At 43.8% G+C, this 72,089-nt stretch overlaps 3 protein-coding genes across 3 annotated transcripts in view; all 3 read right to left on the bottom strand.

Annotated features, from left to right (window-relative positions):
• Positions 1-21,299, bottom strand: part of LOC308379685 (BAR/IMD domain-containing adapter protein 2-like) — a gene marked incomplete at its 5' end in the record, with an annotated part of 44,957 nt that extends 23,658 nt beyond the window's left edge. Inside the window, 3 exons of the mRNA XM_080856924.1 lie at positions 6,611-6,697; positions 8,698-8,773; positions 21,228-21,299. Of these exons, the coding sequence (XP_080713050.1) occupies positions 6,611-6,697; positions 8,698-8,773; positions 21,228-21,299 (235 nt within the window). The remainder of the gene's footprint in view (positions 1-6,610; positions 6,698-8,697; positions 8,774-21,227) is intronic.
• A 2,042-nt stretch (positions 21,300-23,341) lies between these two features.
• LOC308378834 (charged multivesicular body protein 6-like) lies at positions 23,342-28,284 on the bottom strand. The gene is made up of 8 exons (XM_080855834.1): positions 27,961-28,284; positions 27,392-27,501; positions 26,574-26,661; positions 26,299-26,385; positions 25,553-25,618; positions 25,049-25,129; positions 24,124-24,190; positions 23,342-23,990 (listed from the first exon to the last, which is right to left on the bottom strand). The coding sequence occupies exons 1-8, from the start codon at positions 28,024-28,026 to the stop codon at positions 23,941-23,943; spliced, it is 615 nt and encodes a 204-aa protein (XP_080711960.1). The 5' UTR covers positions 28,027-28,284; the 3' UTR covers positions 23,342-23,940.
• Positions 28,285-34,908: 6,624 nt separating this feature from the next.
• ttyh2l (tweety homolog 2, like) lies at positions 34,909-62,832 on the bottom strand (the record flags this gene model as incomplete). Its single annotated transcript, XM_080855828.1, has 14 exons — positions 34,909-34,989; positions 36,504-36,582; positions 39,100-39,288; positions 40,508-40,650; positions 40,782-40,874; positions 41,217-41,309; positions 42,039-42,094; positions 42,422-42,491; positions 43,982-44,054; positions 45,546-45,641; positions 46,952-47,172; positions 51,405-51,516; positions 58,876-59,048; positions 62,704-62,832. The coding sequence occupies 14 exons, from the start codon at positions 62,830-62,832 to the stop codon at positions 34,909-34,911; spliced, it is 1,608 nt and encodes a 535-aa protein (XP_080711954.1).
• Positions 62,833-72,089: the final 9,257 nt, after the last annotated feature.

Below are 72,089 nucleotides of genomic sequence, written 5' to 3'. Positions count from 1 at the left end.
TTAATTGAAGCTCCTTGGAGATTTGTTGTGGATACAGAAACCAATAAATAGCACAGAGAAATAATGCAGCTGTTCTTCCTGGATGTCACCATGTTGCACACTCAGACTTGAGCCATGCTCACATAAACACACTCTCTCGCTCTGAGGTATGAGTCAGATGACGGCCACACCCTGCCAACCTAATCCACAATCCACAACAATGGAGCTGCATCAACCTGCCAGAGCACTCAGGTGAGACATCACCTGCAGCAATGCATGCCTGTGCACGCGCACGTGTGTGTGTGTGAGAGAGAGAGTGTGAGTGAGTTAGTGCATGAGGGAGGTGTGTGTGTGTGTGTGTGTGTGTGTGTGTGTGTGTGTGTGTGTGTGTCCGAACACATGAAAGAAATTCATGAATGGCAGTCAACAGGACCAACCAGTCTGGAACGAGGAAGAGACACCAGTAAAGAGAAAGATAGGGAGAAAACACAAAGAAAGAGAGAGCGAGATGGGGAGAGAGAAAGAAAGAGAAACAGGACAAGAGACTGAGAGACTGACTTAGAAGACGCGAATGACAGAAAGACAGACAAGGGAGAAAAGGGAAGAGAGTGAGAGTGAGTGAGTGAATCACCAATGAAGGTCAAATGTGAATTGCTGCGGGTTGTCATGGCAGCAGCAGAATGCCTGTGTAGCTGCCAAAGGAGTGCGCTGTTAAAGGCAGCAGCAGCGCCCACATCGCCACACAAAATGGAGGGCGTTGTGTGAGAGAACCACGCAGAACCAGAGTGCCATAGGCCTACTGAGGAGGTGAGAGGAATTCTCCTGTGTGGGTTGGGGGAGAGAGAGAGAGAGAACGAGAACGAGAGAGGGGATGACATCATCCTGCTAGTGATGACCTTGCCTCAGGTCCCACAATGCATTGCAGTGGTGAGCAGGGACTACTGTGTGAAACCTTGCTCTTATCCGATTTGCCATTCCATAACTGTGTGTGTGTGTGTGTGTGTGCGTGCATAGCCATTTACAACGCACGCACATGTATGTGTGTTAGCCTCTGCCCCATTATCACGCTAACGTGCAACAGACAGGAAATCGGCCCCTTCCTGTGAACTTTTTGTATAAGACACAAATCAGGCAAGAGGACCCATGTGAAAAACTGAGCTATCTGATCCCTAAGGGTGTCCTCATCCCTCACACTGTTCAATCCCTTTCAGTGCCTCGATGTGGGGACCCAGCCACCAGTAAAGCAGCCTATTCAAGTACTGCTCACACTTTAAAAGGGATTTTGTGTAGTCATGCATGTCTGTATGTGCACCTACAGGTAACACACACACACACACACACACACACACACACACACACACACACACACACACACACACACACACACACGATGTCCTGCCAGGTCAAGCACCTCGGCCTACTGACCTAGTAAAGCCTCCAGTGTTCTGGCGTCATGGCAGGCTCATGTAGGCCAGCTGTATTGAGCTGTACTGTGGCAGGGGAGGAGGAGGTGTGGAGGAGGAGGGGAGGAACTCTGCCTCTGCCTGCAGGGGGCAAATGAGGTAGTGGCAGGGAGGGAGGTAGCGAGGGAATATAGTGTGTGAGAAGTGGAGAAACAGAGAGAATGAAGCAATGGGAAAAAAAGAAGTGTGTGAAAAAAGCAAAAGGGGCATGCAGTGCAGCAAGCAACAAAGTATGAGAGCGAGAGAGAGAGAGAGAGAGAGAGAGAGAGAGAGATCAGCAGTCCCATCTCGACAGACGACCTACAGTGCGAATACACCAATTAAGTCCCAGCCGCCAGGCTTCCACTGCGGAGCTCTGCGTTATTAGTTGAGGTGAGAATGCGCCATCCACCCCACAGCACTGGGCTCAGGGACGCCTGTCCACAGAGGAGACGAGACGAGATGGGAACCCTCACATGAGGGAATGTGTGAATGTCATGGAGGCTACCCACCGCTAATGAGAAAACAGGACTCGCTGGTGAAAATGAGACACTGACAGAATAAAAGCAAAGATGAGAATGCATGTGTTTGTGTTTCCATATGTGTGAATCTATTCGAGTTTGTGTGCGTGTATGTGTGTATCTGTGTATTTGTGTGTGTTTATGCAAGTCTGTGTGTGTGTGTGCGTGTGTGTGCATGCGTGTGTGTGTGCATGCGTGTGTGTGTGCATGCGTGTGTGTGTGGTATAAATAGGAACACCGGCATCCACAGTCTCTGCTAACTCATAGAAATAAGCCCAGAGAAGGCCGGTGTTTGCCTTCAGTGCCATATGCAGACATGTGGAGAGTTGAGAGGTGGAAACCAAACAGGCTGGAGGTAGGGCAGAACATGACCTAAGGGCAGATACGTCTCAGCGCTTACACATATCTCACAGACAGACAGAGGGGGAGGGAAACACAGAGATCCAAACGAGAGAGAGAAAAGGGGGGGAAGTGAAGTTTCATTTTTGGGCATTAGAGAAAGTAAATGAAAGAAAGAAAGAAAGAAAGAAAGAAAGAAAGAAAGAAAGAAAGAAAGAAAGAAAGAAAAAAAAGAAAGAGAGAAAGAAAGAAACATGATAACAGTAATTATGAAGAAAATGCAATTGCTTTGCGTCTCAGAGAGGCTAGTGTCTAGGCTAAATGTCTTCAGCACAGAGAGGGCTGCTAAGCACACCCCACTCTCCACTACACACACACACACACACACACACACACACACTCCAAAGCACACTAGCTCTCTGGCTCTGCTGAACTTCTGCTCTGATAGAGCTGAAACCATTGCTTCTGAAAAATCACTGACACAAGAGCAGCTATTTTGAATGAACAGCGCAAAGGTTAGGTGACTACAACGTGGCAGCAGGTTAAATAATTCATCTTTGTTTTTCTGTGTGCCTGCAAGTATGTTTGTGCGTGTGTGTGTGTGTGTGTGTGTGTGTACACGTGTGTGTGTACACATGTGCATGCATATGTGTGTGTCTCTGTATCTGTGTGTCAGTGCACACACTTTTTTTCTCTGCCTGCCGACATTGGTGTCTCTCTGTGTGCCTGTCTTCATGGATATGTGTGTATGTCCTTGTTGGGAAGTGTATCTGTATGTTTGCGTTAATGTGTGTGCACGCGCTTGTGTCAGTCAGGGTTCCTAATCAAACAGAGAAATCAAGGGCAACGGCAGCCGTGTGTGTGCGCGCGCGTGCCCGTGTGTGTGTCATGAATCTCCCAGCATGCCGCGCGGCTCGCAGAAATAGACCAGGAGAAAAGCAGGGGCCCCTGGGAGTGAGACGCAGGGCTAAGAAAAGAGCCTCCCTGCTCCCGTTCTAACAGGGCCAGGTACGGGAGGAAGAGACTGGAGCACCCGTTTGCACTCTTTCACTCTGCTCCTTCGCTCCTTCCTTCCTTCCGTCCCTCCATCCAGCCATCCATCCCTCACCTCACTCTCACTCACCACGGCAACCAGCCCACGAAACTGGGCCTCCCCACCAGACGCCACACCAACCCCACGTCCATTAACCTAGAAAAAGCCTATCCTCGCAAATTCTGCTGCCGTTTTTACCCCGGCCCTCTCATTAGGTGTTAAGAACGACTCCCTTATCAAAACTGTTGGGACAAAACTTTTTTTTTTTTTTTTTTTTAAAGTCAAAGCAGGGGGATGATCACTGAAATGATATTTGCCTAAATCTTCACAGCAGAGAAACAGAGAGACCAGACTGCTCAGAGACCAGACTCACCACCTTCGGGTATGTAAGAAAACTGGGGCAGCACGGGTGACTTTGAGGAGTCACAGTTCAAGGCATAAGGCAGCTCCGTACTGTGCTCACAGCACGATCTGGCTAATGGGTCTCGCAGAGAATGGATCCTGGAGGAGGAAAGGCTTCAATAGCTAACTGCATTGTGCTGCTGCAGATTAGACTGCATGGCATTATTCTGCAGCAGCAATTCACGATCTGTTGCGAGGAATCGTGAGTGAGAGAGCGAGAGAGAGAAGGAGAAAAGAGAAAGAAAGAAGGAAAGAAAGAGAGGGAGGAAGAGAGAGATGCACGGCTCTGCGTGGAGACGTGCAGTGAGGAATGTACTGAATCTGTGCGTAGGTGGCAGTGACACCCTTAACCCTTTTAAGAAGCGAGAGCACAACAAGATACACAACCATAACAAGCAAAGAAGAGGAGAAAATGATGGCAGGGGAAATATGTAGAGAAAGGAGAGAGTGAGAGTGAAGGATACTGAGATAGAGAAAGACAGCGATGGAAGAAGAGAGAGAGAGAGAGAGAGAGATGGAGGATGGGAGGTGGAGAGAGGGTGGGTGGAGTGGTGGCAGGGACTCATTATCCCAAACAGCACAGGGTGAGTGGGTGGGAGTGCGTGGGGGTAGGGGTGGGAAAAAGAGGACCACACTCAACAGCAGGGGAGTCGCACACACACGCACGCACACATACATACGCACGCACACATACACACACACACACACACGCACGCACACGCACGCACACACACACAACCAGATAAATCAGATTTAAATTAAGATGACGTATAGCGCAAAAGAAAATGGCGATTGCAAGACTTGATTTCTGAGTACATAATATTTGTGAGCAAGCGAGAGAGACAGAAAGAAAGAGAAAAATAGAGACAAAGATAAGGAGAGTAGTATAAGCAAGAGGAAAAGCAGAGAGAGAGAAAAAATGCACACATATCATCTTCCGATGTGTGGGCGGAAACCATTTACAGTCGGTCTGAAGTCGAACCCCTGTGGTTTTCTCTCTCCAAGCGCAGAACAGACAGCGACAAGCAAAAAAAAAAAAAAACTGCCCAGAAGCAAACGCCCCTTCCACCAGAACTAGACCTGCATAGCCATCCATCCTCAATACACACACACACACACACACACACACACACACACACACACACAGTGATGCAGGAGGCTGCTTGAACAGGTCACCCCTCTCATAGACACTCTGCAGCTCGCTGGATCATATGGGAGAGCTGCTCAAAGCCCTAATTTTCATGGCTAAATATGGATCTGGCACGGCAGGCAGAGATGTATGGGCGTGTCGTGCTAGTCTGCTCCGACGGACGGTAACGCAGACCGGGAACGCTCCCACAGGACTCGTAACTAAGGGAAAACAACAGGCTGACTGGGTGTGGACTGCATGGATGGCGGGTGTGATAACAATTATGGTGCGCAACCTTTTGAACTTCTGATATGCACACGCGCATAGCACAACATTAAACAGCCTAGTGTCACATTGTTTGTGTAGGTATTGATGGGGGGGGGGGGGGGGGGGGGGGGTCAGTAGGAAATGTAGCCTTTGACCCAGGGGTGGGTGAGATATGTACACATACACAAGCACCAAAAGATGCAAATCTGATCAAAACACTTCTCTGCCTTTGAATAAAGACCCAGTACAAAAGAAAACCAACAGCTTTGTGGAGGGTAAGCACTAGCCTAACACCCACTTCCACCCTGCCCAGATCACAAAGGCCCGGAGATGTACACACACACGCACACGGAGAAGTAGACACAGTGACCAAACACACCAAAAGAATGCAAACACTCTGGGTTGTTTTTGCCTTTGCTGCCTAATGGTCAGAGGACCATCCACTTTGCCACACTGCTGTGGCATCAGATGTGTGTGTGTGTGTGTGTGTGTGAGTGTATGAGCGTGTGCGCATGTATGTGACAGACAAAGTTCCGCGCACAAACACACACACACGCACACACACAGAGTGTGATAGGTGACGTGAGGTTGGAGGAGTCAGAGCCAGATTGCAGTGCTAATGGCCTTTGAGTGTGGAAGAGACAAGACACAGAATAAATTCCCTAGAATAGTGTATGAAAGAAATGTTAGCAGGGAAAAATCAGTCGGTGCCTGTTAGTGGATAGAGCTCCTCAGAGAGAGGAGGAATACATTATGCACTGGCTGCTTTCATGTTCAGACTTGGGAAAGCCTAATGTCGGGAAAAAAAAGAAAAAATCATGCAGGAGTGTGTTCCCTCCTAATGCCGATCTTGGGAGGCAGGAGGATTCAACTAACTCAAAAGGCATTCACTAATAGATGGGAGATATTTCATTCCTCTGGTTCCTGAAAGACATACCATCTATGAGAATCCATTAATTGCTAACCTTATGGACCTCAGTCTCATAACCACACACACACAGTTCAACCGCAGTTCTGTGCAACCTGCCATCCAGTTGAAAATAAAGCAGCATTTCAAAATAAAATTTGCAAGCCTCCCTCTTCCTTCTCTCCAGGGGTGAACTTTAAATAAATGGAAGATGCTGCACCCCTAAGCCCCATATAAGCGTAGAGCAGCACTATGTTCATTGGCACGGAATGGCCCACTGGATGTTCCAAAGCAAGCTCCAGCAAAACAGTCTATCAAAACAAATCCCTATGCAACCTCGCAGAAAAACAAACACTCAATTGATTTTTGGCGAAAAGGTCGGGAAAGATAAAAGTTCAGGACGGATTCAAATAGATATAAAATACAGTAGATATTGCACAGCAAAGCCTCGACTCAATTGGCTGAATAGATTTCAGGAGTGGCACAGATGACCAGTATATGCTCCTAGCATGGCGTCTTGCTTCTGACGTGTAGGAACTGGGGTTTTGATGTGCTTCCCCCAGGCATACAGCTGACCAGTCAGTCACTCACCTAAGTCTTTGGATCCTTGGCTCTCGCTGGCCAGCTCCCCCATCCGCACAAGGGCATCAAAGTAGCCCTTTGCTGCAAATGTCACACCTGAAGAGAGGGAGGAGAGGGACTGCATAAGTGAAAGAGTATATGGATAAATAAGGAATGAACTGGCCTCAATACTCTCTTAATGCGTGAGCACCCACAGTCAATGCAAATGTAGGTACAAATTTAGGTTTTTGTTCACACACACACAAATGTAGGTTCAGGTATGTTATGTTATACACACTCTCAAGAAAGCCTGCATGGCCTGATAGTTCAGCACATCAGAGCACCCTGAGTTAGTGTGAATGGGAGCAGAAGCAGCCGGTTCTTGGGACAGTGGATGTGGGCCTCAGCGTAGAGTGAAGCAAAACTACTCTTCGTTTGGATGCTTTGGACGATTTGGCACGAATAAAAAGTTATGCCGGATTGGTTGGCCCGACCTTCCGCTCGTTTATGGTCCCCGTTGAGCGATTATTCAGGTCTAATTTGCGGATGAATTATGCAGAAATCTGTCAGACAGATGGGGCCGATGCCCACGGACGCCCGCGAGGTGAGACTGATCCGTTTCCCATCACACTCCTCTCTCAGTCTCTCACAATCTCTCTCTCTCTATCCATCTATCTATCTATCTATCCATCCATCTCTTCTCCTCCATCTCTTTTTCTCCTTTTCTCTCTCTTGCCTGCCTCTGGAAGATGGCCTCTAGCCCAGCCCAGGATTACACACATGATAATCTCTGGACCAATTACAGCAGCAGAGCACATGGCACAACACAACAATGGCTTCCCTGGCTCTGTGTCTCCATGGAAAGATGGGGAGAGGAGGTTTTCCAATATGCTCTCCGCTTTAGTGGATGATCCTCCTACACACCGAGCAAGGGCTGAGTGGAGTGTGGAGGGGGCTGTTCTTCAGCTTGTGATTCCAGAGAGAGGAAAGGGGTCTCTGTTGGGGGTGGGGTGGGGGTTGTCACGATAAAGAGGATTTGGAGCTCAGGTTGAGGACAGATGCCCAGAACCCAAGAAGCCTGCAGCCCCCCCTGCAGTCTCCCTAATTCACCCCCCCTGCAGTCTCCCTAATTTAACCCCCTTCATTCATCTACCAATTGACTCATTCAGACCTATAGGGGTGTGTAGACCTATACATTTCAGAACACTCCTCTCCTCCCCTCTCTTCCTCCTTTTCTTCGACTTGCACCATGTGTTGTGTGTGCTATAGTGACTGATTTCAATCCATGATGGAGGAATAGGGACCATAGCAGACACACACACACACACACACACACACACACACACACACACACACAAGACCAGAGCCTCTTACTGTCCACAGACAATCTGTCCAAAAGCTTAAGCCGCTCTGAACAATGGAGCTCTATTCAGATAAAAGGGTTCCTTTTGTGTCTCTGCCACTTTGTTTTATTCTGGTCACCATAATCAGTCAGACACTGGACTCCCAGAGCTTTGATGTGGAGATCCTGCCCTCTCTCAGGTTCGGTGGTGGGTGGGGTGATGCGGGAACGAGGAGAGGCACAGACCCCCACCCCCCCGGATCACCACAGGTCATCACAGAAGTCTTCCTGGTTGCAGAGACTAAAGTGGGTGCATCCCGCACCCCAACACCACTGGCCAGCCTAGCCCAGCCCAGCCTGAGCAGACCGGAGGGGAGCGCACAGGGACAAAGCCTAGAGAGATCACTGCTGGCTGTTTATCTTGGCCATGATTTGTTGTGTCACTCGTGAATCAACAAAAGGATCCCGGGAGCCATTATCTGCACGGGTGAATCTGATTATCGGGGCTTGTTTGCGTTGGACCCTGGGTGTTAGAGATGCGGGTCCTGCAAGGGGGGGGGGGGGGGGTCAAGGCTGTGGTGGTGGCAGCAGCACTGGTGGTGGAGGCTATTTAACGTGTCACTCGCCGTGATAAAATATGGGTCTTTTTACTTCGCAAAATGGAGCGGCACAAAGGAAGCTAGAGGCAGGAGGGTTTGGCTGCCTGCCTGGATGTGAAAAACGAGGACAGAGGGAAGAGAGGAGAGGAGAAACAGAGAAATCTTGACGCGCTTACTGGAGAGGGCCTTCTCATAGTTCTTCCCCATGGCAACGAAGTTTCGCAAGCAGGGGTTGAACTGCTCCATGATGGTCTGAAACAGAAACAGAGAGGCAGGGGCTCAGCTGCAACCAGGAAGGAGGGGGAGACATCAGCAGTGCAACACACACACACGTGCTCGCGCTCACACAAACACACACACTGTAACTCTCTAACACAAACACAGACATCAAAACACTCTCTAACACAAACACAGACATCAAAACACTCATTTTTGTTCTCATTTTTGTTTTCATTTACACACACACCACAAACCACACACCACACACACACACTCTCTCTATTTCTTCACCTTATATTCTCTCCCATTTCAAATACCCATTCAAATACATAGACATACACACAAAGACAAAAAATTACAATTCAAGAGATAGTGGATTTTGTGTCAGATGGGTGTGTATAAATGTTTTCGTATAACCCCTTTCCTCTGGTAGTGGGTACATTAAGGCCTCAGGGGTTAGGAGCAAGGTGATGGACATTTAGTTTCAACTCAAGCATGCATGCAGAACAAAAAAAGACATTGAGCATTCAAAAGGATTCACAGCATCCTTACAGAAAACATCGCTCTCTAAAACATCTACTAAGTCAGGATTCAACTGGAATAAACACATTTGAGAAAGGGTTGTCCTGACACCTCACGGACTGGTGGGAGACATTAAATGGACCAGACACCTGTCATAACAGCCATGCCTCCATTCTCTTTCTCCCTGCAGGTTCTCCTCCAATTAGAGCAGCTCCAGCCAGCCAAGGCCCTGGGGTTAACAAAGTCCCCCAAAACGGCAACACAAACCTGGCCATGGCTAGAGCAAGCACACTCACATAAAAACATCCCCTTCTATCCCATCAAAATCAGTTGCATTTAGTCTGACTGCGTTGACCTCTACCTCATCACTCCCTTGAACCTACGGGGACAGTGTTGTTCTACGGGGCATTCTGCACATGCATCACAGACTGTTTGGATTGTATAGGTTCAGATTGAACAGAATGTTGGATGACATTTTGTTGATATTTGCACTGCAAAGAATAGTGCAAAATGTAACATTACTGAAGTCTGTGCAGAAGCCACCAAAATACAGAGACACACAGACACGCTTGCTTTCAACACCTCCATTAAAAGTGGGAAATGAAAAAGTACGGGTGGGAGTGAATTAGCTGTTTGTTCCAGCCAGACATTTGGGGGGGGGGGGGGGGGGGCATTAATAGGCCAGAATCAAAAGGTCACCTTCCTGCGTCTGCCAAAGTTTCTGCACAGCTCTGAAAGTGGGTCTGGCCCTGATGGGGGACACAGATAAAGTGTGTGAAAGAGCAGACAGAGAGAGAGAGGGGGGAGGGGGGAGAGAGAGAGAGAGAGAGAACTTTCCTTAAGGAAAGGAGAATAGTTCCAGTAGAGGAAAGAAACTTGGAGAGATAAGAGGGGACAAACAGTAAGGCAAGAAGAGAGTAAAGAGAGACAAAGTGAGAGGGAGAGAGAGAGAGAGCGAGAGAGAGAGAGACAGAGGAAGAGTGAAAAAGAGAGAGTGAGATAGGTAATCTGCAGACTGAAGAGGAGAGGTGTGTGCACTGCTCATGTAGGACAGAGGACATGATTGGCTTGAACACTGTAAACACTCACATAGATGAAGAGCCTTCCATCAAACCAATCAAGGTGCTACACATCAGTTTCTTCTCCTCGCATCCTTTCCAGTGATGCCTTTATAGGAATGAAGATAGCACATCCAACTCCACACAAGGACTGGAACACTCATAAGAATACACAAACACACACACACACACACACACCCCATAGTAGGGATGCACCGATCCGATATTTGTATCGGTATCGGTACCGATATTGAAGAAATTTCTAGATCGGGTATCGGTGACAATGGGCCGATCCATATTAATGTTTATTTTATGTATTTACATCGAGGCTTTGTTTAATTCATATCATGCTCCGGTATCATTGTTTTAAACGGACTGTTATTATATTGAAACACGCACATTCCTGCACGTTAACGTGTATGAAAAACTATCTGTTGATAGTGACGTTGCCTAGCAACGCTGTCTGCTCAGTTAAGTTCGGTGAATAGTGACAAGTTCAGTTCGTCGCCCATCAGTGGCAAAGTAGTTGTGCCTTATACATTTCCAATGCTTAAATCATCATTGTTCGACATGTATGTGAGGCATTGTGTGCGTACATAATGAATGTAAGGGGTTTCATGAAGTTACGACTGTGATAGGTAAAGTATTATGAGTGCAGGTTGCTATTAGTAGCGATTAGCATGCTAAGCGGAGATTTAGTTAATATGTTCTGATGTTGATTCGCTGTAATAAAGATGGGTTCATCCTGTTAAGATTTTGACTGAATGAGCTATGAATGAGATTCATGTTGCCTAGTGTAATGTCCACAATTATATGTATCGAGTAATGTTAGTTGTGTAATTGTTATCGTGTAGCAATAACTCATGCTAAAATAATTCAGTGCAGTCCCCATTCTCATTGCAGGCACACACTATGTGTACGATCACATGCATCGTCATGTAATGGAAATTGATGAATGCACATTTAAGAGAGATAAAGAATATGGTTTTGGTAATTGTGGGTCTTTTAACAGAGTAGAACCAGCAAATGCATTAACAGGTCACCATGCTGAGCCTCTACAATGTAATGTAAAAGTTGACGCTGGCGGATATATGATTGCTAACTAATATGAACACTAGCCCTAGTTAGAACGTACATTATTTGTGATTATTTTTATCCTATGTTATGAATTGATAGTGATGACTAGACATGATGTTAAGTAGCAAATGAGCAAAAAATGCACCAAGATCTCATGTCATGCACTCCTCTTTTCTCCCTCTCGCACGTGTGGTCACACACATACACACAGTTACCATACTTTCGAGATGTTTTTTTTTATATCGGTATCGGATCGGTATCGGCCGATACTAAACCTCAGATATCGGTATCGGTATCGGAGGTGAAAAAAGCGGATCGGTGCATCCCTACCCCATAGCGTAGATTGTTTTTGAAATTGCAAACTAAAGGCTTGGTAAGGATCAACTGAAGCCTGAGTGAAAATGGGTCTGCCCACGTTTTCATCTCAAACTCCATCTTCGGCGCTCTCTCTCTGTATGTATGTGTGCCTGTCTGTCTCCATCGCTCTATTTCCTTACATAATGAAGCAGCTCGTCTTGTTGAGGAAGAGCAGTATAGATAGAAACCCCACCACACACACACACACACACACACACATACAGTCTTTTTTCGCTCACATAGATGCACACACACACGCTGAATACATAGGAAAGGGAGCCTGTTCTGTGGAGGTGGGAGGCTTATGTAACATACGCCCAAGCCCAGGCCAGAGCTGCTGTGGCAGGACTTCTACAACCAGAGCAGGCAGCAGCTCAGAGCCCCACACTCTTGGGTGAATCAACATGTGTGTGTTTACTGTTTATGTGTCACTGCACTTATGTGTGAATAGGATAGGCTGGCTGCAGCTTGTAGCTCCAATCACTCAATTCCAAGCAGCTCATACAGTTGATCAACAGAAAGCTTCTCACCCTCGCCATCCAAAAGGTCAGCCATCTTTGAGGTCAGTGAGGTTAGTCAATCTCTGCAGTCAGTCACATAAATATGCCCCTGCTATCCTATGGGAACTAAGCCTTTGTAGCATGTAGCATGTAGCGTGAGCCAGGGATGTGCAAAGGAATTTTGATGGAATAAAGGGGCAACACGTTTATTTTTGTCACCGCCGCTGCCACTCCCCTGTGCCCTGGACGCATATTTTGCCTATGTAATTTTAAACTTTCACTTACCTCCACTGCCACGCCCCAATCCCCTGGACGCTTATTCAGCGATTATTTTATCTAGGCATACATGAAGTTCTGCAGCCGTAATACTATTTAAAAAAATATAAATATTTCCTTGGAGGGACAACTTCAGTCGAGCAGGGCAAACGGGCAGTTGCCCGAGCAACCTTAGCCCACTCCTGTGCACGTCCCTGGCGTGAGCCTTTCCCAATGGGTGCTGGTCCACAGACGCAGACAGACAGAAGGGAAGTGCAGCATCCAATAGCAGCTCTACTCGACGGCACAGGCTTGGCCTTGTTATTAAAGTTTAATGGCAAAGCATCGGTGAAGGGATCACTGACGGGCCTACTTACTGTCAGCAGATTTTTCTGCTCCCTTTGCTCTCTCCCTCCCTCTCTTTCTCTCATTCTCGCTCATCAGAACATAATGAATGTGATTATCATGATCCATTAGGGAGGGAAAAAAACAACAACTGAGCCAGCTCAGAGAGTAGGTAGGTAATCCACAATGATGAGGAGATGGAGGTTAAATAAGTGTGCACTGCAGGAAATTAGGAAGGCAATTACAAGCAGTTCTTTTTCACATGGTTATTTCATGGGTGTCCCAGCGCAACCATGTGTTTGTGCGTGTGCGTGTGTGTGTGCGTGTGCGTGTGCGTGTGTGTGTGCGTGTGCGTGTGCGTGTGTGTGTACGTGTGAGTGTGTGTGTGTGAAAGAGTGAGCCCGTTAGCGTTCTGGCTAATCCTGGCTAATGGACCTAACTGGCCATATAACACACAGCCCATGAGTGAGACAGTCGCTGTAGGAAGAACCTGACAGTGGTTTCTTTTCCCTATTTGGTCATTGTTGCTAATTTTACCATCCCAGTTCTTGTGTGCTACATCTGCCATCCTAATTGCCAGAGCTAATTGGACTAGGGGGCCGCGAGGCACGGAGTGACAGAGCGAGAGCTAGCTGGGTTATTCCTGACTTTCTGTAAGGTGCTTGGTGGAGGGTGGGAATCATACTTCAATGACATAGCAAGAAGGTAACAAACAAAATGGAGGATCCCCCCCCGTTGTGTCTTTGGTTGTTAAATAGGTGCTTGCGTGGAAAACAAACTAGCTAACCAAGTGGAGGCGTGCATTTGTTTTGCTCTGGAGTTTGTTACATAATCAGTCCAGAGGACAGGCCAGAGAGAGTGGTCTTTGGGGGGAAGCCAGGAGGGTCATCACACATATACTCCATTTGGCTGTGGGGGAGGTCAGATATGAGAGCAGCAAGGTCAGCATACGCAGGGGCAGGAGTGAATCATTTAGCTGTCAGCAAGACGTTTCTCCTGAGTGCAGACGAGGGGAGGGAGAGGGCAGATTATATGTTATGTTATCTTCCCCTGGCGTTCCCTCCCCCTATCCCTTTCTCCCCGTTTTCTCCGATTCTCTTCCTTCTTCTTCAAACTCAGTTGATAATTTCCCCCATCAAAAACCGTGTTCTTCGAAAGCCAGACAAATTAAATATGATCCACGATTAGTAGCAGCCATCACGCTCCTAAAACCATCTGGCTTCACAGGCTGCGATGTAGATCTTCGGTGTGTGGTTGCAAATCTCTCCCCAAATCAGAGAAATCACAGAAAAACCCCACTTGGGCATCATATGGCACGGGGTGGAGGGGTGGATGGGTGGAGGGGGGGATGGATGGGCTGGGGGATGGTGAGCATGTGTGTTGTGCCCCGTCTCCCTTCAGCGAATTTGAGGCAATCAGAGAGGAATGCGCAGAGTTGAGCAACTGTATCGGGAAAATGACGAGCACGCTGCTTCTCCCTCCCCTGACCTGTCTTAATCACATCAGCAGGACATGCTGATCAGGGGGGGCTGGAGGGAAGCCTAGACTGGAGCTCTACTCAAACAGAGGAGGGGAGGAGGACCCTGTGGAAAGAACCTCAGGGAGTAATGAAATCAACAGCGAGTGGCGGAGTCAAATCTATCACATACAGTCTTATCAAACATTTGGCTTCAGCTGTGAGGACATTTTTAAGGAAAAGAACAACTGCCATTTGGCTCTACTGTATTTGTGTGTGTTTACCAGTAGGAGTTGGACTGTGTGTTTGTGTGTGTGTGTGTGTGTGTTTATCCACTGCTGTGCCACTCAGAGGGGTAATGAGACTCATGGGGAAGCCAGGGTTTTTGGATGCTCTTGGAACATCTCATGAACACAGGATATGGTGTGCTCACTTCATATGAACTGCAGTCTTAAACAAGCATGATTGGTTTCCCTATATGCACAAGCACTCGTCATTTTTCACCTAATAATGTCAACATGGACCATATTAAGCTTTGTGCTGGCTGAATTGTTGCTCTTTCTCAGAGTAGTGACGAGCCAGTCTGAAAGGGTATTGGGAGTGGTTCTTCAAAGCTTCATGCCAACTTGTATAGCAAATGAATCCCATTCGAGGATGTTCAGACCACAAAGAACGAGGTCTGGAATTACCAGGCTAAATCTGAACTCATTAAGAACCAAAGAAACAGGCTAAATCTGAACTTCTTTCTACATAGGGTTCTGCAGTAAGAACAAAAGAAACAGGCTAAATCTGCACTTCTTTCTAGGTTCTGCAGTAACCATAACTGAGGTTGCACTGCACTGATGAAATGAACAGGCAAGAAAATATGAACTATTTGATTCCCGAACCAGATGAACATTTTGTCATTATAAAATATAAAAAAGCAATGTAGATTTATCAGCTGAATGTTTTAAAAGTTGCCCAGACGTAAAGTAAGTTAGTAACAGTAAAAGCAGGAGTCCTAAAATGTCTCCAAAACGCACACACATCTTCTCAGCTAATGTCACTCAGCACAGGCTTTTAAATTCTTGAGTTTTGCTCGCTGGTCGGGCGGCACCAAAACAGGCCCCTCTGTGCCAAGACACTTCACCCCACCCCACCCTACCACTCACACCCCCATCCCCCCATGAGCCTAAAGGACGCTCCCAAAGCCCTGGCAATATGCTCAGAAATTTCCAGAATGTGCTTCGTGTGAGAGAGAGAGAGAGATATATACTGTATATATAGAGAGAGAGTGCGCTTCATGAATCTCTCGAGCCAGAGCTGCTAGGCTAGGCTGGGCTGGGAATTGCAGTGCCCACTCTGATGCCCCCACTCACCGCTGCCAGCAGATGAGCCCAGCTGCCAGGGACCCAGATTCACCACAGTTTTAGGAGCGGAGCGGGTCGGGCCGGAGGGGCCCAGGGCTCAGCTGCACTCTGAAGATGCACATCTCACAATGGGCTCATGTGCCGCAGTGCAGTGAGGACCACAGCCAAGGCTGCTTTATTATGAGCAGAAGGAGAGGAGGAATTGGATGTGGCGATGGACAGACAACAAGTCGCCTTTGAAAGAGTTTTCACAAGAAGCAATGCCACCCACAGGAGAATACATAACCCTGAGAAAGATTCTCTGCACAGGAGCTCACAACAAAGAATTCAAGGAGACAGAGACAGAGAGAGAGAGAGAGAGAGAGAGAGAAAGATGGTGGAAATGATCAATATGACACAGCACAACATAGGTCCATAGCCAGCAGTGGACTGTGGGGACCAAATTAAAACTTTCGCCTGGAAACCAAATTGCGATCATTGCTACACTGCAGGACAACATCAGGCAGGCCGTCATGTGCTCCGCTGGGGATACATGTTTAGCATAATGTCCATCCACTCCCTCCTTTCCCATCCAAAAACAGATGTCTGGAGCTGCAGGGGACAGGCATTGATGACCCAGTGAACATTCAGCGATCTTAAACAAGATCCTCCTACGTTCTCACACACACACACAGACACACAGACACACAGACACACACACACACACACACGGTTCTCTCCCACAAACCGTGCATTACCTGTTTCCATGGAAACCCCCTGATCATGTTCATCATGTCTTTCTTTTTCCTGCCATGATTGATTATTTCTCTTTGAGCTTTTTATTGAGTGCTGATCAGGAAAGGATTTCTAACAACTGTGTTGTGCCTTTTAGGAAGTGATTGAACTAAAATGGAAAGGTCTCTGTATTGGAATGATTCCAAGATTTAAATTAAATGAAAATTCAAAGAAAGAAAGTATGTTAACTGAGAAAAAAAACAGTAGTTTCAGAGAATTGCGAATTCTTGAAAAAGAAAAATGATACAGAAGATCGAGGAATACCGATTGAAAAAAAAAAAATAACTAAACAAACAAACAAACTCATAAAGTGACTGTGTGATACGGTAAAACAAACCCAGTAGCAACAGCTGTTCTACACAAAAAGCCTTCAAGTTATCCCTTGATAAAGAACAAATAAATGCATGCAAGTCACTTCAGGTCCAATCAGATCTAATCTAACTGGAAAGATAAAGATTCTGAAAGCGTGGTTACTTCAGCAGTTTACATTACCCCTGACCCTGGCTTCTGCACTTTCACCCCCCATACTACAGAAATCCATTCCAGAGACTTCTAGAACTCTCTATGACATGACAGGATTCTCTTGCCTTACAATTCAAGTCAGATCTTGACCGCTGCATTTACAGCTACATCTAATGTAACCAACTTAAGCCAAATTGCCCAGAAAAAAAAAAATTATAATAAAAAAAAATATATATATATATATTGCCAAAAGGAGGTCTCCATCCTCCAGCAGCCAACTAGTTCCTCTACTCTTTTGTTCCTCTCCCTCTGTAATTACAGCCATGAGATCTCCATGGAGTAATTAGAGACCATTTCCACAAGGATGTGAACATCTCTCTCTTTCGCTCACACCCTCTTTCTCCCCCTCTCAAAAACCCTTCCTTCTTTTAACCCCCCCCCACTATGAAGACCCCTACACACCTTCAACCCCCTGCCCCAACCCTGCACACACACAGCACAACTATTTGATAGGAGTCAAACAACCAGAGAGAAAGCTTGATTATAGCAGTACTCAGAGATTACAAGAGAGAGGGGAGATATAGAGATAGAGAGAGAGAGAGAGAGATGACCTTTATTGCAGACATGTCTTAGGTTGTTTACAGTTGGCACTCCCATTAATTTCCCATCATTGATCCGTCTTGCTAAGACCTGTCAAAACAAATGAACTCTGCCTATCCATCTTCTGGATACCAATGCACGGAGAGAAAAGCCATCCTTGTGATGTGCTCTTATCAAAACACAGAGCTGCTGCTTTTGTTGTCTTTTTTTTTATTTTTTTGCTTGATTTTGTTTCTTTTTTCTAGGCTTCGTTTAGTTGCCAGGCCAGCTCATAAATTTGATGGACTAAGAAAGTGCTTTTTTCCCTGCGAGCGAGCACTCTCTCCAAAGAGAAACCACTGACAATAAGACAACACAGAGGCTTGGAGATGATCCACCCCCATGGGCTGTGGGAAGGTGGGCGGCAGGGAGGCCATATTCACCCCGTCTTATGAAACCCTCTCTAATACACTTTGCACAGCACCAAATTAATGTCACTGCATCTCTGCCAAAGGAGTATCACAATGCCTGAGGCTCTGTTAAAAAATAGCTTTTATCTCAGTCCAGATACAAAAGCTTTATGAGAATGAAATTCAATCCAAAAGCTTTTAGAGAGGGAACAAATGGAAATATGGAAACTGCTGGTCCAATCATGTATGGTGATACAAATGTACACGTTCAGTGATCTACTTCATAGTCTGATATGCACTGAAATCTAATGGGAGTAGACAGAGGGCTGTGAAGAGAAATTGGTACTGCAGTGGCGGAGTGTCTGCCACTGATTTGCTCACCGCTACCTCACCACAACTGTTACCAAACACTTTTTTGGAGTGAACACTTGTCAATAAGGGTGTAATGGCCCCCATACATTTTACAAGGACACACACACACACACACACACACACACACACACACACACACACATCTCACCAGGGTGACATGACAGAAACAGTTAATAGCATGTTGTTGCTAAGAAACCACCTGTCCTGGTCTCCCACGTGAAAAATAACTGAACTGCCATGCTCTCATCAGCTTCAGGGAGAGAAGAAAAGTAGTGAATGATTTCTCTCTTCGCTCATGTTAATGTAACACCATTTAATAGAGGCCCTGGGAGGGAAATGATATAACTTTCATCACCTTCAAGTGCATCAAAATGGCTTTAAAGAAATTAGTGTTCTAGATTCACCAGTCAAATTAGAGAAGACTTATAGGTGAGTGTATGAGGGAACCAACACACCTGAAATTTTCCATTTTAGAAACCGTGTCTGCAATCATGGGAATCATGACGACGTCAGAGGAAAAACTGACACACGAGGAAAGATCGCTGGAAACCACATTCCAGTGACTATTATTTACCTGGGGATTTAAGGAGAGGCACACCTTAGTCAAGGAGGGAGAGAGGGGGAGAGAGAGAGAGAGAGAGAGAGAGAGAGAAAGAATGGTCCTTTGTCCTCAGAAGCAAAGGCCCATATCAAGTCTGTGAGACAACACCCGCCAATGAGGTATGGGGTAAATAAGGCCCCAATGAGCTCCAAGTGAAAGAGCCAGGTTCATCCCACAGGTCGGCTGGATCTAGAGTTCTGCTAATTGGCACATTCAAAGGCGACAAAATTCAGAAAAGGATTCCCACTCTGACCCTTCCCCTTTCCACTCCTCTTCCACTCCTCTCACCTCCTGAGCTCTTCCTCCCTGCCCTCCCTTCCCTCCCAGTTCACTCAATTAAACCCCCACGCTGAGACTTACGCCATACTAAGAGGCTTGACCTGAGCTCAGCGCCTCGGCCAGACAGCCAGCCAGGTGGATCCCAACCAGTGATGTCACCTGTCTGGAACACAGAGGGCCAGTGTGGCTCCCGTCATAATCACAACTCAAGTTTCATGTCCGTGTCTACCAGAGTCTACTTGACCAACACAGCTCTTTCAGATGTCAGATAGCCCTCACAATTACAGAGAGAGAGAGAGAGAGAGAGAGAGAAAGAGAGAGAGACAGAGAAATGACTAATAGGAATAGTCCCTCCATGTCTGGGAGCAAGGAGTGCCTCTCTACAGAACCACAAGTCCTTCATACAGGTATATACACACACACACTCAACTTTTGCACGTTCGTTCACTCACTCACTCACTTAAGTTCACTCACTCACTCTCACACACACACACCTCCCTGAAGGACACACAAGCAGACGTACACTCCTCTGCAGTCTGTTGAGTCACAGTACTGCAGTTGGTAACCTTATCTTACCTTAACCTAATCTTATTCTGTCACACACACACACTTCCTGTAAATTAAATGTTGTGGTAGACCCCTTGATCATGTACAACAGCACATTCATACTAAGAGTGCACCAGATCTCCCAGACTGTCAGTCACACCCTGATGCCACTCGACTGGTGGTGACAGTCAAATCAACAGTAGGGTCATCATGTCACGCCTGCCTGTCTGTTGGTCTGCCTGTTCCCATCGGCCATGCTGGATGACTCTGGGCCTCTGTGGGAGGGCCCTGGACCTCCAGAGCAGGGGTGCACTAGAAATGATTACTCTGGTAAGCAGCAGTGCAGATGGGATTTTTTTAACTGGGGGGGACATCGCCTATTCAGCAGTGCAGAGTTATTAACTGATGATTGTCGCCTTACATAGGGAGAGTGGTGGGGACGGATCAGGGTCACTATGAATCTGGGGGGGACGTGTCCCCAGTGCTATTAGCGCCCCTGATGGCAAGCCTTTGGGTAAGGCTAAAACAGGCTGAATTGGGAACTGTTGGTGCAAGTTACTGCTCCATGTTGTGATTTGTGAAGAGGGTGAACTGGGAAAATTGATCAATGTCATAAAATATTCATGATGGCAAATATAGTATGGTCATCGTCCACATATGAAATGGCCTCTCTTTCCAGCATGATGTTTGATTCACTTGCAATTAGGCTAAAGTTCCTTCGACTGTACCTTTTAAACCATCTCTCATTGTGCCAATGATACAGCCCTGAGGTCCTACACCGGGGTTAAATTGTTACAGTGTCGTAGGCAAACTTCAGCTATACCTGTTGCAACACAGCCGCCCGACCTCTTCTAAAGAAAACACACCCTGGAATGTCCCTCAGTTCCCAAGTGCCAATGCTAACATGAGTTGAAAGCCTACGCTTCTGTTCTTCGGCAACTGAGTAATGTAGCTCAACATGAGTGGTGTAATCTAGCCGTACACGGCGCAAGTGAGCGCATGTGTGTGACCGTGATTCACGCAGAGTGGGCCTACCGCTCCGCAAATGATCTACACAGGCAAACGCGGACAGACACCTCTGCAAATAATGACTCAACTTCACGAACTACGAGACATGACACCGTAGACACAGCCCACAAAAATCCCTATTCAGACACCGATGCGCCACACACCTAATTTGCTAATAAATCGTACGTTCAGTTCCAAAAGCCTATAGGCTATACGTGCCACACGAAAAGCAAGTTTTAGTTAAATTAAGAGTACCATTTTGGAGAGGCAATCAACAATGCAGTGAAGCAGGAAGCTATAGCCTACATGAATGAAACATAGCCTTATGGTTTAAAAAAAAAATGTTTACAAATTATGGGAGTGCCAGATTTCATTAGGCTACCAGGTACCATCAGTTACCGCAAAAATCACTAACTGTCCTCAAATACGCTCTAGGGGTAGAGACTAACTCCATAATGTTAGGTGATGTTAAAGGAATCGAAATCTAATCCACCAACCTGCACACAAAAACTTGTTTGAGCAGTTCAAATACTTTACCTTGTATACATTCTCCGTTATACGGTGGACCTCGTCTGTGCGAGACATCTTAAAATCTTCTGTCAAAACCATAAACAGTGCTATTGTCCTTGTGCGGGAGTGTTTATCCAACAGACACAGTTTGGTGAAAGAAGAGGGTGTGATGCGATTCAGCTGCGAGTTCTCCTGCAAGACACGGTGATAAGGCAACTGCTGTCGATGCCACTCACCAACCCTTACAAGACAAGCGCAAATAGGTGGAGAGTCTGCCGATCGCTGAAGCGTAATCTAAACGCACAGCTCTCTTAATGCAACAAGGATCCGCCTCCAACTACTGAAACACCGCCCAACTCTCCACCCATCGATCCTCCTACACCTGCGTCAGGGAAGTGTTCTCTCAAAACCTGAAAGAAATGGTCGACTTCTACATAGATATAATATACACATAGCAATTTCTATGCACCCTCAATGCAATTCCAAAAGCAGTTAGCCCTATTGTTTTACATTAATATAACATTATTTTCTCAAAAACCAGTGTGAAATACACACATTTGATTGAATGGCTTGACTATTTCCATTGTGTACACATCACAGGAAGTACATTGTGTACATTTCACTGAATATAAAAAGGTCTTATGTGATTTTACAATAGTTCAAGACTTGTTTAATCCTAATTGTCTGCCCCTGATCATCTAAAGAAAGTGTAGTCCTCAAACCTTCATCAAAAACCTTGCTTATGATGAACAGCTACCCACTGGTGTGTTCTGCGAGCCTGTACTGCAAAATGTACTGTTCCACTGCACAGTCACAGTTCTTGGCACAGGCACAGCACACAAAGGCTTGTGGGTGGAACATTACTGTGCGCCTACATTGGTGAGAAGTGAGAGCGACTGTTCTGTATGCGAGCCAGACAGGTGGGCAGAGCGCGGGGAGATGCTCTGCTAAAATACAGTGATAAAATACCACGTCAGTGCCCCTCGCTGCATATGAACAAGAGGCCATCCTTCAAACAGATAAGAAGATGGAGGTCGTAATGCACACTGGTCCCGAGACTTGATTGTTCCGAATGCCTGCCTTCAGAGCACACTGCTTCCAAATGAAATGGATCATTATGACCGCCGCTGCACCACACAAGGCGCTCATATTGTGTTTGGCAATGTTTTTTCCTTTTTTCACCAATTTTTGGTTGTAATGGGTGTAGCCCTACATAGCTGATACGGAATAGGTTTGTGTTCCTAGGTGTCGACTCCTTCCATGTTAGCACCCCCTTTTTGGGCAATAGCTCCAAAACTATTTGACATCTATTCTACATCTACCACTTAACTAGCCAATATCTTGAAATTTAAAGGTTCAAACTTCATGAGGTATGACACCCTGCATCACTACCACATTTTTTGGACACACCTCAAATTTCGTTAAATATTTTCCTAAGGGTGTGCTGTAACAAACCCATTTCACTCTCTCAAAAAACACTTAAGCTAAAATTGTGTTTGCTTATACTTGGCTACATTTGACCACATCTGCTTAAGTTCCATTTCACTTGCTGAAAAAAATGCCCGCCATCGGACAATAACAATTCAGCTGTTTGCACATTATGCTTGGACCCTGTCGTTGCTTGTTGCAGTAATACTACACATCGCTATGCTGTACTTCAGTCTACTACAGAAGGTGATGGAGAAGGGACGCCACAAACACATTGGTAGTTAATGAAACAACTGGTATTATAATACATACATCATTTAAACACTAGAGTTTTGTTTCCATGTTGTGGGCGAGGCTTCCTTTTGATAATTAGCGTGGGCCTCCCAATACATACTAATTAAAGTCAAAGTGCTCTTCAGAGGCCAATAAAACATGCCTTTGTTGAACAATGTGTATATATTAATCTGCCCTTCAAAAGAGGTTTAGTTTTTCTATCCAGGAGTTCAAAGAGAAAGCCCCACAGAAAACACCTGTTTGGGAATTGTATGCACACATATCATCCTCCATCTATTGATGCTACCGCCCTCTTGTGGACATCTGCAGTCAGTGCAAATGCAATGGAACTTCGAAAGCTTTTCAAACTGGGTTGTTAGAAATGAATTACTTTATTTTACAAAAACTTAATCGTAAAGCAAAGAGACTATTACACTTGACATTCGATGCATTCCTCTGTCACAACAAATGTCTGTTCTTTCATCTTTTGAGGGGGAAATTTAAGGGGACATTTCATTGTGTTACCAAAACATGCTACTGAAAGGTTAATGTATTTCTGATGGTTTCTGAGGGACTTTGACGAAATTAGATCGGAAATTCTATCACAATCATGTTTTACACTTATATATTACATATGGATAAAGTAATTATCACAATACTTCAATGACTTTAGACCAAACCAAAAGACTTTCCAGTTGCTCTTCATTTACTTATAATACTGCACAATTCCTTAATCAAACACTGCACTGGTAAATCTAAACACCTCCTGAAGCAAAAGGCAATAAACTGACAGTATTAGATGAAAAGGGGTGACAAAGCAAAAAGGGGACTTAGAAGCCATAACCATTTGGCCTATGAATATGAATGAGCGAATTCAAAAGATACCGCTGAAAACCGTACGTGTAATGACCTAAATGCTTCCCATCATGCGCCCGTCTTGATCTTCTCCACATCAACGACTACATCTTTATTAGGCAAAGAGTCTGAGGGAATTGGTCTGCGTTTGTGAAAGCGGCACAGATGATGACACCCTGATCACCTAGGCAGCCAGCATCTCTCTCTCAGCGTGGCTTTTTGACGGCTTTCTCTCTGGAAAAAAAAGGAAGAAAAAAACAATACATGAAAACAAAGATGACACAATGAGGTCACAAAGATGGAAGGAGACACCAAGGACGTGTACTGCTACAGTGTCATGGGAGGCAGTATCGGCAAAAGATCAGACCTGATTCTGGCTGCGGGGCCTCCGGCAAGGGTTCTGCAGGTACTTCTGGAAGCTCTACATCTTCTCCCTTCTCAGGTGAGGACAGAAAGGATAAGCAGAAAACAATCACAATCATACCCACAACCATGTTCTACTCATAACCTAGGCTGTAACAATCACAATCATAACCACAACAGTGTTCCACTCATAACCTAGGCTGTAACAATCACAATCATAACCACAACAGTGTTCCACTCATAACCTAGGCTGTAACAATCACAATCATAACCACAACAGTGTTCCACTCATAACCTAGGCTGTAACAATCACAATCATAACCACAACAGTGTTACACTCATAACCTAGGCTGTAACAATCACAATCATAACCACAACAGTGTTCCACTCATAACCTAGGCTGTAACAATCACAATCATAACCACAACAGTGTTCCACTCATAACCTAGGCTGTAACAATCACAATCATGACCACAACAGTGTTCCACTCATAACCTAGGCTGTAACAATCACAATCATAACCACAACAGTGTTCCACTCATAACCTAGGCTGTAACAATCACAATCATAACCACAACAGTGTTCCACTCATAACCTAGGCTGTAACAATCACAATCATAACCACAACAGGGTTCCACTCATAACCTAGGCTGTAACAATCACAATCATAACCACAACAGTGTTCCACTCATAACCTAGGCTGTAACAATCACAATCATAACCACAACAAGGTTCCACTTATAGCCTAGGCTGTAACCTAGGATGTATAGATCAGCATAGCCCTTAAAATCTCAGTTTTGATGGTAAAACGTGGTCTGGAAATGAGTTGCGAAATCAGAGATTTTACTAACTCCATTCTGGAAATGGTAGAGGTGACCGTAAAAGAGCCGAGTGTCTGTGAAGCAGCTGAGATGTGCAGGTGAGCTCACCTGAGTAATGGCCTCCAGCTCCTCCAGCACGGCCTCTTCATCCTCATGGGTCAAAGAGCCTGCCAGCAGCTCATCAATTTGCTGCAAGATTGAGAAGAGTTACCACACATGTGCTTTAGCCAAAGCAATTTACCAAAACTTTCTAGTGTGTGTGCAGCCGAGAATTTAAGAGGGAACGGCTACAGGTTTGTTATTACAAAGCAATAGTTAACGTATGACTGGAACTCCTCTAAAAAAATATCCATTTTTTTTCTGTGGCACTCTCTAAACTTCGGTTTTTGGTTTTGTATTATCCTTTGTATGCTTCCCATAAACCTCTGGCTCACGTGGATGCAAGCTTTAGCCAAGGAGATAAAAGAATGGAGAATATCCGGGGTTCATGTGTGAGTCATTCAACAATTTCATATGGGGGAGGGGGGCACTGACCAGCGATAGACAAATAGTTCAAAGGCAAGCCTATCTCTCATAATAGGTGATTTAACAAAGGGGAAAAGAAAGGGTCACCTTCTGATACTCTACAGCATCCTCGGTCTCCTCAAGAATTCTCTCCACATCCTCAAAGGACATGACCTAAGGGAAAGAGCATTACACATTCTCTATCACACAATTCATAAAGATGGATTAATGAACCGCGTTCCTCATTTTTAATTTTGTAAGATATAAAAAGTACAATATCTTGGTTTTCTTCCAAAGCAAATTTGAATGTGAACAACAGTCCCCAAATGTTTTTGTTTGTCAGTCTTATTTAACAGAATGGGAGGCGACAGCGATTTTTTTTTTTTTATTTCACAGCTTTTCTTAGCCAATCTCAGCCTTCTTAAATCAGAAGAGTAGTTAACTGGACATCCTGAATGTCAGTCAAAATGAGAATGCCACTGATGGATGGGCAGCTACACAGAGAAGAGATGAGAAGGTAAGGGAGGAACATAGTTGTTTCACTTCAAATCAGTAGTTAGCACAATCTCAATTAGCTCACTTAAATACTGTCACTTTATGTATGAATGTATGTGTGAAAGGTTTGAGGGGACAGCTTTTACTGGAATTAAATGGAACAGAGTATCCAAGCATATGCAGTTCTGCTCGCATTCTGGGATTTGCTTCCTAATACTTTAATCTGCAAACAATGGGGAGCTCTACCAGCTCATAAAAAATGAGAAAAACACCCTAGGCACTCATTCACCCCATAGAGCACATAGCGTTGGCACATCCCACAAAATTAAAAACAGCGAGAAAAGGCAGATAAACTGTACCTCATGCATCTTCTTGAGGCACTCATTTCCATTCTTTAGTCCCTCAATGACTTTCATTTCAATCTGAGCAAATTCGATGTCTTGCACCTGGACAATGCAAATGTAACATTTGAGTATACTACTTGGCAACAAAGACAAAAACGACCTGGCCTCATAACATAAAGAAAACATTAGACTTAGAGCAAAGCAGTTCAACTAGCTAACTGGGGGAAACAATTCAGACAGGTTTGTACAGGTTTTGTAAATGACGTGTATCAACTTCAGTAGCTCCTCACCATGCGCTCAAGATTATCGATCTGATTCTCAGTCTTGTCCAGTAACTGGTCCTGGTAACGCTTCTTCTTGAGCAAGAGAAGAGCCCTCCTGGTGACAACAATAGAGGCATGTTTTAAAGCAGCAATCAGGAGTTCTGTTCCAAAACTAGCAAGCTAACTACCTAAAAGGCATTCAAAAACCTTGCAAACACCACCAACAGCCTAGTTGGTACTGATTAAAGATTGCCTATCCAAATGGCTATCCTTCATATGACCATATGCTTTCAAAATTAATTTGAGGATCATACCAAAACTAGTTGCCTATAAAACCATACCCCAAAAAGTGTCAAATTGTTGCATAATGTTACTTTAAGTTTGCTGAAATTCTACAAACTATTTATTTATGTGTGTGGAGCCCTTTCAATAATTTGTAATTCTCCTTTATTAATGTCCACAAACATCCAGGCAAGATTTTTCTAACTTCATACACACCTTTTACCAACACACTAGTAGACACAGACTAAGTATTTAAATGGCTACATAAGCCATCATACTGGGACCAAAAGCCCTGAGCAAGGCCTCTTGTAGAGCCTAGATCAGCTACACATTAATTAAGGTTGCATCTTAATTAAGGTTGCATCTGCTTGAACTCAAAGATATGATTAGTATTTATAACGGCAGAGGGATTGATGCTTGGAGATTAAGATGCAACAAGTACATTAAAATTGAGGAGCCCTGACAGGTTAAGCAAACAAAGGTCTTTACTTTTGAGTGGTTGAAATGTCTACATGCAGTCTGTGTATAATAAAGTGAGTGTGTTGCACTGCATTTGCCCTTACTCTTTCTTTCCATCCTTCAGGAGCTGCTTGGCAAGAGATCTCTCTTTCTCCAGCTGAAGAGTAATCCTCTTCTGATACTGCTTCAGCTTATCCCTTTGCTGTTTCAGTTGCTGTAACCCAAATAACTTTGTCAGACTGTAAACAAGGAAAGATTATAACAGTACGTGGTAGTTCCACAGTAACCATGTCAGATAATCAAAAGACTGAACATGCAAGTTAACCTTAATCTAGAGCTGTGGTCGTTGCAGTGTTCCAGGCGCTGCTAATACAACCAAAAACCTCACATTACTTCCATGTGATGTCTTTCTATTCATTACATATCTTACCGTATTAGAAACAAATCTCAGCTATCAGCTATTCGTAACCAGTTAACGTTAGCAAGTTAAACGAATGCCTTGAAGCAGGCATAACTTTGCTTACCACTTAAGGCAAGCTATTAGGTTAGCTATTGGGCTGACAACCGTTGACTAACTTCGGTGTTAGCCATGTTGAGTCAGCTACCTGTCAACAATGGGTTGAGATGTCAGCCTACAGACATTATGCAAATGTCGGCAAATATGATGACTAACCAAAACCGCTCTGTCTTGCTCGGTGACTCGACTGGGGCGTCCTTTTCTTCCGAAAACGTTTCCCATTACGAAGCCACATCCCCGCCACTCTGCTGCTGATGTGCAGCTAGCTAGCTAGCTAGCCAACCTAGCTGATGATTTGTTGTTGAAGTACAAGCAAGCTAGTTGCTACTACAAATTGCATCTCAATCCCCACCACCGACAGAAACAGCCGATATATTTTCATGTAATTCGATTTCTAAATTATCTTAATCTATACAGCAGTTACAGTAAATCAGCATGCGTTTAATTTGGCGCTAACAACAGCTAAAACACCCAACCCTGAGAGCTTCTATCAGTAACAGGTTCGGTTGAGATGACAGTCGGAGAGCGAACTAACAAACATGGATTTTTTTTTGTCCTGTGCTGCCACCCTTCGACAGACTTTAGACAAACCTTTAGCATTTCTAGGTTAAACTTGTCTAGACGAGCCAGAAACACTGACAGTCAGGTATGAAATCGTTATGCATTAGTCACTCACATACTATCAGTTATAGTATATTCTTTGTTAGGATTAATGTTTTTGTAGTAATTTATTTAGCAGACATAATAGCCTACGGCTCCTCATTTTGCAAGAAGTTCCATTGAATTGAATGGGTGCGGTCTATACATTACCCCTTACTACTATATGGTTCCTCAGAAGGCTGCAAAAAACGTTCGAAGGCCAATATTTCTTGATATTGACAACTGCCATTGCATTGGCTTCTACGTTTTTCATATTCTAGTAAGGACGCATCAGTCAGGCTTATCTTTGGTTCTATGCCATTTCAAATACAGACAGACAATCAGCAGAGAAAGGCCTGAACCGACAATTTACGGGGCAAGGGTAGACAAAGTCACTACTACAGCACATGAGGAAAACTACACAGTTAGTGACATTTACACAAAAATATATATACAGAGAACACACAGATGTGAGAAACACATAATCAGAAAACACATGCAGAACACAAAACCCCACCCATATGCTACTCAGCCCTAGCCTGACTATGTCATACTCATAATTCTAGTCAGAATATGAGTCTGATACTGAACCATTGGGCTGTGATTATGGGGCGTGTTTCAACGAACCAGGAAAGAAAATGCCTCTTCGCTGAATTGGATACCTAGAACCAATCAGAGCAACGTAGTATTACCATCTGATAGATTAAACTTTTACCTGATCCCGTAGGAAGGACGGCAAAAACATCTTTTCAATCGATAAATGCCTTGAACACGTTTCTCTGTTCCTCTTTCAAAATGAATGCGCTGTCAATATCTGTTGAGATATGCCTGCTCACGTTACTTAATTAGCACTCAAGGCTAGAAGCTACCATTTGTTTCAATGTTTTTTTTGTCTACGTGTTAGCATAACCTATCAATAATGGTCTAAAGTGCTTCAGTTAAGACCTAGTCTGGGAAGTCCCGCCCCTCTTCTCCGGCCAATTTGATTTTGCCTCTGAAAAGGGTCTGGCAAAGATTGCACAGCCGTTCATTACAGCATTCTCAGGATCTCTGGGACCAATCACAAACTGGCTTTTGGCTACCTGGCGCGCCATTGGCGGATTTAAAATAACCACGTCTATCAAAAGCGAAACCTAAGCACAGCAAACTATAAACTGCTCTCGCGGCCGTCTTGGATGATTTCAAAGGCAAGTTTTCTTTGAAAATAGAACAGAAACTTGCTCTGAAACAATTCATACAGAAAAAATATGTGTTTGCTTTATTACCGATCGTTGTATCGTTGTATAGTATCGTTGGTCTGATTGGTTAAAGGCGTGTCCAATTACGTGAGTGAAGTGGACCTCCATTTAGTAGTTTGCCAGACTAACTGAGCAAATGAAATGCAGTAAAGGGGCGGGGAATTCCCAGACAAGTTAAGACCTACAATCCTCGGCAACATTCGTGTTGCACATACACAACTAACCGAGTCAATGTAGACTTAAAAAAAGTCGTGTAGATAGCTTAAATCATATAAAATATGTCCCACTAAGCTCCCGAGACGGCGCCATCTTTGTTCGATGTATATTCTATCTATCTAATCAACTCAAGTGTTGGTTGGTCATCTGTCCATCAACGTATAAAGCCCGCCCTTACAATTTGATTGTTCAGATCACTTATCCGAGACGTTGAATCTCTCCCAACTTGCTCAAGTCCAGACTGAATCTCCCAGACCAAAAATGTTGTGGGCGGAGTTCAGGCTGGTAGCCTATCCAGGCTAACTCAGCCCCCACCATGCTGGTCAAATTTCCCTATCGACCCAAGCATTCCAAACAAAGTCTCTGAGGTGCTATGAGACTTGTTGCTGGCGTGTTGGACACCCCACAGACATTTATGTTGTTTGCTGTAGGAAAACAGTAGTAGTCGGAGTTGCCACAGTCTCAGAGTCACTGTAGGGACAACCCAGGGGCTAGCAAGGTGCCAGTGGGTCTCGATGGAGCGCCAGTCAACAGATCGGCTCCCTTCTGGTGAGCTCCAGACTCTGTCTCTCTGGGGGTGCAATGGATTTGTCCAAGTTTTTTTATACTAAACTGCCAACAGACCTCACCACACATGCCAGCCTCAAAGATAGGCCTGTGGTCAGAGGCTCCTCGAGCACATTGTAATGGCAGAATATCCTGCTGACCAATGGTAGTACGTTGGTCGGGGAACTGTGGCCACTTGGTAATGTAATCCATAGCCACGAAGACATAGCAGTTCCCTTGGACGGGGGTGGTTAAGGGGCCCAGGATGTTCACAACCACACGCTCTGTAGGCACCCCCACCTGATACTGCTGCATAGGGGTGCCAGAGTGCCGAGTCGTCTCCTTCTTGGTTGTGCAGGTGTCCCACAAATCGACGTGTTCCATGTCCTGGTGGCAGTGAATAGAATTGGAGCAAGAGGCGATGGAGTGTCTTGCCAATGCTGAGGTGGCCAGCCCCCACCGAGCCATGAACCAACTGGAGGAGTCAAGCATACAGGCTCCAGAGCCGCTGGATGTTGGGCCATTAACCCACAAGTCTGCTAGAGCCGATACAGGAGCCCATTCTTGATGGTGAAGCAGGGACACTGTGAACGCAGAGCTTTGGTCTCAGGTTGAGCCAGGTGAGAGAGGCATAATCAATGTGCAGCAAAAGGTAGGCTCTGAAGTGGCAAATTCCCAGGGTAACAGCCTGCAGCTCTAGACAAGTAACATAGTAGTTTGTCTCTGGTCGGGTGAGTGGGCGTCTGAAGTAGGCAGTCACCTCCTCACTGTGCTCATCCTCCTGGCACAGCACTGCACCAAGCCCCCATTCACTTGTATTGGTGTCGAGGATGAACGGTCGAGGCGGGTCTGGGATTACAGCATTGGAGTGCTGCACTGAGTAGATCAAAGGCAGCAGTGCAATTTTCACTCCACAAGAACAAGAATGCCTTTTCTGTATCAACCGGTGCAGCCGGCTGGCTATGGTGGCACATTTTCTGACAAAGTGCCAGTAATATGAAGCCAGCCTGAAAAAGCTCTGCAGCTCTCTTATATCACAGGGAATGCGCAAATCTCTCACTGCTGACATTTTCGCTGGATCAGCAGTAAACCCCACTGCGCTGACATGGCCCAGCAACTTTGTCTCTCACCAGAACAAATTACATTTCCTCAGGTGCAAATCCAGCTTGGTAGATGGCTTGGAAGACCTCACACAGGTTCGAAGTCAGCAGTATGCACAAGTTCTCCACCTCGAAAGTGGTTGGCCCATTGTAAAGCCCAAACAGAAGAATTAGTAACTGCCAGAGCCCCTAGCCAATGGAGAATGCCTTTGGGGTCAGTGATGTAATCGAGCGCATCATCAATTTTTGGCTGTGGATAGGAGTCTTTACAGGAGGCTTCATTAAGGCAGCAGTAATTGACACATTAACGCCTGGAGCCATCATCTGGAACCAGGACAGTGGTCAGGGACAGTGGATTGGGCGGGCATCTGCAGTGTCAATGTTGTGCAGAGCCAGGCTGGTGTGTGTGCAGACTTCAGCTCTGCTTGTGAACATGTCTGTGAGCTGCTCCAGGAGTGCCCACAGCTGGCTTCTCTGACTCGCCTCCAGCCCTTCCCAGCTCCACTGGCACAGCTCCTTGACAGCTTGTCTGGTCTCAGCTGTGAGTGGCAGTGTTGGTGTGCTCGGCTTTGGTGTAGGCTGCTATGATGTGGTGACGAAGGAGCAGCTTTCTGGCCAGGTCCTTGTTCAGGACCTTAGCATGAAGAGTTCTCTGCAATAGGCATGGCGTAGGGGGCGGCCCCTTTGGTTTCTGGAGAAATTTGTCTTGTTTCGTCCTGAAGGGAATTATTTTTCGATAATGACTGCCAGACTATACATAAACCCGCTTATTATACAGGTTTTTGCCAAAACGATAGGAGACTTTCCCCAAAAATACCTCATCTGTACTAGAGCGGGGAAGATTTGAATCTGACACTTCTGTCAGATGCAGTACTGGGGGGCCCGTTGATTTAGAAATAAATATGTCTATGGGTCTTGGCTACGGGCCCCCAAGACCCAAGGGCCCAGGTGCAACCATAGTTGCTGCACCCCCTATAGGCCTCTCTCATAATTATGACTTAGTTTCTCATAATAATGACTCAGAAGCCAATCTTATAATTATGAGATTTTATCACATAATTATGACTTGCTATCTATAATATTAAAGATCATATTTCATAGGCTACAGCAAAAAAAGACACAGGTTTCCTGGAAGGCACAGCATGCATGCATTCTCTTTCAGTCAAACAATGACTACTGTAGAGGTACTGAAGCCAGGTTTTAAATATTCTTTCACGTCTTCATAATCCATTTGATAGCCTACCTTTGGCTTCATGATATTAATTAAAAATTTAAACTATAAAGTTGGTTAATTAAAACGTGAAAAAGGTTACATTTCCTTGCATTGACAAGATCAAACACCTTCTCCATCTACCTCAAATAAAGCGCGTCTTCAATAGTATTGTCAAGAAACTCTCATAATAATGAGATAGTATGGAGAAAATGTTCTCATATTATGACATTAAGTCATCATTATAATACACAAAGTCATAATTATGAGATACTTAGTCTATGTGACTAATATAAATCACATAAAGTGACTTAAATTAAAACCCACATGTAATGTGTATGATTTTTTTCAGCTAAAATTGCTATAAACGGAGTATCATTATAGAAATAAAAACGAATGCATGCTTTTATTCCTGTGAACTAAACCTAAGATATATCTTATCACATTGCAAGGTAAATTAATGATGTGCATGTCCTCTCTTTCAGTGTTTGATGATCTACATTTAAATAATGAAAACAACTGTTGAAAATACATTATAGAAGATACTGGATAAAGACACCATTTCATTGACAGGCAACTGGCAAAGTCTGCTGTACTTGAACTAAAGCTAATTGAATAACTTGGCCAAATCATTTAGCTTATTTAATACCATGAGCAAGATCCGAAGCGCACACATGGCGGGGTCAGCACAATGCTCCACCAAGCCCCACAATACGGTGACGTCATGCGCAACGGATTTTGCTTGTTGCCCGTCAGTGAAATTAGGACCCATCGTCCATTATTTAGGACAGTTCGGTACTACCATAGGTCATCAGCACTTCTGATGTACTGAATTCAATCAGGTATGCTTGGAACAGGGATAGTGTATTTACAAAATAATGGTTTATTTTTTTTGTTTTTAAATAAAATTCATACACACTGATTGTCCCAGAATGTTGACAGTGGGAAAAAAACAGCACTTGAGGAAGATATGTGTCTGAAGCAGAAGAAAATGGAGGCCAGCAGAAGAATAAAGTGAAAATATTCAATTTCATCCATTTCTCTTTTTTGGTTGATCCAGCATTAAGACCACTACTACCTGTAGTATCTTTGAGAAGGCGGCCTGCTCTGACTGAGTTACCTGTACCATTTGCCTTTTGACATCCAGTAGTTAAGTACTTACCTGATACACACATCATTTTGGTTCCAGGATGGATTTTAAATTTGCCAATATATTTACTTTTACCATCATTCTTTTTCATTTCACTCCATGACAATTTGGGGAAACCTCAGTATAAAGACATCTGGACCAAATGCCTGCATGAACTTAAAAAACAACCAAAAAAAAAAAAGAGACAGGGATATGTTAAGTTTCAAAATGTACATTATTGGACACAAAAAGGCTGCAACTCTCATTCTATTACAAAATCACAGAAAAAAAACAAAGAGGCACAATAAAACATGCTTTTTCAGTTCAGTTTCATTAATTCAGAAAATTGTTTTCAAGTCGCTTCCCTGAAGGAAGTTTTTAACATCCTCTTACAGAGCAATCTAGCAGAAAGGGTAATTACACAGTGACCAAACTTAGTATTACAACACACTGCACACCAAATATTATTTGATCAGTCATGTGCATTAAGTACTTGCATGAAAGACTGATAAGGAAAATGGTCATGCTGCGGTTGCCAGGTCCAGAGGGTCACAATAAAATGTTTCTGCCATTTCATCACATAAACCTAGTAACTGTTTTCACAGTGTCAACACAGCAACCTGGGATGGAGCATAGCCTCTTCATCAAGGAATCTTTCATAGAAACACACATTTTCAAGTCTGCATAGGTGAAAGGAAATGTAATGCCTTACAACTCCATACGAGCCACCAGTGGGAAAAACATTTATTTACACCCTGTACGCAGTGTCCACTGTTTGTGCCTGTTGAATTATGATTGCCAGGACAGGCTTGATGTAGTTGATCGTCCCTAGACACACGCTGTGCTATAGCAAGTCTTTGAGCTGATGTGTTTTTTTTCCCCAGTGAGATCAGAGGGGCAGTCAGATAGGATCATAAAGGACCATCCATGAAATCCTGCCGTCATGCCATTGGCATCAGTAACAACAGTTTCCCAGACCTACCCCCACGCATACCAAGTAGGGAGGTGGTCGGTGATGGGGGTGCTCTACGTCTGGAAGTCAGTTCCGAAGTGTCTGATCTGAGCCTCAGTCATAGACAGGTAGGTGGTCCTCATACTGGGAGAGTACTACAGGCAGGACAGAGTTGAGAGGAGAGAAGAGAATGGTTAGATGCGGAGGAGAGCAATGTCACACACATGCAATGTCTTGCACAAAACTCAGGCTCACTGGTCTTGTGTACACATGTTATTGACACCATGTGACTCAAGTGGGGAAAATGTAATACCCAGAGCTTGGGAAAATTGATAGGCAGAAAAACATTGAGGGACAAGTTCATGCAGATGAGAGAAGTTTAGTTGAGTGCATGTCATGTGTTGATATAACTCACGGGGCTAGTTGCTAGCTTGCAACCCGCGCCACAATCATCATTTCACCACGTTAACCAAGCTGTTATTGGGGCCAGGGGGAAACCACAGGGCCAAGCAAGTGACTGGGCAGAGTCAGGTAGCAGTTGCCGATGAGGCGGTGAAGGTAATGAGGACAGAGAGAGCCGAGGTGAGGCACAGGAGAGGCGGTTCATTTTGGAGAGGAGAGGACTGACTTACTGTTTTTAAATGTCTGGGGATAAAACTCCAAAATTGAAAAGTACGAACAGAAGACAAGAAAAAGATACAATTAGATATAAAATACAGCGGTCCTTGTGTCTCGTTCATTAAAGTAAGTTCCATGTCAAAGGGGCTTTTTAGTAAGTGAGAAGAGCATTAAGACATGGGGTGAAATCATTCAGTGCATAATGGTGCAATATAGTTGCTTTAACATGTACAATATTATGTATAAATCTTGTATATGTATATCAATATGAAGGCATCTCAAACTGTGAAGCGGGTTATTTCATTAAATTGTGCTAGAATACACACTGAGAGTCTTTAGTCCAACTGTTTAACATTGACTGGGTACATAACAGAGAGGCTTGACTGCTGGTACATTATGGTGGTAACAGAGAGTGTGCCATAATGAAAGTCAGCCAACCTTTCACCCGGATCACGAATAGCCAGTTGACCAAGCCTAAGCTGACCACAGGAAGTAATTCCCTGGTCCACAAGGTTGGCCTGGCCTGGATACAACTAGGAGAGCTCACCCTCTAGAACAGACAGCCAGTCTTGCCTGTGGATTACACATGCTCCTGTTGAACTCAACCCGGGGCCAGAGGCACTAATGAGGGCCACCATCCAATCCCATTAAAACAAGAGATTGGGCAGAGCTAAGAGCTGCCTTTGACATCTTTATCCACTTGTAATGCTTGACCTGAGGACACAGGTCAGGTGAAGGCCAGCCTGGTGCCCGGGTTAACCAGGTACTGCGTGTGTTTATGAACATCCTATCTTGGGGCTAAGCAGAATTCATGATAAGCAAACAAGCACACGAAAAAAAAAACTAGAAAACTACTCAGCATGACACAAAATTTAGTATGGAAGTATAGGGAAAATATAGGTAAGTCAAGCCCAGTAGGGGGCAGTGTTACACCACAGCTGAAACACAGAAGGCGCTGCACAGCAGTAAGTTAGAGTTGTGCTACGGGTAGCAGCCATGCTAAAACATCACAACTTGGGTTAAGACAATGGCACCACTGGAGCCAACATACTGAGGGTGGCGGTGAAGTCCTCCCAATCAGAGGAACGTTCTCGTAGCGAGGATTCCCTCCAAACAGCATGGACTGATTCCTGAGCAGACCAACAAGACAGGCACAGAGGGAGATGAGAAATATGAAAGGACAGAACAAACTATGATCCACAGGAAGTATAAATACAGAATTCTCACACACACAAACAAAAATGCTTGCACACATACAGTGGCATGCAAAAGTTTTGGCACCCTTTAAAATGTCTTTTAATGTGAAAAGATGAAGCGACAAAAGACCTGACTTTCTTATTTCCCTCTTTTACATTCTCAAAATAGGAAAAAGGTAAAGGATATGAAGCAAAAGTTTGGGCATGGTCAGTATTTAGTAACACCCCCTTTGGCAAGTATCACAGCTGAAAAACACTTTATGTAGCCAGCTGACAGTATTTCAATTCTTGTTTTGGGGATTTTCACCCATTCTTCCTTTCAAAAGGCTTATGGTAATGTGATATTTTGAGCCGTCTTATATTTACTGCTCTTTCGAGGTCTATCCACATTTTAAATGAAGTTTAGTTCGGGGGACTGTGAGGGCCGTAATAACACCTTCAGCTTATGCCTCTTGAGGTAGTCTATTGTGGATTTTAAGGTGTGTTTATGATCACTGTCCTGTTGTAGAAACCATCCTCTTTTCATCTTCAGCTTTTTTTTTTACAGACGTTTTTTACAGTGTGATGCTTGCTTCCAGAATTTTCTGGTATTTAATTGAATCCATTCTTCTACCAGTGAAATGTTCCTGTGAGGGACCTGTGAGGGACCTGTGTGAGGGACCCGTGAGGGACCTGTGTGGGGTGTGTGAGGGACCTGTGTGGGGTGTGTGAGGGACCTGTGAGGGACCTGTGTGAGGGACCCGTGAGGGACCTGTGTGAGAGACCTGTGTGAGGGACCTGTGAGGGACCTGTGAGGGACCCGTGTGGGGCGTCTGAGGGACCTGTGAGAGACCTGTGTGGGACCTGTGAGGGACCTGTGTGAGAGACCTGTGTGAGGGACCTGTGAGGCTGTCACCCCACGTTTTGGGATGTAGGCTGACTAGAGATAGTGGTGAAGAGGACAAACCACGGTGCACAGTTTTATTACAAAAATATATTGTGATTTATTTTGTTAGGGGGAACGACCCCAAACATATTTACAAAAACAAACATTAATAAGAACTTACACGTCAGTACGCCCTCTCTTCCACTGCTTTTTTCCTTTAAATAGGCTGCCCATGGGGCTATATTGGTCCAACTATTCCCAATTGGACCCATCCATTGGCGTGGGGGAACCTAGTCTCTGGCAGGGCAACATGCATGAAAACACCCTTTTTAGTGCCACTGTGAGAAGGGGGGATATCACCTTCTCAGAGTTCCCCACCCAGACACAATCCGTAAAGCAGGATTGCTCCACTCTCATCCTTGACAGTTCGAGAGGTATTCTTCTCTGGAAGTCTGCACCCTGTATTCTCCAAAAATAAATCACTCCAAAGATGCACCAGGCTTGTTTAGATGTTCTTTTGCAATTTTCTGATGTTGCATTTTGTGTTGAGAACACAGGAAAGGTTTCTACTGATGACACGCCCATGAATATTTTATTTGTGCAGTAGAACAGTGGACCACCACTCCAGAGTCTGCCAAATCTTCCTGAAGGTCCTGAAGGCAGTCAAACAGGTCTTAACCCTTCAATAGGTCTATACATGGATTTAGGAATGGGCTTTCATTCTGAAATGCTATCTCATGAGCAGCTGAATAAACAGTTAGATGCAACATTGTGTCTTAAGATGATCATGTTCGAACACTATTTACAATTTCACTACTGAATACAAGGCAGAATAACACAATGTATAAGTAGTTAATTTACCTTTTAATGAGATAACAGTTATAGATCCAGCTGTCTCTTGAATGTCAAGTGAATGTCTAATACTAAGCTATCTTCACGTCAATTCATCACAAACCTGACACAAATGAGCAGGACACGTAGTGACAGTGGTTGAGAGGCAGACTTTGCATGACCTTATGCCACCATCAGAAAGCCAGAAGAGTTACAATTTAACATCAATGCTTATTTTACTGCTATTTTATGCATGATTTATGTGGTAAATAAAAAAATATGCAGCATCGCAAAGGAGTTGGTAAATTGCTGATTCTGCGTTGAATTTGCAAATTGCGAAAAACTGGAAGGACTGCCTAGCCCATAAGACTGCATAGCCCCTATCCCTAACAAGCCAATTGCGGTTTGAGAGCTTAGTAAAAGTGATCTGGCAGCTCAAATCTCTCGGGAGCTTCTTTTCATTTTTTTCACTCAAAATTTGTACAAAACAAAAATAATACACTAAGCTTGAATTGAAAGATTTTTCTCATCTTTCACTTTATGCCTTTTAGAGATCAGTTCTTCTTCTTTTACTCACTTACTCACATATTCACAGTTTAAAGACATTTTGAACAGGGCTTCCCAAACATTGGCATGCCACTGTAAACATACACTAACAGAATATTTCACTCCGACTAAAATGTACACAGATGCACTTGCACACACACACACATAAACACACACACACACACACATAAACACACATTCCCACTCACATATATTCAGAAGTGGTTGCGCTGGAGGTGGCTGCCTGTGGGGGTGGGTGCAGGCTGTTCTGGCTGCCCAGGCTGCTGCTGAAGCTGCAGAAGCTGTGGATGTGAGCCCTGTTTGGGTTGTACGGAGCCATGCGCCGGGCCTGGGGGTTGAACGGATCCTCCTCATCTATGTCATCATAATCCCTGTCCCTGCAAGCACGCACACACATTCACACACACAACATTATCCGTTACCATTAACTAGGTCTACAAAAGTCTGATAATGGAGTCTATCACGGCTGGATTATCCATATATGGCATCGGGCAAGTGCCTGGGGGCACCAGCCAATATGGAGGTGGGGGCGACACTGCATGATTAAGACAATGACTAGACCTTGTCATATTTTGTATATTTACTGTAAGACATGCAAACAAGTCCCAAATGAACTGTCCATACAAATATCTTCAGGCTTTATATGTCAAAATCAGCTGTTGCTTTTGTTAGTTACACTAAGATTTTTTTAATATTTTTTTTTAAGGTAAGAACCTAACTATTATGCTAGGTTTTGGTTGGGACAGAAACCAACTGTGGGGTCTTTTTGTAGTGGATTTGCATTTTTTTCATACTGTGGACCTATTTTAACCTTTTTTTGTTGCCATAGTATTGTTTTATTGAAACCGTCTCATTGTCTCTGTATGTTAGCCTCGCGGCAGCAACTGTAGCAACAGTTTGCTAACTCACAACCTAGCTAAAGTTGGTTACATCAGAAACGTTAAGGACGTTGGTTTCATTACTTGCTGTGTTGTTGATCGCTTTACATCATGGTATTTGTCTGTACAACGTTTGCAAAGGGTTTTTTAGTCACTAAGACTATAGTCTACAGTGACTATTGTGACTACAGTCACTAGCACAGTGAGATTGATTGATGCATAATATAAAATGCAATGCTAGGTAATGGTACCTTCCTTGTTAGCTTAGCTGTTAAAAACCTACAATTCTCTCGTATTTCATTCATTTCATGGTGTTTTATTCCGCCATATTTCTTTAGCTAGCCCACCTGAGGTGTGGTCACCCTGGGGCACCACATGGTGCAAATCCAGACTTGGGTCTAAATGGGTATATTCCAGGGCTGCTCTGACCAAAAATACTGTGCGAATTATCAGGGTCTTCCTTACTTTAACTTAAGGAGAATTACAACGAATAAACCATTAAATGCGTCAACAAATCAAACAGTGCTCAAAACGGTGCACAAAACCAACAGAATACTGGATTTAACAGCCAGATCTTTCACACCAGACTCCTCACAATTAATCCTCAGATCGCATCTCTCAGCTCTATCTGATTCTTTGTCCCATCTTATGCTGCCTTTCTATCACAAGTACATTGTGAGAGATGGGTGCACATTGCGATAGTGTTGATTTTTGTTACCTGCTGGCAATGAGTGTCCAGGCACGAGGGACAGCACAGAGCATGACACAGAAGGCACTGGCTGCCAGCAGAGAAAAGAGGCACAGGTAGAGAAGACCCTCCACCCCGTCATAGCACACGCCCAACAGAGCATCCAGGTAGTCCTGTGGAGGTACGTGAGGACACACACACGCACCCACAGACACACACACAATTGGTCTTTCGCTGTTCATTTGTTTCTGACATCAGTGGAACAATTGTGAAGGGGAAAGGTAACTCAGCAGGGCCATCTCACCTTATGCAAACTGCGGCAGTCTAGCAGGGCAGTGAGCTGGTGCAGGTTAAACTCAGTGGAGTTCAGCAAACGCTGGATACCCAATAGATCCCTCTGCAGGATATCCGCAGGCAGGGCACCGAAACAGTGGATGTGAGAGAAACCGAGAAAAAGATGAAGAGCAGAGAGAGATAAAGAGATTGAGAGAGAGAGAGAGAGAGAGAGAGAAAGAGATGGAGTGACAGAGAGACAGAGCAAGAGAGACAGAGAGGTGCATGGAGAAAACAGGAAATACAGATGGGGAGGAGAGAAGCAGAGAGAGAGACAGACCACACAGATCTCAATTATGCAAAAATGTACTATGTCTCGCCCATTGAGCCTCAAAATGTAAGGTTCTAGAGGCTGCAAAAGAATGTGCTTAGAACAACGGAGCCCCTGGCACACCCACCCCCTCACCTCAGCTGTGGGGAAAATGGACAAGGAGAACTGCAGCAAACCCTGGACCTGGATCTGCATTGTGGTCAGCGATCTCTGGAAGGTGGTCAGAGACTAGCACACGCACGTGCACACGCGCACACACACGCACACACACACACACACGCGCACACACACACACACACACACACACACACACACACACACACACACACACACACACACACACACACACACACACACACACACACACACACACACACACACACACACACACACACACACACACACACACACACAATAAAAGCATTAATCTATAATCCCAATGACTGTAAATAGACATGCGATAAGAACATGGACCAAATCACCCACAATCTGGCACACAGCTTAAGACATAAACATTTCCATTATTATATATTTCCATGGATTTCATCCATAAGTGTAGCTTTTAGTGGTTTAGGCTTAAGCATGCACCAGCAGGAATGTTTACTTAATGTTTGAAAAACAACTCCCACATTAATTCCTATCTTTTTAAGTAAAAATATAATCTGCAGATTTATAAATAAATAATTAATTTAAGGAGGCCTGGAGGCACTGTGGAGAAGCCAGACACAGCTAATTAACACAGAACCCAAGACATAAGCGATTTACTTTGATCAACGTTGATTTTCCTATCGCCATTATGCAATTAAATTAGGTCCCACAGAGCTATGGAGCCATTATAATGGATTTTACACGGATCTCGTCTCTCGCTGAACTAGAGCAACGATTTTATTAGCCCTTAATGACTCATAGGGTTTTACTGGCATGACTGAATGGACAAGGAGATCAGGGAGACAGTACCTGCTGGAAAGGGTTGGGGAGCGTCTGGGTGCAGTACAGGTAGTAATGGACTACATCTGTGGAGTACACAAAAACAAGTGGACATAAATAAACAAACAAACACACACAGAACAAAAAATAACATTCAAAGATTGCAAGCTAGTGGGTGTCAGGTTAGGTTTAATGTATTTCTTTGATGTGCTTATTTTAATAGTCAATTATCAAATCCATTTCAGCACACCCTTGTTTACACAGTGATCAGCATCTCTCTGCCCATACATCCACTTTCATAGCTTTGGCATTGGAAGTGTTCTGCTATAGCCCCCTCAAGGTCATTTTGATAAGCCCCTAAAAATGTGCAGGTTAATTGCGTTGATTTTGACCATGTTGGAAAAGTCACTTGCCTGCACTGATGAAGTCCCTGGTTTGGTTCACAATGAACTTGTCTGGAGCCACACAGAAGTCGCTGGTACCCTGGAGAGGAATTCAACCATGTGGATTCAACTAATTTTGCCTGAATTTACTTAAGAATAGGTTGCAGCATGGGGACCGATGAAGGTCTACAGTAAATATGTACTGCAATGCAGGGTAAACTATATCAATAGAAAGGACAAATTAAGGAAAGAAAGAGTGAGAGAGATAGAGGGAAAGAGAGAGAGAGGCCCCTTAAGGATAGAAGATAAGGGTCAATAGAAAGATGGGCAGTAGGCTTAAAAGCTGTTTTATGTCTTTGCCGTGCAAAATAGATTATAGATTATACGCAGATCAACTGTACGTGTTGTTTATCCGGCTTATTTAAAGGTGACAGGACCTAAGCAGTTACAGACACTCCGCAAGCTTCCTGATGGTGGCCAAAAAAACAGGCACTGTTCTGTTTTAGGCCTTCAAAGCAAAGAAAGGAACAGACATCGTGTTTCATAGCGGAAAGGTGAATAATTTCTTCCTTCGTTCCAAAATAGATTCCTTAAGTCAGTCATTTCCTGGGCCTCAGAGCAGCACATAGCCTGGCATGCAGTCAAACACTGATGCTCACTTAAAATGCCAACAACAGTCTTGGTGTGTGCCTTTTGAAAACATCTGACAAGACAAACTCTTCTTTCCAGCTGGTTCAATTCACATGTTTTTGCCCAATGTTTTCAGCAGGATGGTCCAACATTACGAGAGCAGGCATATGATTACTGTACAACAAATTAGGTAGTTCCTTCATATGAGCAGTTCCTTCATCTAGTGCTCTAACAGAAGAATTCCACAACTAAATCACATGGCAGTGTACCTTTTCTCCAAGGACTAGTTAGTGTAAAGACACAGCAGGTGAGAGAACCATCACACAGCCCCCATGGAGCCCTCCCTCTCTCTCTCTCTTTCTCCCTCTCCCCCACCATCTACAGGAGGAAATGATCAACCTTGCTAATCCAGTTTACATGAGGTGACTGACCTTAGTTACACCCGCCACCCCCCAACCTCCCCTCACCCTTCATTAACGGCAGTGAGGCTACGATCTGGCAAAACAACCCGTGGGTTAGCCCTCATAAAAACCCACAACACAGAAGTTATAAACAGGGAAACAACAAATAGGGTAGAAGTGAGTGAATGGAGAGAGAGAGAGAGAAAGGGACAGAGAGAAATAGATTGGCTGTCTTAGTTACTGATGCAATTGTGGTCTTGTTTACATCAACAAGTCTACAATAAGCCTAAAGGGTCACTCTACTTAGTGACCCAAGGATTTTTTAATCTGCTTTGTTTTGTGGGCTTGCAGGCACCTGAGACGTCCAATAGGAATGCACGGGACAGCAGTCTGCAGTTACTGCATGTAATAGCGCCATCAGATTAGGACTCACTGTGCCCATTTCCAAGCTTAATGATGTATTATGCCAGCACTGTGTTCATGATCATCTACTTTTTTGCACAAAATTACATTATGCAGGTCGCATGTGAATGATGCATGGCGTTCTGTCACAACTTACCACTGCCGTGGCAGTACCTGCCCCCAGCGATGCCCAGCTAAGGATCAATGTCAGCACCCCACACACCATGATCCTGAAACACACATGGATACAATTGCAAATTTGAAAAAATCTGCTCCATAACTAGCGACTGGAGGTGCCCACACCGAGCAGTGCCTTAATGCCTCTGTGTTGCACTAGGATTCACCACAGCGGGAAAGGCAACCCTGCATTTTACCCTTTCCACTGACAAAAACCTTGTTCCCTAATCATATGAAATGGGAATAAACCATATGGAAAGAAATCTACAGATAATGTGTCCGTGACAAAAGATGGATAAAACATCCTGTGCCAATAATACACAGAATCTAGGCCATAGTAATAGTGTCTTACAAACAAATGTTTACATGCTAACCAAAATAAACTTCCTTCCATCCCGTATGGTCATTTATAGTGATATAAGCACAGGAACATGCACTGTGGACACACACACACAGAGACACACAGAGACACACAAACACACACAAACACATTCAGCTGACCGAAAGATTGGTCTAAATGAGAGAGGAGGAGAGAGAAAAAAAGAGAGAGAGCGAGCGCATGTGAGAGAGAGAGAGACAGAGCGAGAGAGAAAATGACCCCCTGATGGATCCCTAAAGGCTGCCAAGGTTTTCGCCTCCTCACTCAGCGACTGGATGGTCTTAAAAGCAGCAATAAAATAGACTGGAAGTACTTAATAATTTGTTAGGAGAACACACACACACACACACATCCTGGCAAAGAGATCGATAGATATTAGTGAGGCAAGAAGAAGAAGAGATCTTCCTTTTCCTCTGGTAAATTAGGTCCAGCAGAATATGGGGTCAGTCCAGCTGGAACGACACCGCATATCAGACTCATCCCATATAGACCCAATCATTAGTGCATAAACTGTTGCTATCAACATAACACTACATTAATTGGAAACCATTAAATACAAACAATAGTGAAAATGTACAACTTGAGTAAGGCAAAGGATTTGCCTAAATGGGTTAGATTGGATCATACAGAACATGCCCCATGAATGCTGTTCTCATGGTGCTCAGTGGAGTGGGTATTAAATAAATGCCCAATATACATTTACATGCAACACATTTCATTTAATACACTATAGACTGGAGTTCTTTTAGCCCTGAGGCTCTCCCTCCATGGGAGCTTTTCCTATATTGAGTAATCGATTTAAGTTAGTTTCTGTTTGCCATAACTTCCATATATTTGCATCCCAACTAGCTCCTCTAAACCCCCACCCACTGGACCATTAAAGAGAAGGAGACAAGTTAATGGATGACTGAAAAATGCTAGAGTAAGGGGATCATACAGCAGCCAGGAGTCCAAGGGGAGGTGGGGCTATAGCTGCCCTGTTATTAAGCATGTGCAATTCAACACTTTATGGGATGATAATCACATTTAAAATGGAAGGAAGAACATGCATTCTTACCAACAAACACAACCATTGTGACACTTTATGTGTTTCAACATAAGCGGTGTCCGCATGTCTCACAGTAATGCCATCCAAAAGACACGCCTTAAAGAGCGATGGACTTACGAAATGAGTAGCCATCTTGACTGCTTGGCAAGCCCAACACATGCTGCGAGGCAAATGACCAGGTCCAGAATGAGCAGGAGCAGGTATGTTAGCCATCTAGGAGCAGAAAGGGGAATGCATATAAAAAAAAATCTTAATACATAATATCATTTCTGAAGACACTTAATATACCTTGCTGGTTGACATTGCAATCCGTACAAGGCAAATGTGTTACATCTGACAGTGAGTGTTTGCTTGTCTCTATTTCTTCTTGTGGTCCCATCCAACCCAGGCAACAAAAAAAATTCTTCATGGATAAAAGTAATTGAGAAGCTGTTTCTAGTTTGTTTTGACACCAATGTGAGCGAACATGTGTCGTCTTCTCTTATACCCGCAAACTAACTGGAGCCCACAATCAAAAGGAAAATAAACGTCAACATACTTCTGATACAGTAATTAAAAAGCAAAAGCAAAGCATTCTCTGCAATAAACATGAAAGATCTAACAATATCTTTAATGTGCAAAGCAAACCAGCAATGTGATTAGTAACCCAACACTACATGGAGCCAGAATGCCTGCACATCTCCAGACAAACTGATGTGTGTGTGTGTGTGTCTGTGTCTGTGTCTGTGTCTCTGTGTGTGTGTGTGTGTGTGTGTGTGTGTGTGTGTGTGTGTGTGTGTATGTGTGTGTGTGTATGTGTGTGTGTGTGTGTTAAAGATGGAAAGACCGCTCTGTGGCCGGGCGATTAGATTGGGTCTCTGACTAATGCATGCAGAGGTGGGGAAGGAAGCGGAGAAGAAGAGACTGTGTGCCCTTTCCCTGGATGATGCCGCGCCCCTTCAGCTGTCTGAAACACTAGCTCCTCATCAATAGCCCCCACTGCCAGCTCCTCACACACTGGCCTACAAAATGGAAATGTAATCTACACGGAGGATGTACATGTCAGGCGCTGAGCACTAATGGCTCAGAGGCGCGAGAGGCTTTGGGCTTGAGGTCTGATGGTCAGCGGAGAGAGATGGATGCATGGGCTGGTCAATGCTTCAAGTAGGTCAGCCTTACACAGCCCCTCTGATCCGCTTTACCTACGCAGGGCTTGTAATAGTGCGGTGAATGTATGCTGTGAAAATACGACTGCTATATTATAGTGTGGTTTGCTTCGGAGCACCTTTACCAAAAGGGATCTACATTATTTTCACAAGCTAGTTGTGACCAAATTGATCAGACCACACAATTCCTTTAACGCTAAATGAAGACTGTGCCACAGAACAAATGCCCTAAAAAGACAGAGTGCGCCAGCTACAATGTACTGTATATGCTAGTGCATTCACATCCAAAGTACAGTACATCTTGTGGAAACCAATGGACACCACATGGATGGTTTAAAATGAGAACACATAGGTAAGGGCACTTCATCCTTCCCATACCTGTAGTACTCCACAAAGGCCATCTGGTCAGCAATGGCTGCCAGGTCAACCTTGGCTCTGCTGATGTCTGGGAGGGTAATGAGCTGCCTGATGATATTGTCAGCCATCAGCCGCATGAAGCGAAGTGTCTGGCTGTAGTCCCCCCGCGTGGAGAAGATCTCATCCAACCTGGACAGGTGTTCATCCAGTCCAACCTGCATGTTGTTCAGTGAGCCAGTCACCTGGAAGGAGCACAGAAGAGATTTCACAATCCAGAGACACTAAATTAGGTGTGGTGCCAGGAGAAGAAGTCTTTAGAATGAGATGTAAGGGCACTCGAAGACAGAGAAGACAAACTGTTGGAAACCAGAGAAAACGGAAGCAAAAAGAGATCATGTTAAAACCTCAAGTATCAGTGCTATGTCTACTTGATACAACAATTCTACTGTATTGGAAATTAACAAATTTTTGTAATGTTAACATACACACTGTTCTACATCATGTTTTGTAGCTACTGAACAGTTAAACAAATATGTGGTGCTATGCTAACCAATATTGTGGAGAACAGTTGTTAATGCCTGATTATTCCTCATCCACTGAATAAACTATTCATAGCCAAGCCCCTGGGACTAATCCTGTGGCCATGTTAGGCCACATTGGAATCTTATCTGCTCATCTATCTGAAAGAAATTGATTATTGTCATGAGGTCACTTTCAGTCTTGAACCAATCTGAATTTCCTGGAATTATTTCAATGATGATGAAATGTGACTAATGCTATGGAAGTGTCTGTGGAGTGCCTGGAATTTGAGAGTCAAGTATTGCACCCAACCCAAACCAAAGTCAAATGATGGACTTCCTCCTCAAAAAATAAATTATTTTCAGCTCTACAAAGGGCTGGCAAAACAGACAGGATTGACTGACAGAAAGTTTCATTAACAGTCACTGCAAATCATCCACGCTTCCAATTAAATCTAAATTCATGAGCTCAGAGTTGCAATTCTGGCAACCTCCCGTGTTGTTTGCTTCCAATTTAATCTAAAAAGGAGAGGCTCTCACACCGAGACCTCCTTTGGATTCACACGATTCAGGGAAGCCTGGGACAGGTTCCGAGTTCTCCCTCACTGGGAACGAGCCCACTTCACAGGACCATCAGGCCGTCAGAGGTGGGCACCCATCAAAAGATGTAAAAACTCGATGCATGAACGAGTGAAGGTAGCGAGCCGCGAAAGGAAAGAAAAAGGGCCTGGAACGTGGGGCGGCTCAGAGCTCAAAGGGTGCCAACAGAGAAGCAAATGGGAATGCAGGGTGTGAGTGAAAGGAATCTCTCCACTGCTCACAGTGAGAGGAACATAGTTATGCCAGCTGGCCTGAAGAGTGACCCACAATGCACTGCCAAACAATTGAAAAAAAAAAAAACATTTCACACCGAGCACACCATACGCTGCAAGCCGGCTCGTAATTAACACACAAACACTGCTGTCAATCTCCTGCTCTGCTTTGTGGGACTACTCAGTGAAAGTAGACGGCTCACACTAGAGTATGGGACCTAGAACAGCCCTCACAATTAACAACACTGGGGAATGTTTCAAGAACGGTTCTCATTATGTGACATCCAAGAAACACTCAAGCCTTGTAAACAATGGCACATCTAGAAGTTTTTTTTCCTTGTTGCAGTTGCCTGAGGTGAACTGAAGGTCTTCTGAGTATCAGAAGACAAGGGGATTTCCATGGCAGAGGGTGAAGCCATGAGAGAGAGAGAGAGAGGCCTTTGAGGAACTAAAAGAACGAGAGAACTTAGTGATAAAGAGCCGCACAATGGCATTTGTGTCTGTTCCGCTTTGGGCCACGATCCAGATGAGACATCTGTGATACTATATCGTGATCTGCATGAGAGTTCTGAGGTCTGGGCACCGTCGCCACTGCAAACCGTGGAACCCAAATAAGTCACTCCACTCAGTGCCTCTCTTTAATGCTTGCATGTGTTTGTATGTCACTTGCCATTTATATGTGTGTGTGTCCGATTGCAAAAGCTTGGTCACGTTCATGCGCGAGACACACGGAAAGAGCGGGATAAAGAATGAAAGGAAAAGACAAAGCAATGTGTTAGTGAACATGTTTGCGTGTATGTGAGAGAACAAGAAGGAGATGGGAGGTGGGGGGGGGGGGGGGGGGGAGTAAGCCAAAGAAGCTGAAGATGATGTAAAGAGTTTGTGTACGCGTGTACATTCGTATGGACATACATGTTCGTGTGTCTATTATGATTGAGGTTGTGTGTGTGATCGTGTATGTGTGTGTGTGTGATCGTGCGTGTGTGTGTGTGTGGCTGTGTGATCATGTATGTGATAGTGTATGTGTGTGTGTGTGTTTGATCGTGTGTGTGTGTGTGTGTGTGTGTGTGTGTGTGTGTGTGTGCGTGTGTGTTTGATCATGTATGTGTGTGTGTGTCTGTGTGTGTGATCGTGTTTGTGTGTGTGTGCTGTTTTGAATAGGAGATACCGATACTGGAGCACAAATCCCCATTAATACAGATGGGGGCTTAATCCCATGCTTTCTCACTAAGATTAAAGTGCTACTCGGCCACTGCTACTGCGACCACATCAGACAGGATACGCTCTCTGTTCCGTGGTGATCAGGGCCAGCCGAGAGCTCATTCACTCCCGCCCCCTCTCCTCCTCCTCCTTCTCCTCCTCCTCCACCCTACCTGTCTGCCTCCCAGGACAGGGCCATTGGGAGCGGCTGAGGAAGAGAGGTGAGGAGACTGACATGCGAGGGGTAAAAGCCCTGCAACAGATTTAAGGTTGCTTGCCCTGTATGAGTTGTGGGTATGTATTGTATTTTTTATTTATTTATTCTTTTTATCAATTCTTTTTTTGATAATATAAAGGCAGAGATACAAAAGAAGTTCAGGTTTTACATTTTAGATCAACACAAAAACATACACAAAACATAAACAGGACAGTTATCCCCACCCCCCCACCCCATGGCGACCCCCATCCCACCCTAGACCCTGATCTCTCTCCCTCCAAAAAAAAAAATATATATATATATATATATATATATATATATATATATATGAATATAAAGTATGATTACCTGCAGTTAAGTATACTAATGCTGCGCTCTTTCTTTAACCAAAGTGTAAGCTGCGTCCCATGCACGTAAAGTCTTACTAGCTCCATGGACACGGGCCACAGATCTCTCCATCATTACTATGTCTAGAAAAGAGTTGGCCCATCGCTGCCATGATAAAATGTGAGGCGGCTGCCATCGCAAGGCCAACATTTTCTTTGCTACAGTGAGACCAGCCCATAGTATGCGCCTCTGCTGTAAAGTAAGTTCCAAGGAAGAGTCATCATTAAGTAAAAGTAAGGTTGGTGACAGTGGAATATTAACTTCAAGGATATCACTTAAAGTAGAGCATATGTCTCCAAAAGGCAGACACATTAGGGCATTCCCAAAACATATGTAATAGAGTCCCTGAAACATTTAGTGTACATAGGTCACAATGAGGAGATGTGATGATTTTCATCGTGTGACATTTTCTAGGAGTAAGAAACATCTTGTGTATAAATTTAAAATGTATTCATTGGTGATCAGGGTTTTTGAAGGTATCATGAAGATTCTCCCATACTGTGTTCCAGCAAATCTCTTTCTCATCCTTAGAAGGTAGATCCCTACACCATACACTTTCTACTGGTGAAGATACATAAGATTCAGAGATACATTTATAAAGTTTTGAAACCATCCCACGTGACTGTCTTTGTACAGCAAATATTTAATGCAAAGGGTGTGTTAGGAGTGGTACACCCCAAAGGACACCATATACCTTCATGGCAGATCTGAGTTGTAAGTAAATGAAAAATGATTTGCCAGGCAAACTGTATTCATCTTGCAGATCATTGAAAGCTCGTAGACCATTGTCATCATAAAAACCTTGAAGAACATAAACTCTACCCTATCCATCCACTGTGGAAAAGAAAAAGGTGCGTTGCCAATAAGAAGATACAAATTATTGAATACCGGAGAATGCTTGTGCCATTTAAGATTGACCTTAGTGTGTAGTGCGCCAGGTTATAAGCAAAAAAGACACTAGAGGACCTAAACCTTTATTAGCTTCTTTAGATGGTATATTGGAGTACATCAGGTCGTGTGTGTTGTATTTCTAATGTATGCTCAGTCACCTCCTTGTCACCTTACAGTATGTGCATAGAATGGAAGAAAAAAATGTATGGGCATAGAATGGAAAATGTGCATATCAAATCCATGCAGGAGCTCAGCAAAGAAAATAAAAAAAACTATATCTGCAACACTGCTCTTGCCTTGAATTACTTTATTGAATTTTGTGGCTCAAAATGTCACCTCCTGGTGAGAAATTCAATAAAGTAACTGAGAGGAAGACCAGTGTGTTGGATTTAGTTTTGTTTATTTCTGAGAGCGTGGAAGAAGGCTGATGAAGCTGCACTGTCTCTTACCAGACTATCGATGCCACCCACAGTTTGATTGGCATTGTAGAGGGAGTAGGTCAGCTGGTACACACCATCGTTGGTTTCACTGTTTCCATAGAAACCCACCCCGACAGCCGAGCTGAAATGAAAGCAAAATAATAATTTCAGATATGTTATGACATCCAAACACGACGCACATTTAAAAAGCAGGGGAATAACCAAAATAAACTATAAGCACTGGAGCACACACACACACACACACACATACACACACACACACACACACACACACACCTCTTATTTAACAGTCTTTATTGCAGTCCCCAGTTTTACACAGATTCTCTGTTAAATCCATTTGTCCACAAATGCCTTAGATTCACAGTGATGGTAGCCCCTTTCTGACATGAATTATGGTGCAATTGTATCCTATCAGAGACTCTGTGTAGTCAATCTTTTATGGGGTCGGAGGCCAGAGCTCGCGGGGCCTGGCTTTGGGGAGCCCCCTGGCCACTGCACAAGGGAGTGTCATCAATCTCTAAGCCATTTCACTAAAACACTCAGCAGGCCTCTCCATCCTCCCCTCTGAAGCAGCACTCTACTGTGGAAAAACCCCCATGAGAATAGTACACCATGGTGTGGACGGGATCAAAATAGCCCACGAGGCCTTTCTTCTGGCTCTTTAAGAGGAACAAGTACACAAAAACAGGAAGTGCCCTCATGACCCCATTATTTGAACATTACTGTTTTGATCCTGATTCACACCATGGATTAGCTGCTTAAAAAAAAAGCAGGCCGCCAGACCCCAAAAAAAGGATATCCACAGGAAGACAATAAAACAGAGCAGATGGAGTCTGTACACCGGCTGTTATTGTTCCCCGCAGAGAGTGTGAGCGTGTATGTTGTATGTACAGTATGTGTGTGAGTGTGTGTGTGTGTGTGTGTGTGTGTGTGCTTCCTTTTAGATCCTTTTAGAATATCCCAGCATTGTCTCCAGTTACCCAACCACTGGAACAAAGCTTCCCTTGCAAGTGTCTGACTTTGCCTTTGTGTGTGTTTATGTGTGCATATGTGTGTGTGTGTGTGTGTCTGTCTGTGGCGCGCGCGCATACACACACAAGTTCCATTGTGTCTGTCACTGGAGAGGCAGTGTGGTCCGGCATGATACCAGCTCACTCTGTTGAGCCTCCCACCCATGATGGATACCAGACCCTTGATCTGAGCCATTACCTTCAGCTCCCAGAGGCCACTTCCTCTCAGTTTGCATTAGGATGCTACCCCCCTCCCCCCCACACACACACACACACACACAAACACACACACACACACCCTTCCACACATACACACACTCCTCTAGTCTCCGGTGCAGCAGGATCCACACTCATTACATTATCTCACACTCAGAGGCTTCTCACTACCCATTAACCTCACAGACAAAATCCAATAAGATAGCCAGCTGGACGGATGGCCAACACAACTGGGACATAAGCCACACACACATGACCGCTCTCCAGAGGACCGACTGACAGATATCAGACGACCAGGGAGAGGCGGAAGTGAATTAGGGCTTCTTTCTGGGTCATCCTCCTGCCAAGATAATGGCTGCTGTGATTCTGGTTCTTCAGACCCATTCGTGGCTACATTAATCACGGTGAAGGCTGGTTTGGGGATGTAGGCCTGCGACATGTGGAACAGCAGCCGATGTTACAGACAGAACTGAGTCAGATTGTGTACGGCTCCAATGGATAACATAGTTCTGGGAGAGTTGTTCTTTTCAGTTTCAACCAGGACCACCAAATTTCTTGCAGACTAATACTGAGTGCATTTCTCACGCTTATCCCCTGGATATGTAACATTCAGCCTTGGTAAACTACAGTTGAGCCTAGGGCGCCTTCATTATTCAGACTAAAACCGAAACCAGAGCAGCATATCAAGCCTCTCCAAAAACATCCATCTCAACTAAGAGCCTTAGCATTGCTGCAGCGACTGATCACTAAGAAAATTACAATCAACAGCCCTCAGCAGTTTCAAATCTCCACTTAATGGGCCAGGGCACTCCCACCGCGAGGGGCTGGAGATCAGGTTGCTGCTGCTGCTGCTGGATATCAATTAGAGCGTCTTGGCTGCACGAGAAGCTGGAGCTGCAGCTGAGCCCCCGCCCCCCGCGTCCCTGATGAGGTCAGTTATACCCTTAATGCTCTGCTCTTATCGCACCCACCAGAAATGACTGTGCAGAGACTATGCACTAGAGGTCTAAGGGTGGATTCACCACTTTCCTTAAGCATAGTTTTATGCTACATTTATGCTACATTTTTCTAATAAAGACTTAATCTAAATGTCCAAAATACGTAAATTCAGTCCCACATTACAAGGTGTGGAGGCTCTCTCTACTGGTTCAGCTGCAACAGCAACGGATAATGTAGGGGGGTAGTTAAGCATGGCACCCAGGCTGGTGAGCAGCACTATGGACAAATACTGGGCTGGTGGGGGGGAAAACAGCCACCTAAGACAGCCAGTCAAATAACTCAATAAAGACCTTCACTTAATTAACAAAGAGCCATAAATAAGGTCAATAATTAGATTAGCTTTCAGAGCAAGACATATACCTCAAATCATTAAATCCCTGCTTTTAAACCATTACAATCTGCAAAATTAAAAAAGCTGCATTTATTTCGCTTGCATCACAAAAGCCATGTAATATCGACCCCACTCCAGCCCAGCCCTGCCAAGCCCTGCCCAGCCCTCCACTTGAGGTGGAAAAAGTATAACCATGACAGGTTGTTAAAAACCAAATACAGTGGGGAAAATAAGTATTTGAACCCCTTGCGATTTCACAAGTTTGGCCACTTGCAAAGAAATGTGTGATCTATAATTGTAATGGTAGGTGTATATTAAAAGTGAGAAACAGAATATCAACAAAAAAATCCAGAAAAATGCATTTTATAACATTTATGACTTTATTTGCATTTGATGCAAAAATAAGTATTTGAACCCCCAAAACTGACTGACAAAAATGACTTAGTACTTGGTGGAATAACCCTTATTGGCAAGCACAGACGTCAGACGTTTCTTGTAGTTGGTCACCAGGTTTACAAACATCTCAGGAGGGATTTTGGTCCACTCCTCTTTCCAGATCCTCTCCAAATCTTTAAGGTTGTGTTTTCAATGGGAGGGAATGAGGGAATGAGGTTCAAGCCCAATATTCCACGTTACATGGCCCCATCCATAGTCCCCTTGATGCGGTGGAGTCGTCCTGTACCCTTGGCAGAGAAACAGCCCCAAAGCATAATGTTTCCACCGCCATGCTTGATGGTGGGTATGATGTACTCTTGGGGTCATATTCAGCATTCCCCCCCCTGTCAAACACGGCAAGTCGAGTTGATGCCAAAGAGCTTGATTTTGGTATCATCTGACCACATTCTGTTTCCCAATCCTCCCTAGAATCATTCAAGTGTGCAATGGTAAACTTCAGATGGCCCTGTACATGCGCTTCCTTGAGCAGGGGGACCTTGCGAGTGCTGCAGTACTTCAAAAAATGACGGCGTGGTGTGTTGCCAATGGTTTTCTTGGTGACTCTGGTCCCAGCTGCCTTGAGATCATTCACAAGCTCCCCCTGTGTAGTTCTGGGGTTATTCTGCACCTTCCGAATGATCACTGATTCCGCACGAGGGGATATCTTGCATGGAGCCCCAGACCTAGAGCGGTGACAGTTGTTTGGTGTTGCTTCCATTTATGAATAATCGCACCAATAGTTATCTGCTTCTCACCAAGCTGCTTGCCGGTGGTTTTTTAGCCCATTCCAGCCTTGTGCAGGTCTACAATCTTATCTCTGACGTCCTTGGACAGCTCTTTGGTCTTGCCCATGGTGGTGAGGTTGAAGGTGTGAAGTATGATTCTTTGGACAGGTTTCTTTTATACAGGTCATCAGTTGAGATCAGGTATACCTTGTTAGACCTAATGAGGACTAATCTGTGTGCTTTTTGGGCACATAAGTGGCCATTGGGAGCCAGGATTATTGCTGTTTGCTTGGGGGTTCAAATACTTATTTTTTGCATCAAATGCAAATAAAGTCATAAATCTTATAAAATACAGTTTTCTGGATTTTTTTGTTGATATTCTGTTTCTCACTGTTAAAATACACCTACCATTACAATTCTAGATCACACATTTCTTTGCAAGTGGCCAAACTTGCGAAGTCGGCAGGGGTTCAAATACTTATTTTCCCCACTGTACACTAGTCATTAAAATACCCTGTTTTCTGCAGCAAAATGTCGGGAGTACAAAATGAGAGGGTAATAGGGTGCTCCCTTGTTAAGTAGCGTCATGCTCTAGCACTTAGCACTAAAAGAGGCCTTGTGTAAGGGGATGGAATGTTAACAGCAGAATAACTCAATCAGGGCTCCGCACTTAGATAACGGTCACAAGATTAAGATGAACCCTTCTCTGATTCAATTATGCACTTTGGCAAAACCATTTGTTCTCTTTTATAGGCATTATGAAAACCAAACGATGGAAGCCACAGACTAAAACCCTTCCCCTCTTCGCCAACTGAATCACCAAACTGCATCAGATATGCTGAACTAGGTAAGAGGCACCGCATAAATAACTCACTATTCCAGTGTCAAGGGGACATCTGTTTCATATGTCGTAGACATTCTTGAACGTTCTGAATCTGACTGCACAGTGTTGATCAAACCAATAGAAGTATGGCTCACATTACAGTTTTTCACTATTGTTAAGACCTAAAAAGCGAAAATTCGGCACAATCTGCACAATCTTCACGTCAAGTAGCAATCGCTCGGCCCAGGTGGGCAATATTCAAGACTCCCTTATCTGCATTAGACTCTGATTTTCCTTGTGAACACTCTAATGTCAATTACACATCAGATTGTTGTCAAAACACTGTACACAAAGTTCTGTTGTTGCACACACTTCTCAAGTAAAATCTCAAAGCATCAACCTGCAAGATACAAATAGTCAAATCTCTAAACTTTCAGGTCTTTCGACCAATTTGCAGTGAGGACTGCACCATAAAAAAGTCTCTCTGAGCCTCTGTTTTGTTTGGTAAACTATTGAAAAGATCGACAACCAGACAAGGAGAGGGGTAAGAGAGAGAGGAGGAGGAAGAGGAGGACAAGAAGGAGGAGGAGTAGAAGGTTGAGGAGTTGGAGGACAGAGAGAAGGAAGAGAAGGGCAAGGAGGAGGAAGAGAAAGAGGACAAGGTGAAGAAGTGCAAAGGTTTCTTTTGTTTGATGTGAGATCTCCCTAGTTCTTCCGATAAGGTTCTTCAAGCTTAACTCCCGGTTGGAGAGGATTAACGATGGAGGACTCTCTATCTGTTCAGCGTAACAAATAGAGACCACCGCGGCTCTCGGACCCAGTGTTGTCCAGACACGTGGCCACAAGTAGACTACAAGTCCGACGCCTGCGTCTGAGACTTAGTTTGAATATATATTGGGACTAAACCTGAATACGATGCCTTTCACTGTGCGCTGCAGTGTCGGGTAAATATATATAAACTACTTTACTCAATGTGTGGAAAAGCAAGCGCTTTCCACAACTTTATCTCACTCACTCCAAACAAAAAAAACAATTTTGCACATAGAATGAAGCGTAAGTCGCTTACCGTTCCCGTTCAAAGTTTTTGAAGCGTTGGCTTGTATTCTCTGCTGTTTCTGAGAGTTAATAACTCTCCGGCTCGAAGGACCATCTAATGGAATAATAATAGCACGCTAAAGTTGAAGAATGGACAGGAGGCCGAGTCGGTTTCAGTTGGCTTGTATTGCAGCATGGAGACCCCTCTCGCTGTTGGTTCAAGAACGGTCTAACCTGATGCAGTATGCTATCAGGTTTTATACAAAGAGAAGGGGGGGTGGGATACATTTGAGAGGGTCACCTATGGGGGGATGGGGATGCCAGGACACAAGGCCTCTAGCAGGAAGAGGGGGGGGGAGGGTCACATGTCATTTGCATTGGATCTCAGTGAGAGACAGACGTAGTATACGTTCAGAGTGAGTTGTAGATACAGAGAAGTACATCTTTACCTATAATAATAACAATAATTCCAGTTCCATCAAGAAGAAGGAGAATGGAATGTTTTTTCATTAGAACCTTCAGGATGGAGAACAAGTACGAAATCTGTTTGACTTGTGTACTGTAATACTGCATATCAATAGAATAAAGTGTGCTCACAGTATTTGTATTTTGCAGGACTGAAAGAGAACCACACTGTGGAGGAAGAAAACACACTTTCAAGATTTTTTGAAAGCAAAGTAGCATTTTCCAGGAGATATAAAGGGTTTTTATAAAGGGTTTTTTGTTAGTTGTTTTGGGATTTGTGTTTAGAGTTTTGAGAAAACGAGGCATGCTTTCAAAAAATGTGTGTAAGCAATTGAGAAAAACTGTAAGCATTTTGTATACAATTTTATGTCAATAGAATCTAGTGTTTGGTGGAACAGGAGACTGAAATTGTAAATATGGTTTGTGAGAACAACGGTATTGCTGTTTTATGTTTGACTATAAAAAATGTAGGCCTACACTGATACATTTTACAAAAGGAGAAATGGCTCATCATGAGTCATTGTCAATCATATGGTGTGATTCTAAGATTGTGTTTTCAATTTTGCACTTCTGTGTGCTGTAAATGCTTGGTAGTGTGCAGCAAATGCTTAGTTGTGTGTACTAAATGAATGTATGTGTGTGTGTGTTTTGAAAATATAGCTGTGTGTACCAAATGAAAACACGAGTTCCATTTTGTGAACAAAGAGATTTGATAGCAAAGAGTCATCTGCAAAGGGAGTGTCAGGTTTAGCATTTTGTGTGTGAGGTTTTCAGTTCTCTGTGTGCAGTTTTGAGAAAGCCGTTATTGTTTTGAAAAACGGGTTTTAGCAATAGTGAAAAACTGTAAACAAGGAGGTATTGGTCATTAGGAATTCAGAGGGAAAGTCTTGTGTGCTTTCACGCTCCTCCATTATATTTCACTCAGTTTCAAGCATATTTCAAAACTTAATTCAAATTTACAGGGACATCCAATAAGTTGACAACACTCCATTCTGAAAGTAGGGTACAAGTCTATGGAGAGGTTACATGTTCTTATTTTCCCTACAGGCACAACATCCAGTTTCAGTGCAAATCCATCTTCATCAGATCAGGTCCTAAACTGATCCACCTGGCTCAATCTACTATTAGGCAAATCAAGTCAAATACCAACATCCCATTATTGCCACTGCTATCCAAACTGACATGTAACACCGCCTGCCATCTTTGTCCAAATCCAGTGCCTCTGAGCAAAAAAAAAAGCAACAGGTCCAACTCTAGGTGTGATTACCTATGATGTGTGGGGCTTATGTGGACTTACATTACTTTTATGAACAATATAATTTAAGTTCAATAATTACACGTGAAGTTCAAATAAACATGGGAGCGTCACAGGTGTGGCTGGCTTTGTAGTTGACCAAGAGGCTGAACTAAGAATGTCCAAATCCTACAGATTGGCACTTACCAAATGACCAGGCCAGTGATGACCGCTGCCCATGTGACGCAACAGGAGTCTGGCCTCTTCGTCTCCTCCTCCTCCTCCTTCCGACAGCAGCACAGGCAGCTGAGGTACACAGCTAGTACTAGCAGGCTAAGACCTAGCCCCACCGCTGACACACAGGAAAGGAAGATCAGGGACTGAGTAGAGAGAGAAGGAGTGACAAAAAAACACAAAGAGACTGTCTGAGTTAGTCAGAGAGTCATTGACTTAGAAATAAAGGAGTAGATAGCACACACTGAAGAGTTAAATATCCAGATAACGATCATTAAAAGGCTACATTTCCATACAATAGTTGAGAAGAGGGTTAATTCACTGAGAAGACATTCTAAGTGAAAACACCATGGCAACATTGGGTGAGCACATGATTCCTGATGACCCCAGGAACACTCTGTCCCCTAAGCAGTGTTGTGCTTGAACAAGTTCAAAAGAATGCGTTCATTGAACACGATTATTTTATGAGAACGATGAACTGAAGGCAACTTTATGACAAATAATACATTTGAACGGTGAACACGTTCATATTATCTGAGGTCCGATTTTTACACAACGTCTGATTTCCGACAGTAAAAATCTCACCTTTCTGTGCAAATTATGTCCTCCTGAAAAACTTGAAAATTAAAAGTTAAAGGTTTTTTTTCTAAAACATTTATTTTAGGAATTGATACATATGAAGTGCAGTTTAAGGCAAGGGGTAGTGATGTATAAAGTTTTCTTTAAAAAACAAGAACTATGAACTGGTTGAGAATTTAAATGGTGAACTATGAACGTGAACTATTCATGTTTACTTGTATGAACTGAACTTTGAACTAGTTCATGAGAGGTGTGAACTTGCACAACACTGTCCCCTAAGACAAGTCATCAAAGCAGAACAGTAGCCCTAAAGCAGGGGCCATTTTTGACATTTTCCATTTGCCCCTTTCATGGCAATCCCCTCAGGCCTGAGGAAAATAACAGAATCCATCCCAACCCCTTTGAATTGAGCGTCATGTGACACAGCTGCTAAAGTGCCACGACCCTGAAGTCTTGTGATCCATGAGAGTCTGCAGGCCGGGAGAGTGAGCAGTAGGAGTCGGGGAATGTAAACACTTCAGAGGAGGTAAGCTAGAAGAGATTTTTGTGGATAACTCCTAAAGTGTGGGAAGTATGGGATTTAACCCTCTTCTCTACTCATGGGTAAAAAGATGGCTGCCAATATAACATGACATTACAACATAACTTTCAACGAACACACATGCTTGTGTCAGCATAACATGCCCTTAAAATCGTTCATTCATTCATTAGATTTTCCCCAAAACCCTAGTCATAAGCACTAATACCTTTGGGTAAGTGATTAAAAAACAATAAATATCAATATTTACTAAACACCCATGTAGGGGAATCTCACATGTAAAGTAAGCCTTTCAGTGAAAGGCCTAGGAGTTCAGACTCTGGGATCTGTAAGGCGCCAATTTGATATTAGCGGCGCTATATGAAAATAATTGAATTAATCATTCAGAGGTGAGACCATGTCCAAACATTTGTTGGACATTCTAGTTTATGTTTATTGGATGTCCCAGTCCCAGAATTATAACATTGGTTTAAACGTTAGTGTGCCCATCGACTATAAGTAAGTTTGCTCCTTCGCAAAGGATTGTTGTCCTTATTTCAGTTTTGACAGGTAATATTAAATTGGAGATCTATACATCCAGGACAGCATTTTTAATAGTTGTAGCACAGGGTCATGGTGGAGCTTAATTGCTGAAGCTCACCTTCGCGCTTTCATGCTGTTCTCCAGTACCGAATGCCTTCTGTATAAAACCAAGTGTCCACAATTTCCATAGCTAAATTTCAAGGTAGACTTGAAGACTTCCCTTTTCAATAGCTTCAGCTAAGCTCATTAAACTGATTTGTGAGCTGTAATACAGCTATTCTCTCCAAAAGGACTAACCTCAAAATAACTGTATTTAATGTTGGGCATAATAACACCATCTTTCCAGCTCATGGTTGCAATTACCTACACAATGAATTCTAATGTCTGTATGCATTGTATTGTTGAACAAACAACTATCTTTTTTAATTAAGATATTTCAAATTCTTTAATTGCCAATTTCCAAGTAAAACACCGGAAAAGTCACAATTAAAAACTGAAATGCACTTGGGGAAAAAACATGCAATAAACAAGAGCTCAGCACAGCTGAGTTGTTTCATCCATGAAAATGGGTTGGTGTTATGTTCCCAGAAGCTGATGTCTGTCTGAAACAGTAACATAATCCACGATCTCCTTTATAGACACGTCATAGAGATCTTCACTAAAAATAACAGAAATGTCATGCTGTTGCCACAAGCCACAAATGTGCACTTTAGAAGAATTTATAGTACATTTTTAGTATCCAATTACACGCATTTTAGTTTGACAACATAAAACACTGCAGGCACTTTTATTTGGAAATCTACACAATATAGAGTTAAGGGAAAAGCGTGTTCAACATATACAGCAGCAAATAGATCAGATAGGTCAAGCCCAGTTCAACATGAAGTGCACAGCAATTATCATCACTCTCTAGACCTCTGCAATGAAACTTTTCTCTTCAGGTGGCAATCTGTTTTTTTTTTTCTAACAAGCCTACATAGCACTGCGCTCAAGAATGTGGTTCTTCTGTAAGGTCTGAATATCTGCTAAAAGAGGCTTCACAGAGAACTACGACTTCCTGAATTAAGCAGGAAATGTTAATTAGTGCTTTACAGAAATGTGAAGTGAAAGCCAAGCCAAGTTCCTGAGATAGTTGCTCTGTCATCTATTGACATTTAATTATGTAATGTGTTGCTTGTAGAGGTTTTAGACACTTCATACGCCTCCTTACTCTGCCATTTACTTGCATCCTTGATGTGGATGACATTACCTCAGTATGGTCCAATTCTGAAGCATTTTGAAACACTGTGGTGGAGACTCTGTACCGTGGATGAATCAAACAGGCCATTCGTGTCTCAGCCTTCGCCTTAGTGGTGAGTCTGGCCTAAGTAAAGGTCAGTGATATTTTCACTTCCAGTCTCATTGAACCATTTCAAAGACCCACTCCCAATTTCCCAGCCTATTGGTTCTCAATCACACATGAAGGGTAATGAAAGTCTGCGATAACAGTGGCTCACCAAAGAGTTTTACAAGAACACAGTGGGGACAAGCATGCCAACACAGATCATGCTGTGACTTCATAGAAAAAGGAATATTTTACACTTTCACTCAAAATGTTACAGAGTTCTACCCTTGTAAGACAACATAATAAATTGCAACAAAGTAACTGATGTAAGTACATAAGAACGAGACAGGACATCCAAAACACCCTTACTGAGTGTGAGGCAAATTCAGAGAGATAGAGACAGGAGTTTGAAACAGAGCCATCTTAACTTGGACATCGTAGCAAACATCCCACATTTTAACTTGTAAAGACTTCTCAGTGTCGGAAATATCAATGCCCGAAAAATCAGACAGTGATACAGACTGAACAATGTTACAGCATTTCAAGGTCTGTTTCAAAAGAGCTACTTCGATTAAGTTTGCTAATTTATAGGACGCAACGTATTCTGACCCAAAACTAAACGATGTTAATCAATCAGGCTTTTTATCTGCACTTGAACAGATCGAAAGTAAATTTCACCTCAAAATAGTGGTTTAAATATTGCAAAGATCATTCGAACATCTCAGTAACATATTGGTCGTTTGGTCGTAAAGCTGTATCACATAACACTATGGGAAAGTTATTGAACATGCCTGAGTCTGTCAAGTGTCTCTCGAAACTCTTTGGGCACACTACTGACCTGCTGGTAGCTCGAGTCCTCTGGTCTGAATGTATTGTCGACAGGCTGGAAATTCAAATTTAGATGAGGAAAATTGTGCAGCCAGTATGTCCACCATGGGGCTATGTAGTCCTGCCGTGCCAAAGCCATCTCAGGCTCAGTGATGTCTTGCAAGTTTTAAACGACCCGACCCGACTCTCAATCGTTTGGGATGTTATCTCGGTCGCTCTAGTAATCCCTCTTCTCCAACAAAACTAAACAGATCGACTTGATGCCAAAAACAAATGCCAATTGTAAACGCGATCAGGGAAACACTAAAGAAAAGTATTTCCCCCCGTATTTTGCGCTCAAAGCCAGACATAACAGCACAATTGATTCTTTAGGTCCATGTTTCAAGATTTGCCTGCAAGTCCGCTGTCTTTTACGAGACTGGTTCAAAGACCTCAGAGTGCACTCTCCACAAGCGGCTTTTGTCGGGGCCGCGCATGAATCGGAAGCACGAGATCGAGGACTTGATGAACGAGCATCAGGACGGGAAATTTGCTGTGATCGTAGCCTACATATTTTAATTCGAATCAAAACTGACCATATTATTCCCGGTTTTTATTTGTATGCTTTATCTGTCGGCCTACACGAATGCATTTGCACTGAAATAGTTGCCACTGTGGAAGGCAGAAATTAGTCACTGTGGTCATATTCTGATTATTTTTTCTTTATCTAGCCTAATTCTTTGTTTGCGGCGGGTGGAAAATGAAAAAGTCATAACCTAGGTTACTGTAGCCTTCCAAATTACGACTTGCCAAGACCTATCTTTTTGTGGCACCTAATCAGTAGGCTAGATTGATGGATTAGGCTAGTAAGGGCTCTCTTGTTAACAGGGCTATTCACTCATCCATTTTGGCCTATAGTTCCTGGACTACTGGCTGGGCTATTCATATTATATCCGTAGGCCTGGGCTACATCATGTTAGGTCAGGGTTTTAATTTGGATCAGACTTAGCCTACTTCCGAGTTCGCGGTGTTTAAGGTTAGCCTACAACCTCAGTTTAATAGTCAAACACCTGTCATTATAGATGTTAAACCCATGTTTAGCCTACTCTGTATTACCAAGTGTATGCTACTGCTGCTCATATGGAGCCTCCACAGCTGGGAGAGAAACGCTCTCGTGAAGAAGCTTAGGGCTCACTCTGCCCGCGTGCTCATTCTACACCCGAAGCCTCAATCCACCGGGAGAGCTCTATTAAAGCCCTTGCGATTCAAGGCTGACATCTGCTGGATATAGGATATGGTCCTGTTTTGGGACGAGCTATTGTGGATAACACAATATAACGTAACCACGAAGACCTGCAGATTGACAACAACAGTTATCAGAACATAAAATTCAGTGACGAGGGCACCTTAGTTTTTTACGACTTGAAATGTAACAGTAAGGTGTGTTGTATTGAAACCATTCGAAACGTATACCCTCCTTTGTGGACACGTAGTACAGGACTATACACCAAAAGGGGGCAGCATTGCATTGCTTTAGTGTGCGTGTGTGAGTAAGGGTGTGTATGAGAGAGGAGGGCGGGGATAGTGCATGAGTTATCTTTCCATCAGAATATACACATTACAGCTTGACGTGGTGAATGTGAGATGGGTGCACGACAGTTTCCATTGTGAAAGAAAGACATGAAGGGATGCCGAAGAAGGTGCAATTTGCAGTGGAAAGCTGAGGGAAAGAATTGAGATTAATCTTATGACTGGGAGTGAAACCATAAGCTTTTAAATAGCACAGAATGAGGATGAGCGTAAGACTATAAGACCAAAGCTGCTGTGAAGGTATCGTGTAGCTGGTAACTGGTATTCAAACTTTGTAAAATAAAGTAATTTCAGTTTTATTTTTGGATGACATGACATTGTTACAAGGAGGGCTTGAGGTAATTACACAGAGAAACTGGATTATTCCACTTTAGATACCACAAGCTAAACTACGTGGGCAGCTGTTTGTGAAGGTAGAGGTATTAAGAAAAGGAGAATAGAAACTGGTGAGAAACGATGGTCTTCACCTGCACCATGCCATTTACGATGGCGTCAAGTTTACTATGCTGACATGTTGTAGCTCCTGCTTGGAAGGGCAAGATGTAATATACATTATGAGTAATACTATCATAGTTATTGGGATAGAGCAGAGTATCGAATAGTTACACCTCCATTTCTCCAGCCACCCTGTGTCCCAAGGTCAGTTAGCCTCCAGCCGCTGCATTGTAATGTACTGCAGATCAGGTTGAATTTTAAATTTTCAGCGGGACATCCCCTCAGGAATAAAGGCATTTCACACTGACCTCTTTGACTCCGCTTTGGCTATATATACATGAATTCAGGCCAGATAGTAGATGGATCAGAATAAGGAACAGAGGATTCTCCACAAACTCCATACTGAATGCATGAGTGCCTGCAGCAACAGCTACATGAATATATGCTAGAATGCATGGTCCTTAATGGTCCTCAAATTCACAACAATACCATCTTTACTGTGGAAGAAGTGGGGCTGAAGTCTTCTATCCCACTCATCTAACTTCTGGATGTTTAATAGTTGTAAGAGGACTGAAGAGGTCATTCTTAATCTGTCTTTTTAGATGTGAGCAGAGGGGAAAAAAGTTTTATATTCAATAGTTGATGTTTGAATTAGAGAAAAAAAAATGTGTTTCAGCGATTCACTGAATCCATTCACCCCATGTTTTCACACACTAATCCCACACTTCTTGCTTTAACAGCAGGGATGTGCCTTTGATGATGTTTAGAAATATGGGGAATTAGGGGTACATTCTCTGAGACAAAGGCCTTCTCAAAGCAAGCTTGTCCATTTAGAAGCTTGAGAACTGATCACAGATGTCTGATGTTGAGAACTGAATGAAATGTTCTAGGGGCATCTTGTGTGTTTCAAGGGCATCATGTGATGGGTCCAGGCCAATTGTTACTCCTCACCCACTAAGTTCTATATGCAATGCAAAAGCTATGCAACAAACCTTTTGACATTGAAAATTATGTAGTTCATTGTGCCTCAACTGTGTCCTGGATAATCTGCACGACAGGGTTGTGAGTTGGCATAATGTTTTGTGAAAGTCCAACACTCACCAGACTCATGATGTTAAGATGAGCCAGGGGATCTGACTCATACCCAGACATATTTCCCCTCTGTGCTTTTCCTCCAACAGACCTATTCCCAATTTACCTGATATTGGTATAGGTTTACCAAATGAGATAAGAGCCAACCAAAGTAAAATGGCTTCCGAAAATTATAATTTCATCCTTCCTTTGCCACTTGGTAGAAATTGAGTCAGTGCAAGGCATTGTTTATGAGGATAATTGCATCAGCATTGTATTGATTTGAAAAAGTGGTGCAGCGTGAGCCAGCCTGAAAAATGAGGGGGAGGCAGTCAGGAGAAGGGGGAGGAGACAGCCATGAGAAGAAGGGGGAGACAGTCATGAGAAGGAGGGGGAGACAGCCATGAAAAGGAGGGTGAGACAGCCATGAGAAGGAGGGGGAGACAGCCATGAGAACGAGGGGGAGACAGTCATGAGAAGGAGGGGGAGACAGCCATGAGAAGGGGGAGACAGTCAGGAGAAGGAGGGGGAGACAGCCATGAGAAGGGGGAGACAGCCATGAGAAAGAGGGGGAGACAGTCAGGAGAAGGAGGGGGAGACAGTCAGGAGAAGGGGGAGACAGTCATGAGAAAGAGGGGGAGACAGCCATGAGAAAGAGGGGGAGACAGTCAGGAGAAGGAGGGGGAGACAGTCAGGAGAAGGAGGAGACAGACATGAGAAGGGGGAGACAGTCAGGAGAAGGAGGGTGAGACAGTCATGAGAAGGGGGAGGAGACAGTCATGAGAAGGGGGAGACAGCCATGAGAAAGAGGGGGAGACAGTCAGGAGAAGGAGGGGGAGATAGTCAGGAGAAAGAGGGGGAGACAGTCAGGAGAAGGGGGAGACAGCCATGAGAAGGGGGAGACAGCCATGAGAAAGAGGGGGAGACAGTCATGAGAAGGAGGGGGAGACAGCCATGAGAAAGAGGGGGAGACAGTCATGAGAAGGAGGGGGAGACAGCCATGAGAAGGGGGAGACAGTCAGGAGAAAGAGGGGGAGACAGTCAGGAGAAGGGGGAGACAGCCATGAGAAGGGGGAGACAGCCATGAGAAAGAGGGGGAGACAGTCATGAGAAAGAGGGGGAGACAGTCATGAGAAGGGGGACAGACAGCCATGAGAAGGGGGAGGAGACAGCCATGAGAAAGAGGGGGAGACAGTCATGAGAAGGAGGGGGAGACAGCCATGAGAAGGGGGAGACAGCCATGAGAAAGAGGGGGAGACAGTCATGAGAAGGAGGGGGAGACAGTCATGAGAAGGGGGAGACAGCCATGAGAAAGAGGGGGAGACAGTCAGGAGAAGGAGGGGGAGACAGCCATGAGAAGGAGGGGGAGACAGCCATGAGAAGGAAGGTGAGACAGCCATGAAAAGGAGGGTGAGACAGCCATGAGAAAGAGGGGGAGACAGTCATGAGAAGGAGGGGGAGACAGCCATGAAAAGGAGGGTGAGACAGCCATGAGAAAGAGGGGGAGACAGTCATGAGATGGAGGGGGAGACAGCCATGAGAAGGGGGAGACAGCCATGAGAAGGGGGAGACAGTCAGGAGAAGTGGTTGTTGCTGTTGTTGCTGCTGCACCCGTTTGTGGGCATCTCTGGGATTTCGGGGATATGAAAGGGGAGGCAGAAGGAGTTTTGAGATAAAGCGAAAGCTTTTAGATTTGCCTGGCAGACGGTGGAGAAAACCCTCTTGATGCCATGATTCCTTTGTGATCTTGGCCACTGAGAAATAGCAGGCACGTTGATGGAATTTTATATTGGAGATGTACTGTGAGGCGTTGGCTACCGCAATGGTTATCTTGTTCTTTTTGAGCACATTTTCAATTAAAACACCACAAGTGCAAAGCACCATCAGGAAGCCCAATCAGATAACCAATTTGACATGATCATTTGGGAAATTATGGTTTTTGATTGCATGTCAGGTCCTACTGCATGGTGTGACAGCTCTGTTTGCTGTTGCCATGGTATGGACACGCTTTGGTCTACACATAGACGACCCATTGAAACTGCGCTTGACTTGCTCTTCTCTGTGTGAAATCATCATGTTAAATGAGAAAGAAAGGTCTGCTCTGTGCCCGGTATTTGTCTCTATAGCCGTGGTTTCTGTTGCGTGAGCAATTCATCAGTGTAGCGGGGCTTCAGTCTGAGAAAGACAATCTTCCAGATTCCTCCCATTACTATTCACCAACCTCATTATCCTCCATATCATTACAATACTTTCTCCTCCGCAGAACTGCTGGTTGCTGATATTACCTGCATGTGTTTGACAGAAATAGTCAGTGAACAGTATTTACATAAAAGCTATTATGTCACACTTTATTTGGATATAGACTACAAATTGTCTACAGATGCTCAGATTATGTACTGTTAAAACTCTGTTAATTATATTTTATGGTTTATGATTAGGGTTAGTGGTTGGGTTTGGTTAAGGTGATGCACAGTGACCAATTAGAAAGACTGAACTTGAATTCCAACAAATCATCATTAAAGTCTCTGGAGGCAGACTATCCAAATAAAGTGTACCAGCTATTCTACTGATTCAAGCAGTAAACTCACCAACCACTGGCAAAGACTGCCATGCAAGGCCTCAGGCCCTGCCTGCTGTAAGGACATGGAAGGTATTACTCAAGGACTCCAAACCCTTTAAATTGTTGAGAACATGTTAAGCCACTGATTACACAGTAGGAAATCACGGTATCAAACTTTGCCAATCGTGTATTACTAGGTAGGGGGTCCATTTTGAAAGTGATGGATTTCACTAAGTAAAAAAAAACTGGCCTGCTGCATGTGGTTTAAAGATTTTCTATCCTTTGATTGTATTAATCACACAATTGCTTTAATTATTATTATTATTATTACATACATTTCATGGCCGATTACTTCTCCTACAGTTTTAGAGATATCAATGCCATTCTAACGCTCACAAGGCTTTCCTATTCATGTGATCTGGCGTATGCACAGCTTTTTGATAGGCCCAGATGTTCTTTTGTTAAACACATTTTTCATCCGGTTTTACCCATTGAAATTAATGGGAAAACACTAAGTTCAGAGAATTTGGTAAACTTTTTGGGTTCTGACAGCCACGATTCAAAAACTTCCTGTTTGCCATGTGGAGACCTGCAATCAGAGGAATTATGATTTTTATGAATAGCAGAAAAAAACAGTATGTCAGTTGGTATTCAGCTAAATTTTTCTGAGCTCAAATACCATTACACTAACATTAATTATGAAATGAAATAGTGGAAATGTTTTCAGTTGAGTGCTTAGACTTTATAGCTTTGTTAAGCCTGGAGAGGCATAATGTCTGTACTGTAGTCTGTTGACTTTGTATGGCAGCAACTTTGCCAGTTTCTAATGTTAAAAAAAAACAATCGGTAGATTGTTAGTTACTAACTGAACATGTTTTGTAGAGTTGTAGGGGGTGTTGCAAGCTTGCCATCTAATACAAGCTGGCTTGTTATTACAATTGGCACATTTCTCATAAATCTCAATAACTTTGCAAATTTCTGTTATATGAAATATATAAAACAGGCAACTGCAGAAACGTTCAACTGCCTTCTTTCAAATGCATGCAATGTTCGTGACAAACTGAATATGCTTTACGCATATTCATTATGTATGAGGGTATGAGATGTGGAAAAAGCTGTGACTCCGGTAAACACAGAAGAATGCAACTGCTGATAGTCTTAGAGAATATATTAGGCTATTGTTAACGATATATGAATCTTTCTATAGGAATAATGCCGTAGTGATATAATACTATCACAGAAACATTGAGAATGAAAAGTCAGGTCAGGTGTCAGGTGTTAGGTGTGTTATGTGTGCTCACTATTAACTCTGTTTAACTGTCACAGTTTCCCTGTAGCCTTATAATACAGCGGTCATCACACATCTATTTTCGAACCACACGTGTGCACACCTACTTTGCTTAACAGAATATTCAAGAACACATCAACGGATCGCTCTCACAGCCACATAAAATGTATTGATGAACAGAGAGCAGCTGTGTTTTGGAGACAGAAAATAAACATTTATGTATGCAAAGGACATGCTGACTGATGTTGATGAACTATGGTAATGTAATGGTGACAGATGTCTCTATTCTATGTATTAGTATTTGTCTTCTTGTAAAGTGCAGTGATAGTGATCCTCCTGCTGCTATCACACTTCACATTTTCTTGCAGGAATGCATCTGTAGTTTATTTATTTGTTATTTATCTGTGTATTCATTTTATTTATTTTTGATATGGGCACATTAGACCCTCATCAGACATGGCATGGCTACTGTTGACTTACCTCTATCAAACACAGAAGACAGGTGGAGAGTCTGATAACATGAATGAGAAGAGAAATGATCTTTGAATCGGCACCACAGGTTTGGTTTGCTAATTTATGCAGCAATGGCTGTTCCCAAATCTGCTGATATTATTCAACCGGCTATAATCGCTGAATTTTAAGTAGTTTATCCACGTTTAAAATGCAATGAATTGCATAATTAAAATAGCTAAGAATGTAAATCAATGGGCTGGAAAGCCAGTGGGTAATTAAACAGATAGTTTTCCTTGTGGAATAAAGTCCAATTGTCTGAAAAAAAGTCGGGAAATGCTGGTGCACAGCATAAAACAAGACTCTGAGAGCAGAGTATTTATGGCTATTCAAAAGCACAGAAAAAAGTTACTTTCACAAACCCAATAACCCAGCAATAGCCATTTTGTCACATATCATAACTCCACTTCATCCATCTTTATCGGTTTCCCCCCAGTCCCAAAGCACAACACATATTTGGCAGTGTGTGTTCATTTCTGAAAACATATTTGCATGTGTGAGTGGACATGTTGTAGAGCATGGGTCGGGAACCTATGGCTCGCGAGCCACCACTGGCTCTTTTGCTGACGGCCGGGGCTCTCAGAAGAAATGGGTTGGAGACAAATACGGAGAAAAAAAACGTGGAATCAAGGCATCAGCCTAGGCCTAGTAGAAGGCTTAAATAACAGTCAATACTAGTTATATAAAATGACAATGCTTCGTGTCAAATACGTAGGTCTATCTGAGTTATTTAATTTAACTTTCCACCTCACTTGACTCCGTAACCATAGCCGGCTGCAAAATAATGTTAGTCACGGCTGGTTGCCATGCCAATATCTAACAAAATCATAGATTTCTCTACATTTCCGTCAACGACAAAACTTCCATTGTTAAAGTTGATAGGCTTGAGAAAAATATCGAAAAGGAAAACAACGTATTGTGCATCCCTGGTGTTTCTATCGGCGATTTCGAAATAGACTCGTCTGGCATCTGGGTGGGCAAGTTCAAATCACTGAACGATCAGCTGGAACGAATCGCACGTCAGCGAGCACAGCGTGCGAGCGAACACAGGTAGTGGAACCTACATGGGAAAGCTTCCATCTCAAGACGAACTGCTTCTAAAAACTTGGAATGAACTGCCCATATATCGCACATTGCAATATGATAGTATTGCTGTGTTACCCATGTTCGGTTCCACTTATGCATGCGATAAATCTTTCTCACATATGAAAAATATAAAGACGAACCGGCGCTCGCTTATAAACAACGAAAGCCTAAATGCTTGCATGAAGCTTCACCTCACTGAATATGAGCCAGACTACAAGGCCATCAGCAAGTCTATGCAGCACCAGAAGTCGCATTAATCTCTGGTAGGCCTAATGTTCAATTTCGAGTGTTGTGTTGTCAACGTTGTTAACTTCATGTCGTTGTTACGCTCGTTGTTAACTTCAGTCATTTCCCATTGCCATTTACATTTCAAGTTATAGGCTACAATAACTTTTAAAACTGGTAGAAAATGTATTTAAAAAAAACCCTGTTGAATAAATAACTGTTAGTTAAATATCCAAAGCATTTCTTGTAACTGGCTTTTTGTGGCTCTTCTGAGATAACAAAAATTAAAAATGGGTAAAAGTGGCTCTCCAGGCAAAAAAGGTTCCCGACCCCTGTTGTAGAGTCTGAGCGAAAAAGGAAAAATCCATAGTTCCCACAGGTCTTGTGTTTGCAAACCTGATTATTCACATGCCACATTCATATGATGTCTTTGCCTAGTAGTTTGAAGCAGGGTGGTTTCATGCTTGCTTATCTTGTTTCAGCTCCTGATCAAACTCCATAACACTCTTTACACCGCATCGTAATTTACAATCAATTTTGAGCCCTGTAATTGTTTCTCTCTGGCTGGGGACAGGTTATGGAGAGTGTGAGTTTGATTTAGTGTAACACGCCTACTGCCTTCCTCCCTGCCTACCAGAACAGGGGCCACTTT

Source organism: Sprattus sprattus (assembly GCF_963457725.1).
Source record: "Sprattus sprattus genome assembly, chromosome: 18".
In the NCBI taxonomy this organism is placed as follows: domain Eukaryota; kingdom Metazoa; phylum Chordata; class Actinopteri; order Clupeiformes; family Clupeidae; genus Sprattus; species Sprattus sprattus.
Note: the sequence above shows the minus strand (reverse complement) of the source record. Positions and strands in the feature narration are given on the sequence as shown.

Excerpts from the sequence above, each read along its gene's own strand:
- LOC308378834 (XM_080855834.1), bottom strand. The coding sequence starts at position 28,026 with ATGGGAAACGTTTTCGGAAGAAAAGGACGCCCCAGTCGAGTCACCGAG. Across the intron at positions 26,662-27,391 it reads CTGAAGGATGGAAAGAAAGA|GAGGGCTCTTCTCTTGCTCA; the intron begins GTAAGGGCAAAT and ends TGTTGTCACCAG. Across the intron at positions 23,991-24,123 it reads GGCCCCGCAGCCAGAATCAG|AGAGAAAGCCGTCAAAAAGC; the intron begins GTCTGATCTTTT and ends TTTTTTTTCCAG.